Here is a 72,089-nt window from a genome sequence, read left to right as displayed (position 1 = left end):
TGAATAGCTGTAGACAGAAGGCTGAGAAGGTGCGGGATTTTCTGACCTTTGCTTTCTCTATTTTATGGCCATCTGAGGTTTTCACCTCTGGTTGAACGTTCTGATGCTCTTCCAAACTGCCAGCCTTCGGGGGTCATCAGCAACTGTCTCTGCTGAGTCAATGTTCACCAATTCTATATCTGACTGCATTTGACTTTGTCATTGGAGATGTAGGTATCTAGCAGGTCATGACCCAGTTCATCAATGAAAGACACACAAATGATACTGGAGTAAAGGACTACAGAATCCAGCTTAGGGAGGTGAGCTTAGAGATTGATCATGAGGAAAATTCACTTGCTTTTCCACAAATAGTGCCTTCACAGAAACAAGATGGAACTTGAGCTTAGCCCTTTGTTAAAAGAGACAACACAGTGCAGGAACAAAATAAAAGCAAAATATTGTGGATGCTTATAAATAAATATAAAAATAAAAGTAAAGAGCACTGGAGAAACTCTACAGGTGTGGAGTATTGGGTCTGATATGAGTCATACAGCATGGAAACAGGCCCTTCGGCCCAACTCATTCAGGCTGGTCAGGTTTCCGAAACTGAATTAGTCCCATTTGTCTGCGCTTGGCCCATGTTCCTTGTAAACCTTTCCTATCTGTTTACCTGTCCAAATATCTTTTAAATTTAGTAATTGTACCCACCTCTACCAATTCCCCTGGCAGCTAGTTCCATACATAGATCACTGACTGTGTGAAAAAAAAATGCCCCACAGGTCCCTTTCAAACATTGCCCTCTCACCTGAAACCTATGTTCTCTAGTTTCGGATGCCCCTACCCTAGGGAAAAGACCATTGCTATTCAGAACTATCAATGGAACCTGCAGGATCACATATAGGCTGTAGCAGAAAAAGGTCAATGGGTTTCCCAAAGGTTATCAGTGAAAGGATTGGATTTTTGCCATAATCCAATAGCTTTGTGGCCTCTTTTGCTGATACCAGCCTTTTGTTTAAATGGAGAAGATTTGTAGACTTTGCTAAAGTTTAAGAGGTATACTTGAATGTTGCTATTGCTGGATGGTTATTCAAATTTCTTATTCTCATGCAAAAAAAAAGCAGAGACAGACCTGATTTAAAAAGTTCCTAACATGTACTATTTGGTGTTTATTTTGGGTGGCATGTGCTAGGATCCCTTTTGCATTGTAAAACTATTTGGTTCAGTTGTGTGGTATTGTAGGCATTTTGACGGGGGCTGACTTTTGACTGGCGATGAGGATCAGTATCATTAAAGCATGCCATTAACCTCTTTCCGTTCATGTAAGCCCTGAACACATATAATTGTGTATTTATATGGGGCATTTGGAGTCGGTCTGTCTGACTGTTATCCAAATATATCTCAGTAAACATTGATTGTTTTTTCATAAATCCTCCACTTATAATAAATTCCGTTGGTAGAAAGTAGTTACACGTTCCGCTTTGTCAAATTACATGTGGAAGTCAGCCAAGCTGACATTAAACTGGATTTATTGCCGCCTTTAGTAGCTGAATTAACCAGTAATGAACTGGAATGAAAGCAATAGCTGATAAATGTGTACCAGATGCTCTCTATGCAATAAGATCTTAATCATTTTTGCTTTTGGAGTCATAAGGGGCTAAAATGGATAAGCCCTGAAAGCAGGTGTGGGAATTGTTGTGCGCAAGTAACTTGCATCCATTAAAGTGGAGATAGGCAGTAGACCAACCTTGCATGATTGTGGGTTGTAATCCAGCACTGACTATGATATTAAGTGGCTACAAGCCTCAGCAGAACAGATATCTCTGTGACAGGGCAGAACTGGTTAAACGAACCCTCATGGTTCTAATTATTTCCCTGCCACTTGCCCCAGGATTGGCATTATGTCTTCAACCTACCAGATTCCTCTCTTTAAAAATCCTTCCACATGATCCCCACCACTTCTGTCTCCTCCTTAAAACTCATTCCTTGGACAAGTCTTTGGCCATCCTTCACAATAATGTATTTCCTCTGCTTCTTTTTTTTTTATCTCTGCCTCTACAAAGCAGTTGGCACATACACATATAGGCTGTTCTTGCTATTAATGTTCAAATTTATATTTCTCAAAAACACTCTCACTAAGCTTCGTCAAATGACTTTAGAACTCAATTATATTATCCTCCAGTAAACTTTCCTCGATGTGAATTCACTAACTTCTCCACTCTGCTTTTGCTGTTAGGGTTATTGGCTTAACCTCCTATAGCATTGGAAGATTGACTGAAGCAGTATCTCTGTATTGAAATAAAAATCCACTTAACTTCCATCCTTACTCCCAATTGCCAACCCTTCATTGGCTCAGGTTTTCTGATGACGAGGCAGACATTATCCCAGATTGTGAAAGTGAACCTGTGGAATCCTCTTTGTGTCAGATCCCATAAAACTGTAAGATTTAGGAGCAGAATTAGGCCATTCAGCCCATTGAGTGTGCTCTGCCATTAGATCATGGCTAATATGTTTCTCAAGATAACAAAGTGTGAAGCTGGATGAACACAGCAGGCCAAGCAGCACCTCAGGAGCACAAAAGCTGACGTTTCGCGTCTAGACCCTTCATCAGAGAATGAAGGGTCTAGGCCTGAAACGTCAGCTTTTGTGCTCCTGAGATGCTGCTTGGCCTGTTGTGTTCATCCAGCTTCACACTTTGTTATCTTGGGTTCTCCAGCATCTGCAGTTCCCATTATCTCTAATATGTTTCTCAACCCCATTCTCCTGCCCTCCCCCTGTAACCCTTGATCTTTTTACCAATCAAGAACCTATCCATCTCTGTCTTAAATACACTCAATGACTTGGCCTCCACAGCCCTCTGTGGCAATGAGTTTCACAGATTCATTGCCCTCTGGCTGAAGAAATTCTTCCTCAACTCAGTTCTAAAGGGTCATCCCTTCATTCTTGGGTCCTAGTCTCTTCTACTAGTGGAAACATCTTCCCCAGATCCGCTGTATCCAGACCTTTCAGTATTCTGTAAGTTTCAATGAGATACCTCCCTCGTCTTTCTAAAATCCATTGAGTCCTCAACTACTCCTCATTTGACAAGCCCATCATCCCCACGATAGGCCTGGTAAACTTCCTCCAGAAACCCTCCAAAACCAGGACATTCTTCCTTTAATACAGGGCCCAAAACTCGTTCCAATATTTCAAATAGGGTCTGATAAGAACCTTATTCAGCCTCAGCAGTACATCTCTGTTCTTGTACCCTAGTCCTTTTGAAATGAATGCAAATATTACATTTGCCTTCCTAACTGCCAAATGAGCTTGAACTGATTCTGAAGGAACAGGCTCAGGAAATTGAAGCTTGTAACCCCTCAAAAATCTTTAGTTAGATTGGAAACTTTGGATGGTTCCAATGAAATTAAGTAAAATAATTGCTCAGAGAATGTTTGACTATTAAATACATAGTTTAATTCCTGATTAATTAATCAACTGACCCCCAAACATGTCTCACTCTACCTGCAAATACACAGAACCATTACACACCACAGACCACATTCCTATACCCATTCCAGGCACAAACAATCACCCGACCATCCTCACTCTCCACCTCTGTCAAACAGAACTGGATCTTTTGCCTACTTCCCTGACCCTTACACCAAATCAACTCCATATGACCACAGCCTCCTCCCCCAGTATTACTGGACCCTGACGTAGGAACACCTTGGGACCCCACAATAGCTGTTAAAGTATATATCCAACATCCACTCTTACATCATCTCCTAAGTTTTAAATATGTCAAGGTATCAGGAAGAAGCCATCAGCCTCTTCTCCCTATAAACTTCACTCCAATGCCTCATTGATTCCATACTCCTCCGACATCAGTGGCTCAAGCTGAACCTGACTACTTATAATGACAGCATCCAATGCAATTCCAAGCTGAGTATCCATTCTCCAATATATTTTTCACGATCAAGAATGCTCTTTCATAAGTAGCAAGGCATGCCTTGAACTCAATCTTCTTCAAATGGCAAAAAAGTTAAACTATATAAAATTAAGGAACAGCTAGCTGAGGATAGAGATGTCAAGAATGGATGTTTTTTAGGATGGAGGTGATTTTGCAAAGGTGGTAGGAGGAAGTGGGGGGCAGCATTCACAGTGCCAGCTGGTTTGGGTGCCAAGAAGTATAATTGGATTGTCAACAGTTTAGTGGGGTGAAGAGGTCAGGAATCAGGATGAATTTTGGGAAGTCACAAAGAGAATGAGAAAAAACCCAGAGATATTGGTTTAGGTAGGTAGAGTCTGAGAAGATGTTTAGCTTGGTGGGTTAAAAAATGTAATAGATGTCGCTAAATAAATAGAGACAGAGATAATGGGAACTGCAGATACTGGAGAATTCCAAGATAATAAAATGTGAGGCTGGATGAACACAGCAGGCCAAGCAGCATTGTGCTCCTGAGATGCTGCTTGGCCTGCTGTGTTCATCCAGCCTCACATTTTATTATCGCTAAATAAATAGTTTCTGTTCAGTTGACAAATTGATGAGCTCCTTACACAAGATAGAGAAGAATCTTAATGGAGTTTTTAAGAAACTTGTTTATTCAGGCAAGAAACAGCTAGAATTATCTTTGATCCAGTGGTAATTCTATAATAGTGCACAGTTTTGGCAGAAGGTTTGAAACCTAGTTGGGTTTGATGATGTCTCACCATTACTGATGTTGGGGAGCTTTGTATAGCAAGAACAGTAGCTTCAACAGGAAGAGACAAAATTAAAAGACAAAGGATGCAGAGAGAGTGATTACATTGGCAGAGGAGGTGTGGTTGGTTTGTGCATTGAGGAAGGGAGGGTAATTTAGGAGAAAGTGATACTCGGCTGAGGGTGGACAAAGATTTTAAAGGACTTAATTGATCAAATAAAGGGGACATGCTCCTTGGATATATTGCCAGAATATACGGACATTGTAGGATGTTGGTTAAAATCTAAAATCTACCTTATTTTGAATTTTACAGTCAGAGAGTTTTCCATGTAGCAGATGGGACTAAACATGACTGAAAGTGAACTGATGCTGACTCAGGCAGCAACGTTGCCTGTTGACATTTATTGCTGACCCATAGCAATACTTAACATCAACTCATTGATCCCCTGATGACAAAACATTTGAGTGATTATTTGCAATTAGAAAAGCAATTAAAAATATTGCACAACAAAATCTTGCTGCAATTAGAAAGAAAAAAAAACTTTTTCCTCCCAACCCTAACCCTACCCTGCCCCCTTTAAAAATCAGTGACTCGAACATCTATGTGTGTTTGCCTGCCACATAATGAATGGAGATTTGACCATGAAGATGTCACAACTCAGTCCATCTCCTTCTTACTTCATGACAGTTCTCTGTCATTGGAAAGTGATCAGCTGTGGGTTTGGATGTGGGGAAAGATGGTGAGCAGATATTGAGTGCTTCGGTCATGCTTTAAGCCCTGGGAGGCTGAGGTTCTGACATGTACTTTTGAGAGCTCGGATTAGTCTAGTCACGTAAAATTCCTATGCGTCCTAATTTAATGGTCTAGGTAAGCAGCTTATAATTAAAGAGGCTGTCGAACTTGTTAAAATCGCATGCATGGAAATGTTACAGAGTTTTAAAACTGATGCCTGGATGATGTTGAGTACTAAGTAAAGAAAGAAGGAAGTTGAAGAGCCACATCAATTTTCCTTTTCTGTTCCTGCATCATCCGTGGAGAAAGGACATATCCACAATTCTTTACAGCGATACCCCTTGAGGTTTGAAATATCTCCAGTCAGTGGCAGATATTATGGGTGAAAAACTTGCTGTTGTAATTAGGAAAATGCAGGGACCTCACCAATTGTCAGCAACTTATTTAACCACAAAATGGACCATAGCTGAGCCTGATTATGTCCTCATCAGTATTCATGCAATTGCTCTGTGGTTTAGTGGCAGTGTCCCTACCTCTGAGCTCAGAGACCTGGGTTCACAACCTGCTCCAAAGGTGTATCATAACATCTCTGAACGGATTGATAAGAAATGTCAACTTGCACTGTGTTATCAAGAGTGGAAGCTCTTAGCAATCTTTTGTCTCCCTGCGCTGTGGGGAGGGTTTGATGCTAAAGACAGCTACTGGCTTAACCAAAATCAGCAAACACAGCATAATTCGGAGATCAAGCCAAGTAGCAGTTGGCCTTTATGGCTCAGTTCACCTGCAACAATCTGTGTAATGTGCCTTTCACAGGAAGAATTGGATGGAAAGGAACTTTTTTGCTACATTTTAATGTTTGTCTTTTGATCCAATTTTTGATCGTTTGCTCCACTTTGGCTAAGGTAATTACTGTTTAAAAAATGCCATTGTTAATAAGAAGCTTGGAGAAAATAATATCAAATTACTTTAGGTTGGGCCATCAACTGACAATTGACTAAAATATTTTCAAGTATGACTTTCTATTCTGTATTTTTCTACATGGTCCAGACAATGTAGAACTGAAAAACACTCTTCTCACAAACCCCTACTTGAATGGTTGTGATTGGATGTAGATTTTAAGTGGTTTCAAGAACTGCGCGATGTTTCTCATCTGTGGAGAGATGGATTTATTGCACTTAATCCTTTGGTTCTTTGACAATGAGCAATGAAAGCTTGCAAAATACTTCTTTTTTAAGCTTAGTTTGTACAGGCCTTGTTTCAAACCCACAAAACCGGATAGCCAAATACACCACTTTGGTACCTTGAAACTTTATCTATTCTTTATGAAATATTTTTCTTGGAATTTAACTTCAAAAATGTGCTTTATTTTGGTGCCCCATACATCAAGCTGCTGTCGACAGACAGAAATGATATAGAGGCATTCACGTTAAGACTGGCCACGATGACTTTTATTTGTGGATTTACCTTTCTGTTTTTTAGGCTTGAACATCCAGGCACAGGGAGGTGTGAAGTGTTGGTGAGAGGTTGTGGTTTTATCTCTGTCTTAAATGGGGACACCTTGTATTTAAACTGTGTTCCCTAGTTCTAGTTTCTTCCACATAGTTGAACATCCTTTCAACATACACCCTATCAAGTTATCTCGGGATTATGTATGCTTCAATAATATCACCTCTCATTTATCTAAACTCTAATTAATATAATCACAACTGTCCCACAATAACTTCTCATTGTAGGAATCAGACAGCTAACCTTTCTCTGAACTACTTCTACTGCAATTATATATTTTCTTAAATAGGAAGACCAATACTCCTCACAGTACTTCAGATGTGGTGTTGCCAATGTTATGTACAACTATGGCAAATATCTGAAATTGAGAATCTATTTGTGACTATGAAACCAAGGTTGATCATCAGAAAAACCCCTCTGGTTCCCCAACGTCCTTCAGGGAAGGAAATCTGCCACCTTCTCCTGATCTGGCCTACATCTGACTCCAGAACCACAGCAAAGTAGTTGACTCTTAATTTCCCTCTGAATGGCCTAGAAGGCCAGTTATATCAACCATTACAAAGTCTCAACAAAGAAATGTAACCGGACAGACCATCTGACATCGATTAGGCACTGGAAAAAACAATATCAGAAACAGCCCTGTTGACCCTGCAAAATTCTCCTGACCAATATCTTAAGGATCGTGCCAAAATTGGGAGATCTGTCTCACAGACTAATCAAGCAACAGCCTACATTGTCATACTCAGAATCCTACCTTACAGACAATGCCCCAGACATCACCATCACCATCTCTGGATATGTCCTGTCGCACCAGTAGATCCAGTAGAAGTGCAGGACAATGGTATACAGTCGAGACGGAGTTGTCTTGGGAGAACTCCACATTGACTCTGAATCCTCTATACACCTATACACTATTCACCTAGTCCCTATACACCCTATATTCCTCATGCAGACGGCCGCAAGGCCCTCCGCTTCTTCCTGTCCCGCAGGCTCGACCAGTACCCCTCCACCGACACCCTCATCCGCCTAGCCGAACTCGTCCTCACTCTCAACAACTTCTCTTTCGATTCCTCCCACTTCCTACAGACTAAGGGGGTGGCCGTGGGCACCCGCATGGGCCCCAGCTATGCCTGCCTCTTTGTAGGTTACGTGGAACAGTCCCTCTTCCGCACCTACACAGGCCCCAAACCCCACCTCTTCCTCCGCTACATTGATGACTGTATCGGCGCCGCCTCTTGCTCCACAGGGGACCTTGAACAGTTCATCCACTTCACCAACACCTTCCACCCCAACCTCAAGTTCACCCGGGCCATCTCCAACACATCCCTCACCTTCCTGGACCTCTAAGTCCCCATCTCAGGTAACCAGCTAGAAACTGATGTCCATTTCAAGCCCACCGACTCCCACAGCTACCTAGAATACACCTCCTCCCACCCACCCTCCTGCAAAAAATCCATACCCTATTCCCAATTCCTCCGCCTCTGCTGCATCTGCTCCCAGGATGAGGCATTCCACTCCCACACATCCCAGATGTCCCAGTTCTTCAAGGACCGCAACTTTCCCCCCGCAGTGTTCGAGAACGCCCTTGACTCATCTCCCGCATTTCCCACAACACATCCCTCACACCCTGCCCCCGCCACAACCGCCCCAAGAGGATCCCCCTCATTCTCACACACCACCCCACCAACCTCCGGATACAACGCATCATCCTCCAACACTTCCGCCATCTACAATCTGACCCCACCACCCAAGACATTTTTCCATCCCCACCCTTGTCTGCCTTCTGGAGAGACCACTCTCTCTGTGACTCCCTCGTTTGCTCCACACTCCCCTCCAACTCCATCACACCCGGCACCTTCCCCTGCAACCGCAGGAAGAGCTATACTTGCCCCCACACCTCCTCCCTCAACCCCCATCCCAGGCCCCAAGATGACTTTCCATGTTTAGCAGATGTTCACCTGCACACCTGCCAATGTGGTATAATGTATCCATTGCACTCGGTGTGGCTTCCTCTACCTTGGGGAAACCAAGCGGAGGCTTGGGGACCGCTTTGCAGAACACCTCCGCTCGGTTCGCAATAAACAACTGCACCTCCCAGTCGTGAACCATTTTAACTCCCCCTCCCATTCCTCAGATGACATGTCCATTATAGGCCTCCTGCAGTGCCACAATGATGCCACCCGAAGGTTGCAAGAACAGCAACTCATATTCCGCATTGTAAACCCTGCAGCCCAATGGTATCAATGTGGACTTCACATGCTTCATATTCTCCCCTTCTCCCACTGCGTCCCAAAACCAGTCCAGTTCGTCCCATCCCCCCACTGCATCACACAACCAGCCCAGCCTGTCTCTGCCTCCCTAACCTGTTCTTCCTCTCACCCATCCCTTCCTCCCACCTCAAGCCACACCTCCATTTCCTACCTACTAACCTCATCCCACCTCCTTGACCTGTCCGTCTTCCCTGGACTGACCTATCCCCTCCCTACCTCCCCACCTATACTCTCCTCTCCACCTATCTTCTTTTCTCTCCATCTTTGGTCCACCTCCCCCTTTTTCCCTATTTATTCCAGAACCCTCTCCCCAGCCCCCTCTCTGATGAAGGGTCTAGGCCCGAAACGTCAGCTTTTGTGCTCCTGAGATGCTGCTTGGCCTGCTGTGTTCATCCAGCTTCACACTTTGTTATCATTGACTCTGAATCCTATGGCTTCAGGTTGAACATGGGCAGGAATCCTCATGTTGATTACCGTATACTGTCATTGTTGATGAATCGGTACTGAGAGTGTCAAGGCTGAAAAATATACTCTCGCTGGGGGATTTCAATATCTACTGATCGAGCTGGTCCTACATTGCTGATAGACTGGGTCTGCGGCAATTGGTGAGGGAACCAACAAGAGAGAAAAACTTAGATGACCTCATCCTTAATAATCTGTCAATTGCAGATGCATCTGACCATGGCAGTATCGATAAGAGTGACCACTGCACAGTCTTTGTGGAGGTGAAGCAGCAGAATTGTACTCCAGCACAATCTGCAGCTCATGGCCAGGCACATACCTCAAAAAACCATTACCATCATGCCAGTGGAGAGTGCAGCAGGACATGCCAGAAGCAGGACCAGGCATACCTAAAAATGATGTTTCAATCTACTGAAACTACCAAACAGGACTGCATCAGCAGCAAGTGATAGACAGGACCAAGTACTCCCACAGCCAAAGGATCAGATCTAAGTTCCGCAGTCCTGCCACATCCAGTGATGAATGGTGGTGGACAATTAGACAACTCACTAGAGAAGGAGGCTCCACAAATATCCCCATCCTCAATGATGGAAGAGCCCAGCACATCAGTGCAAAAGACAAGGCTGAAGTGTTCACTGCGATCACAGCCAGAAGCACCGAGTGGATGATCCATCTCGGCCTCCTCCAGTGGTCCCCAGCATTACAGATATCAGTCTTCAGCTAATTCAATTCAGTTCATGTGATATCAAGAAACGTTTGGAGGGACTGGATACTGCAAAGGCTATGGGGGCCTGACAACATTCCGGCAATAATACTGATGACTTGTGATCCAGAACTTGCTGCTCCCCGGCCAAGCTATTCCAGTACAGTTACAACACTGGTATTTACCTGGAAATGTGGGAAATTGTCCAGGTTTGCCCTGTACACAAAAGTAGAACAAATCACAATGTGACCAAACACTGCCCCATCAGTCTACCTTGATCATCAGTAAAGTGATGGAAGGTATCATGAACTGTGCTATCAAGCAGCACCTGCTCAGCAGTAACCTGCTCAGTGCCCAGTCTTATCTGCTGATGAAATGTTAAGTGGTGAAATGGTCTGCCCCTCTTGTTGTTACCTGATAATCAACTCCTTTATTGCTGCCTTTCTCATTTGCCTTATCCAGTCTCATCAATTTATCACACATTCTATCACTAGATCACTTGGTCGCCCCCGCTATTTGTTTTAACGCCATCATGCCTGCCTTTTTATATTATTCATCAGAACACTGGTTCCTGCATGGTTCAGATGAAGACTGCCTATAAGATCACAAGACCATATGAAATAGGAACAGGAGGAGGCTGTTTGGCTCCTTGACCCTGTTCCACCATTCAAAGGGATCACACATTCGACATTTCACACATCCACCTTGCTGCCTTTTTCCCATAATGATACAGCCCCCAATTTCCTCTACAAAGGTGCCAGTGCTCTAGGAATCAAAACCTGTTTCTCTCCCACCAAACCTTAAGCAATGTATTACCAAGGTAACAAGCAAGTTAAACAAAAGAGAGCCAGTGGACATGATCTACTTGGATCTCCAGGAGGTCTTTGATAAGGTGTCACACCGGAGGCTGTTAAATAAGGTAAGAGCCCATGGTGTCGGGGGCAAGGAACCGGCATGGATGGAGGATTGGCTGACCGGCAGAAGGCAGAGAGTGAGAATAAAGACTCCTTTGCAGGATGGCAGCTTGTGACTAGTGGAGGTGTGCAGGGCTCGGTGTTGGGACTACAGCTATTCATGCTATACATAAACAATCAGCACAAAGGAACTGAGGGCATTGGTGCTTAGTTTTCAGATGACACAAAGATAGGCGGAGAAACAGGCCATGCTGAGGAAGTGGCGGATCTGCAGAAGGACTTGGATTTGCTAGGAAAGAGGGCACGGAAACTGCAGATAGAACACATGGTGTGAAAGTGTGAGGTTATGCACTCTGACAGGAAGAAGAGAGGCTAATATTCTTGAGTAGATTTGTAGCCTGAATTGTGGATGCTGTGGCTTTTTTGACCAAATTACACACAAAAGCCACACACACGGATCAAAATTAAATTTCAACAGTAACCACCACAACACCACAAATAGAATTACATGAAAACACTATTCAAATGAGCCACAACATTCTGCAGCAACCCAGATCTACACCAAAATGAAAAAGAATACCTGCACCAAGCATTTAGAGACAACGGGTACCCAAACAGCTGGGTCTGACGATGACTCTCACATTAGCAACAACAAGAAGGCGCAGTACGCCTCGTCACACTTGCCACATTACTGCACATACATCAAAAACATACCTATACTGACCACAAGACTCCTACGGCCACTGGGCACCAGAGTTGCACATAAACCTACATCAACTCTACACCAAATGCTAACTTGAACTAAAGATCCCTTACCCACTATGGACAGAGCCAACACCATATACAAGATCCCATGCAAGCACTGCGACAAACATTACATTGGATAGACAGGAAGGAAACTGGCCACAAGAATACATGAACACCAACTAGCAACAAAAAGACACAACCAATACTCACTGATCTCCATTCACAAGGATAAGGAGACCCAAAACTTTGATTGGAGCAATGTCAGGATCCTAGGACAGACCAAACAGAGACAAGCACGGGAATTTCTGCAGTCCTGGTTTTCTACCAAGAAGGCAATCAATACACATAAAACTAGACCCTACATACACACCACTGCAAAGGAAAACCGGTAATGAGGTAATCAACTCCAATGGACACCAGAGTTTAAGTACCAGGTAGGAAAACAACAGTGCTTTATCGGAGGCTGCACTGATGATGTGACCCAGCAGGGTAATGAAACGACCACGAACTAACGCACCAGCTCAGCAAACCAACCAACCACAGAAGAAGAGAGGTGTGGACTATTTCTTAAATGGGGAAAGGCTTTGGAAATCTGAAGGACATAGGTGCTTGGGAGTCCTAGTTTAGCATTCTCTTAAGGTTAACATGTTGCTTTAGTTGGCAGTTAGGAATGTATTAACATTCATTTCAAGCGGTCTAAAGTACAGGAGCAGAGATGTACTGCTGAGACTGTACAAGGTTCGATTCAGACTGAATTTTGAACATTGTGAGCAGTTTTTGGCTCTGTATCCAAGGAAGAACGTGCTACCATTGGAGGTAGATCCAGGGAAAGTTTGCAGGAATCATCGCGGAAATGAAAGCCCTGTCATATAAAGAACAACTGAAGATTGTTTGTCTGTACTTGATGGAGTTTAGAAGGATGAGGGAACATCTCATCGAAACTTACAGAATACTGAGAGGCCTGAATAGAGAGGATATGGAGAAGCTGTTTCTACTAGTAGGAGAGATTAGGCCCTGAGCGTATGGCCTCAGAGTGAAGGGACAACACTTTAGAACGGAGGCGAGGAGGAATTTCTTCAGCCAGAGGTTGGTTAATGTGTCAAGCTCATTGTCACAGAGGCCTGTGGAGGCCGAGTCATTGAGTGTACTTAAGTCAGAGATAGATAGGTTCTTGATTAATAAAGGGATCAAGGGTTACAGAAAGAAGGCAGGAAAATGGGGTTGAGAAATTGATCAGCTGTGATTGAATGGCAGAGTAGGCTTAATGGGCTGAATGGCCAAATTCTACTCCTCTATCCATGGTCTTACAGTTTTGGTATTAAACACTCAAATCTAATTTACCATAGGCAAATTTGCACATGGCTCAGGCACACTTGATACAGTCTCACGATGGTTATAGTTGGCTGATGTGTGACTTCTACACCTTTGCATTTTACTGTTCTTGTTAGAAAGTCTGGCATTCTGTTAGCTTTTTATGATTGTTGTTGGTACTTTTTGATGGCATTTTTATGACTTGTATACCTGAGCCTGTAAATCTGTTTGGCCTATCTCTGTTTCTACTCTTCATTATTTATGAGGGATGTTATTCTAGTTTTTAGAATCCAAAATGGATGACTTCATATTTGTCCACATTGAAATCCACTTGTCACAGTTTTATTCATTCATTTTATGTCAATACCTTTGTCTGAAGTTGAACTTTCAAGTACTGTGTTTATAACTTCTCTGATCTTTGTGTTATCTACAAGTTGGTAATGTGATTTTCTGCCTCATCATCTCGGTTGACAACAAATGTAGTGAATTTGAGGCTGAGACACTGATCCTTGTGGGCCTTCACTAGACACTCTACTCTTCAAGGTGCCTGCATACTTTCTGTCGCCTGCCATTCAGCCAATCTCCAAATCAGTTTCCAAGTAAAATTCCAATTTTAGTTAACCAGTCTCCGATGAGAGACTTTATTAAATGCCTTCTAGAAGCCAATGTAAATAACATCTGCAGACTTTTCACTACTTTACTCATTATTTCAAAAAAAATTCAAACTGATCTGACCGACATGTTGTACTCTTTACAAATCCAAGCTGATTTTCTCTGATCAACTCAAACATTTTAATGCGTTCAGTCACCCCGTGCTTAATTACAGATCCTAGTAATTACCCGACAAGAGATTTTATACTTATTGTTAGACAGAACTTGTTTCTCTCAGTCATTTTTCTTAAATAGCAAAATGACCTGCACAATTGGAAGCAGTTTCCAAATCATGAGAAGTTTGGAGATTTACAATCTGGACATTGGCAATATTCTCACATACTTCTACTATAGTCCTGGGATGGGAGTGATGTGGTCATGGGATTCGTTTTTTTTCATTGTTGTTACTTTGTTTATGTTAATTTTGGTGAGCCCTTGCCCCTGATTGCAGATTATTTTCCTTGGAATTTCTGGCTCGTGGAATATAATGATGTAAACTCCCTTCCTAGCTGCACTGAGGGTGTTCTGCCTGCTCTGGACAGCAGCATTTCAAGAAGGCGGTCCACCTCCTTCTCAAGGGCAACTAGGGATGGGCAATAAATGCTGCCCCAGTCAGCGACACTCACATCCTGTGAATTAAAACAAAAGTAATCATTCAGCATGTCCACTACTACTTTACTCAGCGGTATCACTACAATCAGGTTTCAAGGAGCACAGAATGTCCCTACCCTTCCAGTTTGTCATGGGATTACACATCTACTGTGTTCATTTGATTTCCTCCAAAAGCTTCTGATTAGTTCTATCTGTTTTATCACGCTTTGTATCTTTCCCATTCACCAGGGCATGTGCTTCCTTTATTCATATTTTTCCAAAGCTTTTTCCTTTAGTTTTATACTATCTCATCTGTTTAGTTGTCCATGATTATCTCTTTTGGTAATTAGAGCCCTTAGCCTTTAGGGTCATGATTAGACACTGCATTACATATTATTTCATGTATATCTTCAATTTATCCGCTGTCATTCCCCCATTAATAGATTTTCTAAGTTTACCATCAGTAGTCTCTGTCACTGAAATGAACCTTCCCTAAATCTAACTAGTTGTTTTTCTTGTATGCATTCTATGATGATCCTATAATTTTAACAGGTATATTTTATCCTGTTTTATTTTTATCAAGAGAGGTTGAGGCAGTGGAGTTGAGAAGTCTGCCTCAAAGCCATTAAAGTAAACGGCTTGTGAGGCCTTGGGGTTTTCGTTTTAAAAGTTGGAACAATAGAAGCAGTCTGAATGGTTGGATCAAGTTCCCACAGAACCAGGATTTTCTTTTAGCTTCCAGTAGCTGTTGGGGTTTGTGAAAGCTGCTATCTGTCTCTCTCTTCGCTATAGCTAGAAGCCTGAGTTCTCCTCCTGCTGGTAGAATTGGATGTGACTCAATCTATTTTACTGACTTTATTTTTTTTCAAGGTTGTGCTTATGGGATTTTACTGTATTGGAACAGTTAATGAGTAGTATATTATTTTGCTTAAGCATTTCGACAGAGTTATGGTTAAGCCAATTCTTTTATTTTTATTTTGTCTGTATTTTAACTGCAGAGTATGAACGAAGTGTATTTTGCTTCAGGCCTGATAGTTTGACCAATCGAACCGCATTTGGTCCATAAAATTTTCAAACTCCACATACTGCTGAACATTGCTAAAGAATTCATATCTTTTTGACATGTACTAGTTAGCATGTGTGAATCTACATGAATATTAAAATTCTTCACTAAAATCACTTTGTCTCTCTATAATTACCACCATTAGATGTATATCAAAATGTCACAACTGTTCTTTCCATTATGTATTAAGATCTGAAAATAAATTTTTGATCTCATTTCTTCAATAATACACTAAAGCACTTCATTTGTAAAATGAGATATAATGATAAATCAACTATGAATACTCCTGATTTCTGATAATCTTTTTCTATTAAATGGTTAACTCATTTTCTTCTTCATACTTTAAAAGCAGTCAAATTAAATAGTTTGCTTGAGTTAAAGCAAGAGAGAGTTTATCAGTTACTGACAAAAAGATAATAAGACATGGCATACATATATATAGAGTGGAAACGTGAATAGAGAAAAATGACAACAGTTAAAGATATACATAAATCAGTATCTCGGTTACTTGAGGTGTAGACAGTGAAATGTTGCAGTCCATTAATTTGAATGATACCAGTGATACTGTTGTTGGTTTCATGATCATTGCTCTTTAAATTACATGACAATCTTTTATCTTCTTTCCTTTTCATCAGAGATTTCACTGGTTTTCCTGGCTTCCAGCTCTCAAGCAAAAAGAAATTTTCTTTACCTGCAGTGCAGGGGTGTCTAGTGACTCCTCCATTTGCAGGGCTTCAAAGCAGACTAGTTCACACAAGCATATCTGGTCAATAACAGGCATTGTCCAGAGGATTCTATTGGTTTGTAATCTTTTTTTATTTGTTAGCCTAGAAAGATAAAAAACACATATGCCTGCAGCTTGGGACATAATCAACAGGAGACAGATTTCTGCTGAGAGAGGTAGTGAGGCCCGCTGAGAGAGAGGTAGTGAGGCCCGCTGAGAGTGGTAGTGAGGCCCACTGAGAGAGGTAGTGATGCCCACTGAGAGAGGTAGTTTCCACAGTATTGTTCATTTCAAATTTCATCTTTGCCTTTGAGGGTTTATTGTTTGAGTTTTCCTGGGCACATTTCCCTAACGTTCCTTGGCTCCTCTCAAGCTTTATCAGACAGTCACTGAATTTTAATTTACAGCCATCTTTTGGTAGCATGTCCTTTTGTTTAAGACAAAAGTGTTGTAATTAAAGTTCAATGTGCCTGTAAGTAATCCTGGGTTAGGATCCATTGTCATGGACTGTACAATTATCTTTTACTTCGAAATTTGCTCTGCAGACATACTCCATGATGTGAAAACCAAAAGAACAGCAGATGCTGTAAATAAAACAAAACAGAAACAGAAATTGCTAGAAAAGCTTGGCAGATCTGGCAGCATCTGTGGAGAGAAATCAAAATTTAAGTTTCAGGTTGAGGGCCCCTTCCTCAGATTGTACTGTCAGGAAGTGCTTAGGAAGTTATACAGCCAGGTATTGTTCACTATCTTGTTGCCTCCCAGTCATCATGTATACCATGAAAACATCCATCCCATGTAATGTGAAGGCACAGTACCTTACAACCAAGTTTTCAAGTATATGGAGGCAGTGGTGAACTTACAGCATTTCATTGGTCATCCCCACTCACATTAGTCCACATCCTTTACAGAGGTAGCACTAACCATTCTAATCTTGCCCTGGCTTGATAGAGCTGCCAGCAACATCTCCCCACCACCCACCCAGTGCGTTCGAAGTGATCTTCCCCAAACCCACCTCCTCGTGTGTCAGGAGCTTGTAATCTTTGTGACGGTTGGCTTGTGCTGACAGGGCACCTTATGATGAAACATACCTCCCTTCCTCCATGGCTTTTATGCATGAGAGAGCAATCAGCCCAAAATTTATTTTGACTCCAAGATTTCATGGGATCTCGGTGATCTCGTGTGTTTTGGTCATATGTGGAGTATCTGGGAATAGAGCCCAGCTTCTCATAATTCTGCACCAACATGAGTCATGATTAATGGAATTCTCCTTCACTTGGCCAGAACATTAAAGCTTTAACTCTACCTACCCAAAAAGATACTCCTCCCACTTTGCATGTAGCTGTTTTGAAATTGAAAGAGTATTGTGAACTTGTACAACAGGATGATATTCACTCTTTGCCTCCAAAAAAGTGTATTTGACTCTCCCCCATTGCCCACGACATACCTATCACTCCTGGCCTTCGTCACTGCGTTCCTATCCCTACTGCGTCCATGACCCTGTATCCCTTCCCTCATTTGCTAATTCCTTCTATGTGATGATTAATGCCCCAGTGTGCCCTCAGAGTCTGTCAAAGTCCATGTCCCAATGCCCCTCCTGAGCCTCCAATCTCCAATGATACAGGCAATGATCGCTATAACTGCCCCTGAACCCCTGTCTACTCCAATAATATCTTTATCAGATCATGCTCTCTCAGCCTAAACAACTAAATATCACCTTTACATCTCATCTCTGTCTTACAATTGGACCATACCCTGCACCACCCAATAGCACCAGACTCATCCCCAGTCATGTGTTTCTGCAGTAGGGAACACACCTTGGACAGACCATGCCCCACTCTCCAACAAAACATGTCTTGCTCCAGGAGCCCTTCCTCTTTTATTCCATTTGCCCTTAGACATAACATTCAGGCTGTGTTCTATTGGCTACTTGAGCTGTACCATATCCCAACACAGCCTGTTTGCTCCCTTATTTTGATACTTTGACTGTACTTGTAGAGTTTAAGTTTCGAATGAAATGCTGATATATAACCTGCCTGATATTTTTTGAGGTTGGGCGACTTATTTACTAATCTTCAACTCGACAATGATTTTTTTCACTCTCACCTGGGCAGGTGATGACCCAAAAGTTTGGTCATCCACCAATCTTCTAACCTCCCCTGGGAGTGGAAAATCTTAGTGTTTAAATCCTCCTCCTCCTCAGTAATTGCTTTCCTGTCACCAATAAATACAGCTGTGAATACAATATTAGATTGTGACCTTTTCCCTCCATTTTGATTACATCTTACCCTACCCACCCCAGCCATGTCTTGTTGACTTTCCACACAGTAGGCACTTTTTTGTTTCCTTTTCAAACCTGTCATCTGCACATATTTCACATCTCTATTATTCCTTTACAACCATTGATACTCCCGAGATAGTAGGAACTGCCAATGCTGGAGAATCTGAGATAACATGGTGTAGAGCTGGATCAACGCAGCAGCCCAAGGAGCATCAGAGGAGCAGGAAGGCTGACATTTTGGGTCTGGAACCGTCTTTTCTGAAGAAGGGTCTAGACCCAAAACGCCAGCTTTCCTGCTCCTCTGATGCTGCTTGGCCTGCTGTGTTCATCCAGCTTTACTCCTTATCATTGATACTCCTTTTGCTTTTGCTCCCATTCCACTCATTCTTCCTTCCTCTCTGTCAAAAACATATAAAGAAAATTATTTCCTAGACCCTTTTAATTCTGAAGCAGAGTCACTTTGGAAATGTCAATTCTGTTTTACTTTTCGCAGATGTTGCTGGACTTGCAGAGTTTCTCCAGCATTCTTTATTTTTATATCAGTTTCATCAACCATGCCATTTTGCTTTCAATATAAGTCTCATCCTTGGATCTAATACTACCCTTACCATTCTTGTTAGCCATGGCTCACTTTCATTTCCTGGTGGGCCATAGAGGAAGGTATGTTTTTAAAACATTACATTTTTAATTATTACCCATTGCCTACCCACTGTCAAACTTTTCATATATTTTTCCATTCCACCACAGCCAACTTATTCTCATATGTTCACAATCACCCTTGTTTCAATTTAAGGCTCTAGTTTCAGATTGAACTACAGTTTCGTTAAATTTAATTGACAATTCTAGTGCACATTAGTGACTTTCCCACAAAGTCTCTTTTACAACAACAATATTCAATTGCTGTTTCTCGTTGAATAATTCTAGAGTTAAATTGATCTGTGGTTAATTAAATCTAATTGATTTCTCAACATTATTGCTCCTGAAAATTGTCACACATTCTAGGAATTCCTGCTCTACTGCATTGGTGTACATTAGATTTAATTACCAGTTTCCTGTCTTGTAGTGATCTACATTGCTGCCACTGTTTTGAGGCTTGCAAACCATTCCTACCTTGAATTGTTTTACCGAGAAACAAAACATGCAATGATCTCCGTGATTCTATTTTATGTATTTTAATGGTTTAGATCAAATTATTCTGTACTGTCTGTTTCTTAGGTCCACCAAAATGGATTCTATATTCCGTTCTTCTGTTTGGAGATTCTTTGTCACTAATACCTGATCTCTTGCCTTATTACCAGAACTACCCAGCTTCCCTTTCCTTTTTGTAACATTTAGTTTTTTAACTTCCAGACTTGGAGAATTTTGTTAGAGGCCTACAGATTATTAAAAGCTGAGAAAGTCTTATCTCTCCGTTTTGAGAGAAACTGTAAGAAAACACATGTAAGAAGCCTCAACAGTTCACAGCAGAGAAGATGGGGAAAATTTGTCAAATAAGTCAAACTTGGACATATAGAGGTAGAAGTTCCATCACACAAATACCTAATGCCTAGTAGATGCCTGGCAAGGTTTATGCAGTTAGGAGGTGGGTTACTCACCACAAATATCCTAACCCTGTTCTTGTACCCATTCTCTAGTTCAGTTTTTAAGTTATGGTAAAGCCATTGAGTATGAAATAATGCTGTTTGGATTTTGTCTTGTTGGAGATAGTCATTGCCCGGCACTTGTGTTACACATACATTATTTGACACTGGTTAGTCCTCGCCTAAGTGTTGTCTGATTATTCCTACATGTCAATACTGACTGCTTCATTATCTGAGGAATTAAGAATGATACTAAATGCTGTCTATTCACCATTAAGCAACTCCACTCACCATTATAATTGAAGGAAGGTCATTGATGAAGCAGCTGAAAATGGTATTACTTTAGATACTATCCTGAGGAACTTCTGCAATTTTGGGCTGGGAATCGGGACTGAGATGATTGGCGAACAACAATTGTAGATATCATTATTTATACTAGGTGTGACTCTTAAGCAGCAAAGAGATTTCCCTGGTTCCCATTGATGTTAACTTTGCACGGGCTCCTTCATGGCATACTTGATTAAACGATGCCTTTGGTGTCAATGGCACTCATTCTCACCAACCCTTTTGCATTCAGCTCTTACATTTATGTTTCACCTGATTGCTGATTAGGTGCTGCTTGATAGCACTCTTGACAACACCTTCCAACAATTTGTTTCTGATTGGGAATGATGAGGCAGTGAATGGCAGGAATTAGACTTGTCGTTTTTTTCAGGACGAGACACACCTCAGCAATTTTCCACTGATAGATGCCAGTGTTGTAGCTGTAGTGGAACAGCCGGACTATAATACACCATCTGAATCTTTGGGGTTGGCTTGTAGCCTTCTAAAACTCCTTTTACTCAGCCTCTCAATGATTCCTTTATCTCTTTTTGCAGAACTTTGGCCCATAGCAGTAAACTATTGAGCCATTCGGATATATTTTTAACATGTGAATATTTATATAAACTATATGGCCTTTCCCTTAACTGCTTCGGTTCTACTAATTACTTGTTGAGTCTTTTTCATGCCTAATATTCAGCAAATTGCTGTGCAAAGCATTCCAGGCTCTTTTTTTTCTCCCTCTGGAAATTAAGCACTCACTTTGAGAGAACAACATTTTGAAAGGAAAAACTTTGCAAATATTTCAAGAGAAATTGTAATGGCTACTTATAAAGGTATTAACCATGGTTGTCATAAGTTATCAACATTATTTGGAGTCTGAAGGTGTTGCAATGTTCAATCAGCAGGCTTGGGGTATGTGTTTCATTTTGCCACACCTTGTGTGTTGTTTGCTGCTGTCAGTGCTTTATGGTTCAATTGGGAAGAAACAAATTGTAATAAATCAAGGGATATACATAGCTTCAAATCCTTTTGTTTGGCAATGGAAAAATAACATCATTACTACAGCAGCCAAGTAGATAAAATTAGTGAACAAACAAGCATTCCTTCACAATGCTGCATTAACTTTCATGCCTATGAGTGAAAGAGTCTAAAGTATATTTACCCCAGGGCTCTACCACTATGACTTGGAAGTACTGATGGCTTGGAAATTATACAGCATAATTGTGATATTATTCTGTTTACTATTATACCAGAGGCATTATTCAGGTTAAAAATAAATGAGTTAAAAATTCCAGATGGAAGAATTTGATTTAAACTGTTAAAGACATAAAATCGTGGAGAATAATTGCATGTTTTGTTTCTTAGTAGAACCAATGCTTTTTGCCACAACTATTCCATCAGTGTACTTCTCTCATATTTATGAGCTCCGTGTTCACTTTCACTGTAAAATCACATTTGGTTTTAATTACTTCTGGCTAATACTGAATTGCTAAGGATAATATTGTACCCACCAGAGATAATTTTTGTGTGATAGTGTATCAGCAGCCTGTATTACTTCCCTCCTGGTGATTTTTTTTATATGGCATTGCACAAGATGAAAATTACCCTCACTACTTAACTTATTTCAGTTGTTAATTTTAGCTATTAACAGATTAATGACATTACATGACACCCTAGTTTTGATTCTTTATCAGAATTATTTAGACTTACTGTCCTGGTTTCCCATTTGGTCTGATTTGCTGATGTAGGATCATAGCACTGTTAGATTTTTGTTGGAATTATAGAATATTTTCAGTATGGAACGAGGCTATTCAGCGCACTGAGTCTACGTTGGCCCTCTGTGGCAGCAACTCACTGTGTAAGTCCCACTCTTGTATTCTTTCCATCTCACCCTGATAATTATTTGCTTTTCCAGTGTTCATCCAATTGTCTTTTGTAAGCCACATTTGAATCTGTAACCACACTGTCAGGCAGTATGTTCCAGGTTGGAATCAGTCACATGAAGAAGTTACTTCTTCTGTCACCTTTCTACCAATGCAACTTCTCTGTTGTCTATTTGATCAACAGTCTCTAGACCTGTTGTGATTTTCAACACTTCTATCAATTTCTTGTCAACTTTCCTTTCTCTGAGAAGAGCAGCCCCAACTTCTCCAAGCTATCTACATAATTGAAGTCTGTCCCCACTTCAGTGGTTCTTGTGACTATTTCTTGACTCTCTTCAAACCTTCTCATTGTTCTTGACCTGCAGTGCATAGAAGTGCACACAATACTCAAGTTAATGCTAAATTTGTGTTTTATAAAGGTTCACAGTAACCTCTGTGCTTTTGTACTCTATGCATCTCCCTATAGTGACCAGGGGCCTGTATGCTTAATATAACTGCTTTCTCAAACTCTCCTGGCATCTTTAATGATTTGTGCACATCAACCCCTAAATCTGCCTGTCCCTGCACCTCTTTCAAAGCCTTACCCTCCATTTTATACAGCCTCTTCTTCACCACTCTATCAAAGTAAATCACATCACATTTCCCTGCAATAAATTCCTGCTGCCACTTGTCTGCCCATTCCACCAGCCTGTCTCTGCCCTTGAAGTCTATCAGTCTCTTTCTTCTTCGGGGTCACAATGCTCCAAAGTATTGCATTATTTGCAAATTTTTGCAATTGTGCTTGGACACACAAGAGTACACCTGAGGCAATAAATTATATTAAGTAAAGTATGGATAACTATGAAGAAAAGCATCAGTCCTAACACCAACCCTGAGGAACCCCATTACATACTTTCCTGCAGGCTGAAAAAAAATCATTTACCATTAAGCTGTTGGCTGTGACTCAGCCTACTCCATATCAATTCTGCACTTTCCCATTCATTCCTTGGGCCTCAACTTGGCTGGCTAGAGTATTATGTGGCACCGTGTCAAACACCTTTTAGAAGTTCGTATAAACAGTACATAGTGGAAGTGGATAATTATCTGATGAGAAGAAATTTGCAGGGCACAGGGAAAAGGTTGGGTAGTGCGGTTGACTGAGGTGTCGATACACTGCCACAATGGACCACACAGTCTCCTTTTGTGCTGGAATCATTCTATCCTTCCATGACATCTACCACATTACCCTGAGCAATCTCTGTATCATATCAAAAAACTCATTAAATTGGTTAAACATGATTTGGTTTTATCAAATCAATATTGACCTTCCCTCGTTAATTCCCATTCACCCAAGTAACTATTAATTTGTCCTGAATTTTCATCTCCAACAGCAAGTCTACCACTAATACTACACCAACTAACCTATAATTGCTTCAGTACTTTTCTTTCATTCTTTCTAGATGTGCTTCTCTCCCTGCCTCCTGTCTCCTGTGTGACTCCAGGTCTCTTTGAATGAAATGTCATTGGAAGGAATCAGGCTCTGGGTGCAAATGGGATATTCAGTGAGATGTTGAGTGTTCAGTGTCTGATTTAAGGCAATTCAGAGTGGCCAAGGAGTTTGGATCCAAAGCAAAACATTGTGGACACCAGAAATCTAAAATAATAACAGAAAATACTGGAAAGACAGACCAGATCCAGAGACAGCTGTGGAGATGGAAACAGAACAATTGGATCTATTAACCTACTCTCCACCATCAGCAAACATTGGAATGGGTATTTGACAGTGTTGTCAAGCAGCATTTGCAAAGAAATAACCTGCTCACTCACGTTGGGTTTGGATTCTGACCTCCCCACCCCATCCCTTAAACCCTTTAGCCTAAAGAGGCATATGTACCTCCTTCTTGAAAACACATAATATTTTGGTCCAACCGCTTTCTGTGATAGTGAATTCCACAGGCTCACCACTCTCTGAGTGAAGAGAGTTCTTTTGATCTCTGTCCTAAAAAGGTTTACTCCTAATCCTTAAAGTGTGACCCCCGGTCTGGACTCCCCACACCTTCAGAAACAACGATAAGACAGAATACAGGAAAAAGATAGAGTGCTTGGTGGCATGGTGTAAAGATAACAATCTCTCCCTCAACATCAGTGAAATGAAAGAGCTGGTCATTGACTTCAGGAAACAATGAGGAGGGCACACCCCTGTCTACATCAGTGGGGTTAAGGTGGAGATGGTTAAGAATGTCAAGTCCCTAGGAGTGATGATCACTGTCAATGTGTCCTGTTCCACCTAGTTTGATGTTACAATCAAGTAAGAGCTACAATGCCTCTACTTCCTCAGGAGGCTAAGGAAAGACTCATACCATTTTTTATAGGTGCACCATAAAAAGCATTTTATCTGGATGCATCACAGCTTGGTATGGCAACTTGTCTGCCCAGGACTGTGAGAAACTACAGAGAGTTGTGAATGCACCCAGTCCATCACGGAAGCCAACCTTCCAACCATTGGCTCCATGTATATTTCTTGCTGCCTCGGGCAGGCAGCCAAAATAATCAAAGACCCCTCTTACCCCATTATAATCTCTTCCAATATCTTCTGTCGGGCAGAAGATACAAAAGCGTAAACACATGTACCAACAGATTCAAGAAGAATTGTTATTAGACTACTGAATGAACCTCTCAAGTTTTAAATTTAATGTTGTTCTTGCTCTTTATGCACCTTCTCTGCAACTGTAACATTGTGTTCTTTACTCTGTTCTATTACCCTAATGCACTTTGTATGGTATAATCTGCCTGTACTGTACTCAAAACAAAAATTTTCACCATGCCTAATTATATGTGACAGTAATAAACCAAATCAAATCAAATTTTCTTCCGGCATCTAACCTGTCTAATCTTGTTAGGATGCCATAGGATTCTATGAGATGCTCCCTCATTCTTCTAAACTCCAGCGAATACAATTCTAACTGACTCAATCACATCTCATACATTAGTCCGCCATCCCAGGAATCAATTTCTTACCCTAGCTGCACTACCTTTATAGCAATAACATCCTTCATCAGTTAAGGAGGCACTGCTCTCTTACATTCAGTGACTGGTGCCGGAGGACAACCAGGTCTCATTGAACATCCCCACCTCTCATGTTTTGTTACATTGATGGGATGACAGTGTCATTAGCTAGACAGCATTTATTGTCCATCCCTATTTGCCCAAAGGGCAGTTAAGAGTCAACCAAATTGCTGTGGGCCTGGCCAGGCATGGTAAGCATGGCAGTTTCCTTCCACAAAGGGTTTTAGTCAACCAGCTGGGTTTTTCCGACAATTGACAATGGATTCATGGTCATAATTAGATCCTTAATTCCAGATATTTATTGAGTTCAAATTCCACTATCAGCCTTGGCAGGATGTGAACTAGGGTCCCCAGAACATTATCTGTGTCTCTTTATTGACAGTACAGCAATAATACCACTAGGCCATCATACCACCAACATCCACCAGCACACCCATCCCACCCCTCTAAATTTACAGCCATTCAAATAATAACCTACCTTCCTATTTTTGTTGCAAGAGTAGGGCTTTTGTCATTAAATCTAAGTTGCTTCGAGTTTTTTGGATAGTTTTCTTCATGAGGTCTCTCAAATTATTTTGCTAGTCTTTTATTTTTACCAAACTTGCCATGTTAACTATTTACTCACTGTTCTGGTATCCACTGCATTTGGGGTAGCAAATTCCATGATTCATAACCCTTTGGAAAAAGCAGTTTCTCCTCAACTCGTTTTTAAAATATTCTATCCCTTATCCTAACACAATAACCTCTCATCCTAGGATGCCCCACAAGAGGAAGCATCTGCCCCACGTCTATTTCATCTATACCCTTTATCGCCTTGAATACCTCAATTTGAAGTCCACTCGTTCTTCTAATTTCCAGAGAGTACAAGCCTAAACTATTCAATCTCTGTTCATATGACAAACACCTCATCTCTGGGATCAATCTAGTGGACCTCCTCTGAACTGCCTCCAATGCCACTACATCTTTCATCAAATAAGGGGATGAAAACTGTGACCAATATTTCAAGTGCAGTCTCACCAATGCCTTGTACAGTTGCAACAACACTTCCTTATCTTTATCCTGTATTCCTTTAGCTTTAAAAGCCAACATCCCCTTCACTTTCTTAATTATCTGCTGTACATGCATGCTAATTTTCTGTGATTGCCTTCCCATTTTTCCAACCAAAATGCATGACCTCGCACTTATCCACATTAAACCCCATGTGCCATTTTTTGACCTACTCTCCTAACTTAACGATATCCATTTGTAAAGTTCCTATTTCCTCATTACAGATTACTGTCCCACTTATTTTTGAGTCATCTGCAAATTTGGCTACAGGGCCTTCTATCCCTTTATCGAAGTTATTAACGTAGATTGTAAATAGCCAGGCTCCAAGGAATGAACACTGTTTCACCCCATCAGTTACTTCTTGCATGCAGAAAAAAATCCCATATATCCTGACTCTCTGTCTTCTATCCATCAGCCCGTCACCTATCTGACCTAAAAAATGACCTCTAATCCCATATGATCCAACCTGTGAATTAATTTATTGTGTGGCACATTATCAAATGACTTCCAGAAGTCCAGATATATTACATCTACAGGATCCCCTTTGTCCACTTTCCTTGTTACATCTTTGAAGAACTCCAGCAAATCAGTCAAACATAAAGTTTCCCTTAGAAAACCATGCTGACTCTGATGGCTAGCAGAAGTCTGGGATTGTTTGCTGTACCTAGGTCTCTGTTATTAGAACTGGGTGTCACTGAGGTTTCAAGATAATAAAATGTGAAGCTGGATGAACACAGCAGGCCAAGCAGCATCTCAGGAGCACAAAAGCTGACGTTTCGGGCCTAGACCCTTCATCAGAGAGGGGGATGGGGGGAGGGAACTGGAATAAATAGGGAGAGAGGGGGAGGCGGACCGAAGATGGAGAGTAAAGAAGATAGGTGGAGAAGGTGTGGGTGGGGAGGTAGGGAGGGGATAGGTCAGTCCAGGGAAGACGGACAGGTCAAGGAGGTGGGATGAGGTTAGTAGGTAGCTGGGGGTGCGGCTTGGGGTGGGAGGAAGGGATGGCTGAGAGGAAGAACCGGTTAGGTTCCCTAACCGGTTCTTCCTCTCACCCATCCCTTCCTCCCACCCCAAGCCGCACCCCCAGCTACCTACTAACCTCATCCCACCTCCTTGACCTGTCCGTCTTCCCTGGACTGACCTATCCCCTCCCTACCTCCCCACCCACACCTTCTCCACCTATCTTCTTTACTCTCCATCTTCGGTCCGCCTCCCCCTCTCTCCCTATTTATTCCAGTTCCCTCCCCCCATCCCCCTCTCTGATGAAGGGTCTAGGCCCGAAACGTCAGCTTTTGTGCTCCTGAGATGCTGCTTGGCCTGCTGTGTTCATCCAGCTTCACATTTTATTATCTTGGAATCTCCAGCATCTGCAGTTCCCATTATCTCTGTCACTGAGGTTTGTCTGCTTTGTAGTACTCGTTGCAGCTAAACTCTGTCAGCCTCCTCCTCCCTAAAATCCTCATCCTTTTCCGCATGCTCTCATTCCTCCTGTTCTTTAACATCCATCACACCACTTCATTGCCTGCCCTGATTGTGTAGAGCTCAGAATACCAGAGTGATGCAACGTGCTCTCTCTAGTCTACAGTATCCCATCCATATTTCTTCAAGTAGCAGAATCACATCTTCAATGGTCTCATTAGCTGCTCCATCACTGTCTGGGTCAAGGCCTGGGCAACATTGTATCTGTTCTCTGCAGGGTGTTGTGTAATGGTGCCATCAACTATGTTCTTACCTTGTCTCCAGTCTGAACCCTCACATGCATTAGGTACACGACAATGCTGCAGGATGGAGGAGTCCGGCAGGGTCTGGTAGTGAGCACACACCTCCAGGAAGTGGTGCCAGTGAACATATATCACCTGAACTTTAATAGGAGGAGCCTCTTGGTGTTGATGAATTCTGCGGTATTGAATTACAGCATTCTCAGTGCCACTTGTGAGCAGTCAATGGCACTCTGTACCTGAAGGAATCCAGCTAGGTTCCTGAATCTCACTGCCTGGGCTGCAGCACTGACTTTGTCATGGGGGGGGCGGGGGAACGCCGTCAAAATGCATTGATGCGACTTTTGTCAGATGGCCCAGTCAATGTCCTGGTGTATTTGTGAGGGTGTAACTGAGAAATCCTACATAAATCACCTGTTCCTCCTTGGAATGAGCCAGCAGCATAAAGTTTGACAGCAATAATCCTTATGATGGTTTCAACCAGTCTTTCTAATCTTGTACAAAATTGTCTTTGATGTTGTAAAGCATTGTGCACTTCACCATACTCTCCAAATGGCATTCTCAAACTCTGTCCCTGATCTTCCTTTCTCACCCCATCCCTAGAGGGTAATGTTTGCATTTTTTGAGCACAATTGATTTCTTACTGTTTTCTTGGTGATTGTTTCATTTGGCGTAAATGACAAATTTGCATCACCGTCATTAACTTTCTTCCTTGTTGACAATTTTCTTGCTGAACGTATTTTGCTGACTTCCTTAATTTGTTGGAGTAAATATCCATTCTTGTTTGGTATGGCAGTAATCATTGTTGTTGGAAGCTAGAAACACCATACCTTTTCCTTGATCCTTCCCCTCCTAATCATCATAGGGCTGGATGTTGAATTTGAGTTTATCGTAGATGATTTGACAAATTGGATCATTTTACTTGCAGATGCTTTGATTGGCTGGCCGTCATAACACATCTCAAGTGGTGTAGATAGCGTATTTGTTGTCTATTTGTTGGCAATTTTTTCTGTACTTAGTTGCACTTTGGAATCTGAACTTTCTTCAGTGTTAAGACTACAGAGGAGCAAAGGACCCAGCAGCAGGAGTGGGCCATTTGGCCCTTCAAAGTTACTGCATCAATCAATAAAATCATGATTGATCTGGTTTTGGTCTCAGCTCCACTTTCCTGTCTCGTACTCAAAACTCTCGGGGCTAAATTTGCTGAAACCACACCGTCACAAGTTCCATTCCTTTTATTGTATGAAACAAGTATTTTTCATTCCACTGTAGATAATCTTAGGAGATTCTACTTGTTGTTTAGATTTTGTCACAAGCTTATGGAGCCCAGCAAAAGTTTAGAATGAGAATGCCTATAGTGTGGAAGCAGGCTATTTGGCCCATTGAATGCACACTGATCATCCAAAGAGCTTCACATCTGGACCCAAACCCCTACTCTATCCCTGAAACCCTGCATATTCCATGGCTAATCCACCTGGCCTGCACATCTTCGGACTGTGGGAAGAAACAGGAGCACCTGGCAGAAACCCACGTAGACATGTGGAGAATGTACAAACTCCACACAGACAGTCGCCCGAGGGTGGAATCAAACCTGGCTTCCGGGCATTGTGAGGCAGCAGTACTAACCACTGAGCCACCATGTCGCCCTCAATTTTCTGCTGGATTGTCCTTTACTCTTAGAGTCCTCAGCTTTTTTCAGTCTCTTAATGATGTTGGAATTTAATTTTGAAACCTTTGCTTTGTTCCTTAATTACCACTTGTTGGGAAAGGGAGCGAATGCCCAAGATTATGGATGTGGTGCCAAACAAGTGGGATCCTTTGGCCCTTGATGATATCAAGCTTTTTGTGTGTTACTGGAGCTGGACCCATCCTAGACACTGACCTGCTCCTCTAGCCCCGTGTACTCTGCCTTTTCTCAGTTCTTTGCCTATTTTGCCTCTTCCAGACATGATGCTTCTTCACTCAGATTGCTAGTAGTCAGTGATAACCCCCAGGGTGTTAATTGTGGAAGATCCAGTGATGGTAACCCCATTGAATGTCAAAGGACAGTGGTCAGATTGTCTCTTATTGAAGATGGCCTTTGCCAAATATGATACAAATGTACTTGTCACTTGTCAGCCCAAGCCTAGATATTGTCCAGGTCTTGCTGTACTCTGACAGTGTCATTGGACTCTAAACTGAAACCTCTCGCGTCTACCCGACAATGTGTAAAATTACAAAAGCAAAAAATGCTAGACAAACTCAGCGGCCCTGTCAGCATCTGTAAAGAGATAAAGAGAGCTGTTGTTTCAAGGTTGTTAGACTCAGGACAGATTGCTTTAGGGGGAGGCGATAGCCTAGTGGTATTATCGCTAGACTGTTAATCCAGAGGCCCAGAGAATGTTCTGGGGACCCAGATTCAAATCTCGCCACGGCAGATGGTGGACCATGAACCCATTGTCGATTGTTAGTAAAACCCATCTGGTTCACTAATGTCCTTTAGGGAAGGAAACTGCCATCCTTACCTGGTCTGGCCTACATGTGATTCCAGACTCTCAGCAATGTGGTTGACTCTAAACTGCCCTCTGGGCAATTAGGGATGGGCAATAAATGCTGCCTGGTCCGCTATGCCCTCATCTCATAAATGAATTAAAAAAGAAAAAATGAATAAAAATATGAAGTCGAAAATACATAAAGCACCTTTTATGACCTGGAGACATTCTTGTTTTGAAGCACTTTGAGGCAGCCATTTGGAGTGCAGCAAGGTGCTACAAACAACAGTGATTTATTTATTTTAATATCATTCTTTGCAGGATAAGTATTGGTTAGCACACTAAAGACCCAGCAAAACTTGCAGTGATGGGATATTATTAACAAACTGTAAAAAAGCTTGCACTTTTGTAGAATGGAAGAAGTGTTGGATACCAAAATTCATAATTCTATTGCAATGGGAATGGCCACCACAGAGTCACTGCACAGCACTGCCCATTGCATTCATTTTTATTCTGGCCAATAGTATAAAGATGTGGCATGACTCAATGAACCAATCAACACTCATTTCCACAACTGGAACAAAAATCAGGGAAGCAGCTTCCTGGATAGCCAAATTAACATTGCCTGTTTCATACTATCAAAATCCGAATTATCCCAATTGTGGTTCAATTTTTGTAAAATTTGTTTTTTCTTGTAACTGGGGAGGCAATGTTTTAGTGGTATTGTCGTTGGACTGTTAATCCAGAGACTCAAGTAATGTTCTGTGGTCCCGGGTTCGAATCCTACCACCACAGATGGTGCAATGTGAATTTGATAAATAACTTGAATTCAGAGTCTAATGATGATCGTGAATCTATTGCAGATTCTTGTAGGAAAAAACCCATTGCTCTTTAGGGAAAGAAACTGCCATCCAAACCTGGTTTGGCCTACCTGTGACTTCAGACCCACTGTCACCCAAAGTGATTGACTCATAACTGCCCTCTGGGCAATTACGGTGGGCAATAAAGGTACACAAGTGGCCAAGGTGATTAAGATCACATATGGCATGCTTGCCTTCATTGCCCAGGGTGTGGAGTACAAGAGTTGACAAAACACGTTGCAGCTATAAAAAACCCTTGTTAGGCTGCATTTGAAGTATTGTGTGCAGTTTTGTTCACTACCAGGAGGATGAGGAAGCTTTGGGGAGAGTGCAGAGAAGGTTCACCAGGATGTTGCCTGGTCTCCAGGGCATTGGCTATGAGGAAAGGTTAAAAAGACTTGGATTGTTTTCACTGGAAAGACAGCGGCTGAGAGGACACCTGATAGAGGTCTACAAAATTATGAGAGGCATCGATAGGGTGGATAGTCAAAGGCTTTTATCCAGGGTTGAAGTTTCAATTACAAGGGGACACAGGTTCAAGGTCAGAGGGGGAAAGCTTTTCACGCAGAGAGTGGCAGTGGTCTGGAATAAACTACAGAAGAGTTGGTGGAAGCAGGTACATTGAAGACACTTAAGAGGCTCCTGGATGGGTACATGAATGGGGATGGAGTAGAAGGATATGGAATCAAAAATGGCAGTTTGTTTTCAGATTAATTTGGGCATGATGGTCAGCACAGGCTTGGAGGGTCAAAGGGCCTGTTCCTGTGCTGTACTTTGCCACTTGTTCATTTGTTTGTCCAATACTGGCCTAGCCAGCAATGCCCTCATCCCATTAATGAATTTTTAAAAATTAGGGAAGTTGTCTTTGCCATCCAGTTCAGGTGGTAGTCTGTACCCAAAAATAATTGGCTGCCTTATATCATAGTCACTGCACCAACAGGCTTCAAAGAGACAAGGCTTCATGGTATGGATAGGAGAAATAATAAATTAAATCTGAAAGAACTGCAGATGCTGTAAATCAAGAACAAAAACAGAAGTAGCTGGAAATGCTCAGAGCTCTGGTAGCATTCTGTGAAGAAAAAAAATCAGAGTTAACGTTTCAGGTCTGGTGACCCTTAATAATAGTGTTATTGAATAGGTGTGATTCACAAGAAAGAAATGGCCTAGTAGTGAGTGAAAATGAAAATGAGTCACAAGGCAATGTCAGACAACATCCTGTTCTGAAGAAGGGTCATTGGATCTGAAATATTAACTCTGCTTTTTCTCCACAGATGCTGCCAGACCTGCTGAGTTTTCCCAACAATTCCTGATTTTCCTTCTAGCATCTGCAGTTATTTGGTTGAATGTAAGGCAATAAGTTTGGCTCACTAATGGAAGAGTAAAGGTGAGAAGTGGATTCCGCCCTGCTGCTTCCAGATATGTTTGGACACGTGCAGGGGCTACAATAGGCAGAAAATTGGCAAGCATAGCAAAAACAATTAACTCCCGAGAAAAGAAAACATCAGTTTATTCAATGAGTCATACTTAACAGAAAGAAAGATAGTTGTGGTTGTTGGAGGTCAACCAACCCAGTCCCAAGCCATCTCTTTCAAGGTAGTGACCGAGATCCAAACATCTTTAGCTGCTTCTTCAATGACCTTCCTTCCATCACTAGGTCAGAAGTGGCGATGTTTGCTGATGATTACAGATCCTCAGGTAGAGAAGCAGAGCATGTACACATAGAGGAACATTTGATTAATATCCAGGCTTGAACTGATCAGTAGCACTCACCATCAGTAGCACTCACTGATCAAGCCACTCACCATCCTGACTTGGAAATATGTTGCCATTCCTTCACTGCCGCTGGATCAAAACCCTGGAATTCCTACCTAAGGGTACTGTTTGTTAACTTACAGCACACGGATGCAACAGCTCAAGAATGTAACTCACCACCGCCTTGTTAAAGTCACCTAGGGATGGGCAGTAAATGCTGCCCAGTCATGAGTGAATAAAAATAGTTATTGATATTCCTGCTATAAAACCTGTAAGATTTGATGGTTTAACATTCCTATAAATTCTTTGGAAACCAATTGAATATAACGGAAATGCCTCGCCCTCGTATTAAAAAATATTGAATTACAGTTAGTTGGGCTGACAGACACAGTACTTGCCGGGACAGGAACAAATCATCACCACAGACTCTGAAACAAGATGTCCCTAAAGCCTGGTGAGATGTGATCTCATGGCCCATATATTAACCAACTGTAAAAGCCAAACAGGCACCTGGTAAGCCACATGATGCCTTCTTGGGGTTTGAAGAGAACTAGGAGGAATACCTTGAATATTTGACCCTTGCTAATGGACAATTGAATTAATGACCGATAAAATCTGGTGGCTCAGTGGTTAGCATGGCTGTCTCATAGCCCCAGGGACCTGGATTTGATTCCTAGGGAAAAGTCCTAGGGAAAATTGATGAACAGAGAGATCTGGATGTTCAGGTCCATTGTTCCCTGAAGTGACAATGCAGGTCAAGAGGGTGGCCAAGAAGGCATACGGCATGCTTTCTTTCATTGGGCAGGATATTGAGTGCAAGAGTTGGCAGGTCATGTTACAGTTGTATAAGACTTTAGTTCGGTCACATTTGGAGTACTGTGTACAGTTCTGGTCGCCACATTACCAAAAGGATGTGGATGCTTTGGAGAGGGTGCAGAGGATGTTCACCAGGATGTTGCCTGGTGTGGAGGGTGCTAGCTATGAAGAGAGGTTGAATAGATTAATATTATTTTCATTAGAAAGACGGAGATTGAGGGGGGACCTGATTGAGGTCTACAAAATCATGAGGGGTCTCAACAGGGTGGATAGCAAAAAGCTTTTTCCCAGAGTGGGGGACTCAATTACGAGGGGTCATGAGTTCAAAGTGAGAGGAGGAAAGTTTAAGGGAGATATGTGTGGAAAGTTCTTTACATAGAGGGTGGTGGGTGCCTGGAACACGTAGCCAGCGGAGGTGGTAGACGCAGACACGTTAGCATCTTTTAAGATACATTTGGACAGGTACATGGATGGGCAGGGAGCAAATGGACACAGACGCTTAGAAAATAGATGACAGGTTAGACAGAGGATCTTGATTGGCGCAGGCTTGGAGGGCCGAAGGGCCTGTTCCTGTGCTGTAGGTTTCTTTGTTCTTTGTTTGTTTTCCACCCTTGGGTGACTGTCTGTGTGGAGTTTGCACATTCTCCCCGTGTCTTCGTGGGTTTCCTCTGGGTGCTCTGGTTTCCTCCCACAGTCCAAAGATACGCAGGCTAGGGGGATTGGCCATGCTAAATTGCCCATAGTGTTCAGGGGTGTGTAGATTAGCGGGGTTGTAGGGGGATGGGTTTGAGTGGGATGCTCTGAGGTTCGGTGTGGACTTGTTGGGCCAAAGGGCCTGTTTCCACACCACAGGGATTCTATGTTGAAAAGACCCCAGGAATAACATGGCAGAAAAGAGCCTCTTGGGGTGGACCAGTGCTGGCTCCAGCATATATTCTCGGTTAGCACGAGAAAACTGGATAAAGAAGTTCTTTCTGAAGTGTCCCATGTTAGCTTTGGCTGAACATTTTCACCAGCATTAGAAGACCGAAAGGAAGAGAGGCTGCCACCTCCAATTACAGAGCTAAACATAACCCGCTTACTTGTCCGACTAGTGCCAGTGAGCTGTTTATTGCGGATTATGGGTCATAAGTTTTGACTGCTTGTTTAGCTTATGCAAAATAAATAAACTGTTGATTCTTAATAAACTGCTATAAAATTACCTATAACCTCAACCCTCATTTTGGGTAACCTGTGACTCACAGAGACAACGTTCCAAGCTTTACTGCAAATCACAAACATTCTCAAGTTCAAATCAAATAGTCAACAGTTATTGCTGAAATCTGCCTCCCATCACATTACTGGTCTGAAGGTAAGGTTTGAACCAGGAGGGGTGAAGGAAAGATTAGTATAACCTAAAAGATTGTCACCCTAATTTATCATTTTGCAAATTCCCTTCACTTTCCCTTCTCTAAATTGTTGCCTATTCCTTTAGAAAACAAGTGTGAAGAGTGAAGGATTCTCATGTACCTGCTCCATCATGCTTTTGTTGCATATACCATGTCACATTTTGCCTGGAAAGCATGAAAATGAGGTTCACTATGTTACTAAAGCTTGCATTCAATTAATATTATCATCCTGAGGGTTACACTGATTTACAGTCCTGTTTGCATGCTTGTAGCAACTTGCAAAAAGTACAGACTATACAAACCATGGATTTAACTTGTTATTCACATCGGCACTTCAAAAGTAACTGGTGCTGAAGAGGGAAAGAAACAGCTTCTGATGAAGGGTCTAGGCCCGAAACGTCAGCTTTTGTGCTCCTGAGATGCTGCTTGGCCTGCTGTGTTCATCCAGCCTCACATTTTATCAGCTTGGTTTCATGATTTGTTTTTCACAACGGTCCCCCTGGCCTTGAGTGGTAAATAGTTTTGAGTCTTCCTGGGCTATGAAATAACAAATACCTGTCAGTATTCCTGATATAGATCAATGGTAATTTGCATTTAAATTGTAGATTTATTGCAGTGAATAAAGGGCGTCGCAGAGGAACTGAGTCATTTTGGGAAGTTTAGGAGAGGTGACAGAAGACTTGGTCAAAGATATGACTTGGACGAGGGAATTGAAGGATGGGTCAGCAAGTTTGCAGACGACACAAAGGTCGGAGGTGTCGTTGACAGTGTAGAGGGCTGTTGTAGGCTGCAGCGGGACATTGACAGGATGCAGAGATGGGCTGAGAGGTGGCAGATGGAGTTCAACCTGGATAAATGCGAGGTGATGCATTTTGGAAGGTCGAATTTGAAAGCTGAGTACAGGATTAAGGATAGGATTCTTGGCAGCGTGGAGGAACAGAGGGATCTTGGTGTGCAGATACATAGATCCCTTAAAATGGCCACCCAAGTGGACAGGGTTGTTAAGAAAGCATATGGTGTTTTGGCTTTCATTAACAGGGGGATTGAGTTTAAGAGTCGTGAGATCTTGTTGCAGCTCTATAAAACTTTGGTTAGACCGCACTTGGAATACTGCGTCCAGTTCTGGGCGCCCTATTATAGGAAAGATGTGGATGCTTTGGAGAGGGTTCAGAGGAGGTTTACCAGGATGCTGCCTGGACTGGAGGGCTTATCTTATGAAGAGAGGTTGACTGAGCTCGGTCTCTTTTCATTGGAGAAAAGGAGGAGGAGAGGGGACCTAATTGAGGTATACAAGATAATGAGAGGCATAGATAGAGTCGATAGCCAGAGACTATTTCCCAGGGCAGAAATGGCTAGCACGAGGGGTCATAGTTTTAAGCTGGTTGGTGGAAAGTATAGAGGGGATGTCAGAGGCAGGTTCTTTACGCAGAGAGTTGTGAGAGCATGGAATGCGTTGCCAGCAGCAGTTGTGGAAGCAAGGTCATTGGGGTCATTTAAGAGACTGCTGGACATGCATATGGTCACAGAAATTTGAGGGTGCATCCATGAGGATCAATGGTCGGCACAACATTGTGGGCTGAAGGGCCTGTTCTGTGCTGTACTGTTCTATGTTCTATGTTCTATGTTCTATGTATCTTCAGCGGACATTGGGGATTCAATGATAAAGTTCCAAGAAGCAGGATTAAGTGTTTAAATGCTGTGCTTTAGATTTGAATGTTGATCTTGCTCTCTGTCCACCTCCTCTGCAGCCTTTACATTGTATTCTTCATCTTGTTCTATTAACCTAACATACTTTGTATGGTATGATCTGCCCTTATTGCACACAAAACAACGCTTTTCACTGTACCTAGGTACATGTGACCATAATAAATCAAATCAAATCAAATGATGCACATGAGGAAGGGGGGTGCTGCTCTGCAGATCACACTCAGGTGGGTCATAAGAAATGGGACATAATGGCAGAAGACATTACAGAAATTGTATAGTGTGGAACAATGAAGACATCTATTCCTGATGATAAAGATTTTCAATCTGTTGTATTAGTAGATTGACTTGGCAAGGCAAATGCAATAATGAGGTATGAACAAGCTGGATAGTACAGTATAGAGAACAGATTGTAGAGTTTTAAATAATTTAAAAGGTAGTGGTGAACAGAAGGGTGGGGAGAGAATGGGAAACACTTCAATAGAGTTATAGAGTCATACAGCACGGAAACAGATTCTTTGGTCCAACTTGTCCGTGCTGACCAGGTATCCTAAACAGAACTAGACCCAGTAAAGGCATACATTTTTACAAGCTCAAGTGTAGTGCTGAGCTTTTCTAACATTAGAAAAGCAGAAGCAAGTGGTCTGATTGCTGTACAGTGAATTCTGCTAGAAGCATGTCCATGTAAGAACATTATGTAGAAAAAGAATTAGATTCAGCTCATATGTTCCTCTTGGTTGCATAGCATTTTGACATTTAGCCTTTGGACTAAGGATGTACCTGATGGAATTACACTAAAGTTTAGAAAAGGACATATGGGTAAGTATGCTGGAAGGGTAGGGTGCAAGGTAAGTATGGTGCCAGGTGGGACAGGGAGCAGAGTGGATAAGATACAGTGCCAGGTGGGTAGGGTGCTAGGTGGATAGGATATCAAGTTGGTAGGAAGTAGGGTGAAGTGTGGCTAAGGTGTGAGGTAAATGATGCAATGTTTAATGTAGGTTGGAATGGGTGGGAGATCGTGGGTCAGGCAGGGAGCAAGGTAGGATGGGTATTAGATCCCAGGGTCGTGTGGTTGAGTTTCAGAATAGGCAGGGTCTGGTGGTCAGGAACGGTGGGCTGAGCCATGAGGGTTGGGTTGGAAGGCAGGTCAAATCTAGACGGGGTGGTCATGTCCCGAGGAGTGTAAAGGCAACAGGGGAAGGTGGCAATGGTCCAGATGCTAATAAAGGGGAAAATCTGTTTCCATAGCTACAAGAGATCCTTTTAGGTAGATCAGGAATTGCTTTTCCCCTAACACTCGAGACCAAACAGGTTCATAGTTTCCAGTACTTTTTTGAGGAGATGATAGCATCAGCCCTCAGCATGGGGTATACAACAATGGGTTCCCACTGGCCTGGATCGCAGAACTCAAAGCACTTTCAAGCTTTTTTCCTTTGTTAGAGGCAGAGCCACTTTCTAATTGATCAGGATAGTTCTAACAAGCGCAATAACCTAGCAAAGATAATAAAATGTGAGGCTGGATGAACACAGCAGGCCAAGCAGCATCTCAGGAGCACAAAAGCTGACGTTTCGGGCCTAGACTCTTCATCAGAGAGGGGGATGGGGAGAGGGAACTGGAATAAATAGGGAGAGAGGGGGAGGCGGACCGAAGATGGAGAGTAAAGAAGATAGGTGGAGAGAGTATAGGTGGGGAGGTAGGCAGGGGATACGTCAGTCCAGGGAAGATGGACAGGTCAAGGAGGTGGGATGAGGTTAGTAGGTGGATGGGGGTGCGGCTTGGGGTGGGAGGAAGGGATGGGTGAGAGGAAGAACCGGTTAGGGAGGCAGAGACAGGTTGGACTGGTTTTGGGATGCAGTGGGTGGGGGGGAAGAGCTGGGCTGGTTGTGTGGTGCAGTGGGGGGAGGGGATGAACTGGGCTGGTTTAGGGATGCAGTAGGGGAAGGGGAGATTTTGAAACTGGTGAAGTCCACATTGATACCATATGGCTGCAGGGTTCCCAGGCGGAATATGAGTTGCTGTTCCTGCAACCTTCGGGTGGCATCATTGTGGCACTGCAGGAGGCCCATGATGGACATGTCATCTAAAGAATGGGAGGGGGAGTGGAAATGGTTTGCGACTGGGAGGTGCAGTTGTTTGTTGCGAACTGAGCGGAGGTGTTCTGCAAAGCGGTCCCCAAGCCTCCGCTAGGTTTCCCCAATGTAGAGGAAGCCGCACCGGGTACAGTGGATGCAGTATACCACATTGGCAGATGTGCAGGTGAACCTCTGCTTAATGTGGAATGTCATCTTGGGGCCTGGGATAGGGGTGAGGGAGGAGGTGTGGGGACAAGTGTAGCATTTCCTGCGGTTGCAGGGGAAGGTGCCGGGTGTGGTGGGGTTGGAGGGCAGTGTGGAGTGAACAAGGGAGTCACGGAGAGAGTGGTCTCTCCGGAAAACAGACAGGGGTGGGGATGGAAAAATGTCTTGGGTGGTGGGGTCAGATTGTAAATGGCGGAAGTGTCGGAGGATGATGCGTTGTATCCGGAGGATGGTAGGGTGGTGTGTGAGAACGAGGGGGATCCTCTTAGGGCGGTTGTGGCGGGGGCAGGGTGTGAGGGATGTGTTGCGGGAAATACGGGAGACGCGGTCAAGGGCGTTCTCGATCACTGTAGGGGGAAAGTTGCGGTCCTTAAAGAACTTCCGGCAATTATAGACCGGTAAGTCTCACGTCTGTCGTCTGCAAGGTGTTAGAAAGGATTCTGAGGGATAAGATTTATGACCATCTGGAAGAGCATGGCTTGATCAAATACAGTCAACACGGCTTTGTGAGGGGTAGGTCATGCCTTACAAACCTTATCGAGTTTTTTGAGGATGTGACTAGAAAAGTTGATGAGGGTCGAGCTGTGGATGTGGTGTATATGGACTTCAGTAAGGCATTTGATAAGGTTCCCCATGGTAGGCTCATTCAGAAGGTCAGGAGGAATGGGATACAGGGGAACTTAGCTGCTTGGATACAGAATTGGCTGGCCAACAGAAGACAGCGAGTGGTAGTAGAAGGAAAATATTCTGCCTGGAAGTCAGTGGTGAGTGGGGTTCCACAGGGCTCTGTCCTTGGGCCTCTACTGTTTGTAATTTTTATTAATGACTTGGACGAGGGAATTGAAGGATGGGTCAGCAAGTTTGCAGACGACACAAAGGTCGGAGGTGTCGTTGACAGTGTAGAGGGCTGTTGTAGGCTGCAGCGGGACATTGACAGGATGCAGAGATGGGCTGAGAGGTGGCAGATGGAGTTCAACCTGGATAAATGCGAGGTGATGCATTTTGGAAGGTCAAATTTGAAAGCTGAGTACAGGATTAAGGATAGGATTCTTGGCAGCGTGGAGGAACAGAGGGATCTTGGTGTGCAGATACATAGATCCCTTAAAATGGCCACCCAAGTGGACAGGGTTGTTAAGAAAGCATATGGTGTTTTGGCTTTCATTAACAGGGGGATTGAGTTTAAGAGTCGTGAGATCTTGTTGCAGCTCTATAAAACTTTGGTTAGACCGCACTTGGAATACTGCGTCCAGTTCTGGGCGCCCTATTATAGGAAAGATGTGGATGCTTTGGAGAGGGTTCAGAGGAGGTTTACCAGGATGCTGCCTGGACTGGAGGGCTTATCTTATGAAGAGAGGTTGACTGAGCTCGGTCTCTTTTCATTGGAGAAAAGGAGGAGGAGAGGGGACCTAATTGAGGTATACAAGATAATGAGAGGCATAGATAGAGTTGATAGCCAGAGACTATTTCCCAGGGCAGAAATGGCTAGCACGAGGGGTCATAGTTTTAAGCTGGTTGGTGGAAAGTATAGAGGGGATGTCAGAGGCAGGTTCTTTACGCAGAGAGTTGTGAGAGCATGGAATGCGTTGCCAGCAGCAGTTGTGGAAGCAAGGTCATTGGGGTCATTTAAGAGACTGCTGGACATGTATATGGTCACAGAAATTTGAGGGTGCATACATGAGGATCAATGGTCGGCACAACATTGCGGGCTGAAGGGCCTGTTCTGTGCTGTACTGTTCTATGTTCTATGTTCTATGTTCTAACTTGGACATCTGGGATGTGCGGGAGTGGAATGTCTTATCGTGGGTGCAGATGCGGCGGAGGCGGAGGAATTGGGAATAGGGGATGGAATTTTTGCAGGAGGGTGGGTGGGAGGAGGTGTATTCTAGGTAGCTGTGGGAGTCGGTGGGCTTGAAATGGACATCAGTTACAAGATGGTTGCCTGAGATGGAGACTGAGAGGTCCAGGAAGGTGAGGGATGTGCTGGAGATGGCCCAGGTGAACTGAAGGTTGGGACCTCCACCCCAACCTTCAGTTCACCTGGGCCATCTCCAGCACATCCCTCACCTTCCTAGACCTCTCAGTCTCCATCTCAGGCAACCAGCTTGTAACTGATGTCCATTTCAAGCCCACCGACTCCCACAGCTACCTAGAATACACCTCCTCCCACCCACCCTCCTGCAAAAATTCCATCCCCTATTCCCAATTCCTCCGCCTCCGCCGCATCTGCTCCCCAGATAAGACATTCCACTCCCGCACATCCCAGATGTCCACGTTCTTTAAGGACCGCAACTTTCCCCCTACAGTGATCGAGAACGCCCTTGACCGCGTCTCCCGTATTTCCCGCAACACATCCCTCACACCCCGCCCCCGCCACAACCGCCCTAAGAGGATCCCCCTCGTTCTCACACACCACCCTACCAACCTCCGGATACAACGCATCATCCTCCGACACTTCCGCCATTTACAATCTGACCCCACCACCCAAGACATTTTTCCATCCCCACCCCTGTCTGCTTTCCGGAGAGACCACTCTCTCCATGACTCCCTTGTTCGCTCCACACTGCCCTCCAACCCCACCACACCCGGCACCTTCCCCTGCAACCGCAGGAAATGCTACACTTGTCCCCACACCTCCTCCCTCACCCCTATCCCAGGCCCCAAGATGACATTCCACATTAAGCAGAGATTCACCTGCACATCTGCCAATGTGGTATACTGCATCCACTGTACCCGGTGCGGCTTCCTCTACATTGGGGAAACCAAGCGGAGGCTTGGGGACCGCTTTGCAGAACACCTCCGCTCAGTTCGCAACAAACAACTGCACCTCCCAGTCGCAAACCATTTCCACTCCCCCTCCCATTCTCTAGATGACATGTCCATCATGGGCCTCCTGCACTGCCACAATGATGCCAACCTATTCATGTAACCATCCAGATGCCTCTTAAATGTCACCAATGTGCCTGCTTCCATCACCTCCTCTGACAGTGTGTTTCAGGCTCCTACCATTCTCTGCGTGAAACACTTTCCTTGTACATCTCCCTTAAACTTTTGCCTTCTCATTTTATACCTGTGCCTCCTTGTAATTGGAACTTCAGCCCTGGGAAAAAGCCTCTGAATATCTACCCTATCTATGCCTGTCATAATTTTGTAGACCTCTGTCAGTTCTCCTCTCAGCTGCCGTATTTCCAGTGAAAATAACCTTAGTCTTTTTAACCTTTCCTCATAACCTTGAGACTGAGCAACATCCTGGTGAACCTTTTCTGCACTCTCTCCAAAGCTTCCACAACCTGTGGGTAGTGTGGCGACCAAAACTGCACACAATACTCCAAATGCGGCATAACAAAGGTTTTATACAGCTGCAACGTGGTTTACCAACTCTTGTGCACCATGCCCCGACCAACGAAGGCAAGCATGCCAGTTGCCTTTTTAATCACTCTGGCCAGCTGCATTGTTTAAAAGGGACCTGAGGGGTCACATTTTCATGCAGAGGGTGGTGTGTATATGGAATGCACTGCTAGAGGAAGTGGTGGAGGCTGATACAATTACAACATTTAAAAGGCAAATGAATCGGTATATGAATAGGAAGGGTTTGGAGGGATATGGGCAAATTTGTTAAAAAATGGGACTAGATAAATTTAGGATATATGGTCATCATGGACAAGTTGAACAAGTTGATCTGTTTCCATGCTGTATATCCCTATGACTCCATGACTCTATAACTGCTGTTTTGATGTGATTTATAATTGTCACATGTACCTAGGTACAGTAAAAAGTTTTGTTTTTCGTACAGTACAGGCAGATCATACCACAGAAAGTGCATTAGGGTAATAGAGTAAGGAATGCAATGTTACAGCTGTAGACAAGGTGAACAAAGAGCAAGGCCAACTTTAAATGTAAAATTTTGGAAGTTCGTTCAGAAGTCTAATAACTGTGGGAGGAAGCTGCCCTTGAATCCATTCATATGCATGTACAAGCATGTATACGAGCATTTCTGTAAATCTGTCAAGATTTCAGACCCAGACAACAAAGTGTGGAGCTGGATGAACACAGCAGGCCAAGCAGCATCTTAGGAGAACAAAAGCTGACTTTTCGGGCCTAGACCCTCTCTGATGAAGGGTCTTGGTCCGAAACATCAGCTTTTGTGCTCCTGAGATGCTGCTTGGCCTGCTGTGTTCATCCAGCTCTACACTTTGTTATCTCGGATTCTCCAGCATCTGCAGTTCCCACTATCTCTGATAAGATTTAAGACCTAAGCCTGTGTTCTATGCCCCTTTTCTAGACTTACTGTTTGTAGTGATCATGGCTGGTGTTTACTGTGGGTTATGTCAAGATACCTGAAATGCAACACTTATCTAACTGAATTTTCAGCGTCTGTTCTGTGTATTTGAGTTTTATTTTACCGACTCAACACGGCAAGTACATCAAACCTTTCCCTCTAAAATTTATCCTCATACTTTAGCTGCAATAATACTTAGAGAATAAAAGGCTATGTTGCATAATTGGGAAGGATGTATTTGCCCTTTGATCAAATGATTAGCACTAATTGAATGTCAGTATCTAAGACTCTTGTTTGTAGTGAGATGTTCTTTGTGTTTTTATTTAAGTTACATAGTTATCGCAAAGTACATACTGCTTTGAACCTTGGTTTTCACCTCAAGGGCCTGGGCAAGAACTCAGCTCAGATTTATAAAAAAAAACAGATTTGTAAATGGATTGAGTTTGATTTATCACAGCCCAGGTCCCAGCGGGTATGAATCGTAGCCATAAAAACACCCAGTAAACTTCAGTAATTGACAGTAAATTGGCAGTCTTCCTTGTGACAGGGTTTATAGATGGCTGATGTGAGAAACAGATATGTTCTATAGACTTGGGGTGGCATGGTTGATCAGTGGTTAGCACTGCTGCCTCACAACACCAGTGATCTGGGTTCGATTCAACCCTAAGGTGACTGTTTGTGTGGAGTTTGCACCTTCTCCCCGTGTCTCTGTGGGTTTCTTCAAGGTGCTCTGGTTTCCTCCCACAGTCCAAAGATGTGCAGGTTAGTTGGATTGGCCATGCTAAATTTCCCATAGTGTTCAGGGGTGTGTGGATTAGGTGGGTTATAGGGACATGGGTCTGGATTGGATGCTCTGAGGATTGGTTATGAACTTGTTGGGCCAGATGGCCTGTTTCTACATTGTAGGGATTCTGTGAACTATACATAGAACATAGAACAGGCCCTCGATGCTGCGCCGACCTGTGAACTAATCTACGCCCCTCCCCCTACACTAAACCATCATTATCCATATGCTTATCCAAGGACTGTTTAAATGCCCCTAATGTGGCTGAGTTAACTACATTGGCAGGCAGGGTGTTCCAAGCCCTTACCACTCTCTGAGTAAAGAACCTGCCTCTGACATCTGTCTTAAATCTATCATCCCTCAATTTGTAGCTATGCCCCCTCATACAAGCTGACATCATCATCCTCGGAAAAACACTCACTGTCCGTCCTATCTAATCCTCTGATCATCTTGTATGTCTTTATTAAATCCCCTCTTAGCCTCCTTCTCTCCAATGAGAACAGACCCAAGTCCCTCAGCCTTTCTTCATAGGCCCTCCGCTCCAGACCAGGCAACATCCTGGTAAATCTCCTGTGCACCTTTTCCAATGCTTGCACATCCTTCCTGTAATGGGGCGACCAGAACTGCACGCAATATTCCAAATGAGGCCGCACTAGCGTTTTGCACAGTTGCAGCATGACATCACAGCTCCGGAACTCAATCCCTCTACCAATAAAACCTAACACACCGTAAGCCTTCTTAACAGCACTATCAACCTGGGTGGCAACTTTCAGGGATCTATGTACATGGACACCAAGATCCCTCTGCGCATCCACACTACCAAGAATCTTTCCACAGTGGCTGCTTCTCTGAAGTTGGGATGTGGGGATTGCAATGTTGTGTCTTTATTCGCTGTAGAAAGAAGTATCAGGGATGAAGTGAAATGGACTACTGACGGGCGCCTTTTTCACACAGCGGGTGGTTTGTATGTGGAATGAACTGCCAGAGGAAGTGGTAGATGCAGATATAGTTATAATGTTTAAAAAACATATGGACAGGTACATGGATGGGAAAGGTTTACAGGGCCAAATGCAGACAAATGGGTAGATATGGCCTAAAGGACAGTTCTTTGCAGCTTGATTCCTGCTGCAAAAAAAAATTGTTCCCTGCCAAAGTCTTCATAACCTCCAAATTTTCACTCTGGGATCACACACGAAGTCTGGAGCAATAAAAGAGGCCGCGCTGAGAAAATATTTAGGCAGAACACACATCAACTTTTATTTGAAATGACAAAGTGTAGAGATGGATGAACAGAGCAGGCCAAGCAGCATCAGAGGAGCAGGAAAGCTGACATTTCAGGTCTGGACCCTTCTTTAGAAGTGAGAGAGGGGAAGGGAATTCTGAAATAAATAGGGAGACGGCGGGGGGAGGCAGATGGAAGAAGGATAAAGGAGCAGATAGATGGAGAGGAGACAGACAGGTCAAGGAGGCAGGGCTGGAGCCAGTAAAGGTGAGTGTAGGTGGGGAGTTAGGGAGGAGATAGATCAGCCCAGGGAGGATGGACAGGTTAAGGAGGTGGGGATGAGGCAAGTAGGTAGGAGGTGGGAGTACAGGTTGAGGCGGGAGGAGTGGATAGGTGGGAGGAAGGACGGATAGGTCAAGGCGGCGGGGACGAGCTGGGCTGGTTTTGGGATGCAGTGGGGGAAGGGGAGATTTTGAAGCGTGTGAAGTCCACATTGATACCATTGGGCTGCAGGGTTCCCAAGAAGAATATGAGTTGCTGTTCCTGCAATCATCGGGTGGCATCATTGTTGGCACTGCAGGAGGCCCAGGATGGACACTGGCCCTATCCCCCAACTCTTCCTCCGTTTTATCGATGATTGTATCGGCGGCGCCTCATGCTCCCCCAAGGATCTTGAACAGTTCATCCACTTTAGTAGCCTTAAGTTTACATGGGCCATCTCTGATAACTGTCTCTACTTCCTGGACCTCTCTGTTTCCATCTCTGGCAACCACCTGGAAACCAATATCCATTTCAAGCCCACCGCATCCCGCTGCTGCTGAGAATACACTTCCTTTCATCTGACTTCCTGCAAAAGTGCCATCCCCTATTCACAATTCCTTCACTTCTACCGCATCCGCTCCCAAGATGAGGCATTCTACTCCCAGACATCCCAAATGTCCTCATTTTTCATTGACCGCTACTTCCTCTCCACAGTGGTCAAAAACTCCCTCAACCACATTGCTCGCGTTTCCCACAACTCATCCCTCACACACCGTCTCCGCAATAACAACAAAGACAGAATCCCCCTTGTCCTCATGTACCACCCCACCAACCTCTGGATCTAGAGCATCATTCCCCGACACTTCCGCCATCTGCAATCCGACCCCACCACCAAAGACACTTTTTCCCTCCTCACCCTTACCTGCTTTCTGGAAGGATCATGGTTTCCGTGACTCGTTTGTCCGCTCCACACTCCCCATCAGCCTTACCACCCCTGGCACTTTTCCCTGCAACCGCAGGAAGTTCTACACCTGCCCCTACTCCTACCCCCTCACCCCCATCCCAGGCCCCAAGAAGACATTTCACATCAAGTAGATGTTCACCTGCACATCTGCCAATGTGGTATACTGCATCCGCTGTACCCGTTATGGCCTCCTCTACATCATGGAAACCAAGCGGAGGCTTGAAGACTGTTTTGTGGAACACCTATACTTGGTTCGCGACAGACAACTGAACCTTGCAGTCACGAACCACTTCAACTCCCCCTACCACTCCTTGGATGACATGGGCCTCCTGCAGTGCCACAACGATGCCATCTGAAGGTTGCAGGAGCAGCACCTCATATTCTGCTTGGGAACCCTGCAGCACAGAGGTATGAATGTAGACTTCACCAGCTTCAAAACCTCCCTGCCGCTGTCCGCATCCCAAAACAGTCCAGCTCGTCCCTACCTTCCTAACCTGTCTGTCCTTTCTCCCACATATCCCCTCCTCCCATCTCAACCCCCACCTCCACCTCCCACCTACCAGCCTCGTTCCCGCCTCCTTGACCTGTCAGTCTTCCCATGACTCACCAACCCCCATCCTAACTCCCCATCTACACTCACCTTTACTGGCTCCATCCCTGCTTCCTTGACCTGTCCATCTCCTCTCCACCTATCTGCTCCTTTATCCATCTTCCATTCACCGCCCCCTCTCTCTATTTATTTCAGAATCCCCTTCCCCTCCCTCATTTCTGAAGAAGGGTCCAGACCCAAAATGTCAAGCTTTCCTGCTCCTCTGATGCTGCTTGGCCTGCTGTGTTCATCCAGCTCTACACCTTGTAATCTCAGATTCTCCAGCATTGGCAGTTCCTACTGTCTCTGAATCAGCTTTTATCTGAAGGTCGGTTCATGTGCTATTTCTGAAACAGGCACCAATGAAATAATATGGTACACTGTAATTGCAACGGGTGGCACACAGATATCAACATTCAGGTCTACAATAGAATCAATAAAATAAACATTCAACATATTCGGAAAAAGGGTGATAGAGAGAAAACAAGGAATTATAGATGAGTGGGCCTTACATTGGTAGTGGGGACTATTCTCAAATCCATTATCAATGACTTTATATGGAGCATTTAGAAAGTAGTGGCAGGATCAGACAGAGTCAGCATGGATTTATAAAGGGGAAATTATGCTTGACAAATGTATGAAGATAAAACTGGTAGAGTTGACAAGGGGGAGCCAGTCAATGTGATATATTTGGACTTTCAGAAAGCATTTGACAAGGTCCTACATAAGAGATTAATGCGCAAGGGTAAAGCACTTGGCATTGGGGGAAGTGTACAGGGATGTTAGAAAATTGGTTGGCAGAGAGGAAACAAAGAGGAGGAATTAATGGGTCCTTTTCAAATTAGCAGGCAGTAACTAATGGGTGCCATAGCAATTGGTGCTGGGACTTCAGCTATCAACAATATTTATTGATGATTTGGATGAGGGAACAAAATGTAACATCTCCAAGTTTGCAGATGATACCAAGTTGGGTGTGAGGGTGAACAATGATGAGGATGCAGAGATTCTTCAGTATGATTTGGATAGGTTGCGTGAGTGGACAAATCAATGGCAGATGCAATATAATTTGGATAAATGTGAGGTTATTCACTTTGGATAGAAAAACAAGAAGGCAGATTACTACCTGAATGGCTGTAAATTGGGAGAGGGGAGTGTGCAGCGGGAACTGGGTGTCCTTTTGCACCAGTTGCTGAAGGTAAGCATGCAGGTGCAGCAGGCGGTAAAGAAGGCAAATGGTATGTTGGCCTTCATTCACGTACAGGAGCAGGAATGTGTTGTTGCAGTTATACAGAGCCTTGGTGAGGCTACACCTAGAATATTGTGTGCAATTTTCATCTCCTTTTCTGAGGAAGGATACTCTTGCTCTCAAGGGAGTGCTGTGAAGGTTTACCAGGCTGATTCCAGGGATAGCAGGACTGGCGTATGAGGAGAGATTGACTAAATTAGGATTACTTTCGCTGGAGTTCAGACCAATAGCGGGTGATCTAACAGAGACATAAAATTCTAACAGGACTGGGCGGGGTAGATGCAGGGAGGATGTTCCCAGTGATGGGTTTGTCCAGAACCAGGGGTCACATTATGAGGATTTGGGCTAGATGATTTAGGATGAAGATGAGGAGAGATTTCCTCACCCAAAAAGTAGTGAGCCTGTGGAATTCATTACCACAGGAAGTAGTTCATGCCAAAACATTGAATGTATTCAAGAGGCAACTAGATATAGCACTTGGGGTGCAAGGTTGTGGGTAGAAAGCAGGATCAAGCTAATGAGTTGGATGATCAGCCATGATGGTGAAAAATGGCAGAGCAGGTTTGAAGGGCTGAATGGCCTCCTCCTGTCTTCTATGTTTCTATGTTAGGGGGTACTTTAGGATGTGCTCGTATTGTGAAGGAACTAAATAAACGTGAGACATTCTTTCCAAAGAAGAAAACACCTCATCAATGGCTTTAAAAGGTAAAGTTAAACTTGGTTCCATCCTCGTGAGCTAACGGCTACAATGGTCACCCTCTCAAAAAAGATTTGAGGCTGATATTATAATAACAAGGAGTAGAGCTGGATGAACACAGCAGGCCAAGCAGCATCAGAGGAACAGGAAATAGCAGGAGCAGGACGTTTTGGGCCTCGACCCTTCTTCAGAAAGATTTTTCAGTGTTCGTCCAGCTCTCCACCTTGTTATCTCAGATTCTCCAGCATCTGCAGTTCCTACTATCTCTGGGGCCGATACTCTCACAGGTTGTGCATGTCACTTTACTACTCATCCTGAATTCCCTTGATAAGGTGGTGATGACGGGGAGTTCCAGAATTTATATTTCAAAGATGTTGTTTCTTTGATGAAATATTAGTCGCTGGTCCTATCTGCCTGTCTGGCCATAAAAAGATCCCTCTCAGTGAACAGCAGGAATGTGCTTTCCCAGTGCCCCAGATCCCACCTGCTATGGTAGTGTGATATAACATGTCTGAGCAGGTTGGTTAAAATATTTTCTTTTTCTTTTCTGATGAAGGGTCTAGGCCCGAAACATCAGCTTTTGTGCTCCTAAGATGCTGCTTGGCCTGCTGTGTTCATCCAGGTCTACACTTTGTTGTCTCGGATTCTCCAGCATCTGCAGTTCCCATTATCTCTGGTTAAAATGTTTATTTGTTTCCCAAACAATATCTAAAGACAATTACTTGACCATTATCATGTTACTGTTTGAGGAAACTTCCTTGGCTTAAATTAGATCTTACGCATCATGTGTTATAACAATGGGTACACTTCAATAGTACTTTATTCTCAGTAAATCACTTTGCCATTTCCTGAAGTGGTGAACGGCGCTACAGAAATTCAAGACTGCCTTCCTTTATAAGTATCATAAATGTCTTCCAGGTCCTGAAATAACCATGAGATCATGGGAGATAGCAAGAGATGAAAGCTCGAGGATTATAGAGTTTGCTAGATGACAGACACGGATTTTATGAACAAATGACATGATGAGATAAGTGAGCCTGAGGGGAATCAGCCTGCATTCTCCTGTTGACAGAATGACATCTTACTACTGTACTGTCTGACACCAGTGGCTTCACCAGAAAATAATTATGCAAAAAGAGCAGCTGCTTGCCTAAAGCCCAGTTATACAGAAATCACCTGCACTTTGCAAGTCAGAACAGGAGCACAAATACTTCCAACTTGTGGTCACCTCAAAGAAGCACTGCTGTTTCTTCCCCGATGATCACTGCTGGTACTTTGGGGTATTTGCCAACTCTGCCAGTTTGTGATATTGAGTAAGGGCTGTTTGAATTAGAATTCTGTTACAAATCCTCTTTTGTTGTTAACTTGTGTTGGGGATAGCTGGTGATTAGTGGTGGAGGATACATGACTGTCGAGCATTTATGGAAAAGGCACCATTCTTAGTGTTGGAATTGGGGCTGGGCTGGGCACGCATACAAAATTGCCCTCATCAACCACGACCACACTGCCGTTGGGCACAGAGATCTCATCCAGTACAATGGCCTCTCTTTCTCACCAAGAGTTAAACTGGTTGGGTGTCTCACTAAGAGCCAGTTGAGAAGACAAGACTGTGAGATTCCTTCAGGATGAGTTCATTCTAAGATAGAGAAATAAGGTATTGCCCTATAATGAGCTTGAAATGTGAAAACATAGAAATGTTGTCTCCAATTGACATAGTAGTAGAGGCACCAACCATTTACACAGCAGTTTTTTTTCAGTGAGCAACTGGCTGAGGATTGTGAGCTGATTGCTGTTTCCCTCTTCGTCTGTGACATCCCCTGTCATTGCAGCATCCAGCTCTCTCTATCTGTCCTCAATCACAATTTCATAACCTGGTGTTACTGCTAGTTCATGACCCAATTGGTACTCCAGTGGAGGAAAGGAAGTTGAGGATGCCCATGATATTAGGGTTAAGCATCTTGGAGAGATATCTGGGCGTGCTTAGAAAACACGTCCGGTGCCTACTGTGAACAGGATATAGTGAAATCAATGGATGTATCACGGAAGTCTTTGTCCTTGCTGTGCATACTTAAGGTGTATCAACTTGTACAGGATACAGAGCTGCCTGAATAGTAGGAAATCAGACTGGCCTTTTACCTTCCTGCACCATCACTGCTCTTGCAGGCTTATCTCAGCTGTCACCGACTGGGTAACACTACACTTAGCTAGAACATCACATATCTCACGTGGCAGGGCTCCTACTTTGTGTAATTCTGGGAGGTACCCTTGTGACTACGCGAAAAAATGGTAAGATACCCATGCAAATAGAACATAAAACATTACAGCACAGTACAGGCCCTTCGGCCCTCGATGTTGTCATACCGATCTCAAGCCCATCTAACCTACACTATTCCATGTACGTCCATATGCTTGTCCAGTGACGACTTAAATGTACCTAAAGTTGGCGAATCTACTACCATTGCAGGCAAAGCGTTCCATTCCCTTACTACTCTCTGAGTAAAGAAACTACCTCTAACATCTGTCTTATATCTTTCACCCCTCAATTTAAAGCTATGCCCCCTTGTGCTCGCCGCCACCATCCTAGTAAAAAGGCACTCCCTATCTACCCTATCTAACCCTCTGATTATTTTATATGTTTCAATCTAGCCCTCTGATTATTTTATCTGCCAATTTCAGTGGCAAAGTTGCTGAGCTAACCAACAACACGTTTAGGCTCCCTTAAACCCTCGCAGAAAAGACCAGTTAATGGGCTCTGCAAAGCAACTTCTTCCACCTATTCTGTTTTACTTATGGTGCATTTTAGGGTGGCACGGTGGCTCAGTGGTTAGCACTGGACACTCACAGCGCCAGGGACCCCTGTTCGATTCCAGCTGTGGGCAACTGGCTGTGTGGAGTTTGCACATTCTCCCCGTGTCTGCGTGGGTTTCCTCCCGCAGTCAAGATGGATCGGCCATGCTAAATTGCCCATAGTGTTCAGGGTGCGTGAGTTATAGGGGAATAGGTCTGGGTAGGATGTTTCAAGGAGCTGTGTGGACTTGTTGGGCCAAAGGGCCTGTTTCCACACTGTAGGGAATCTAATCTTAAACTTACCACTGTCGTGGACAGCAGGCTGACTGGAGGAGATATTGATAACCTCATATCCAAGATGGGCATTGGCAGTTTGAAGGAGACCCAATGGAAAGGCAATTTTATTTTTGTGTTCACCAGTGGAATGTGGGCGTCGCTGCTTTGCCAACATTCATTGCCCGTCCCTGGTTGCCTTAAGAAGGTGGTGGTGAGCTGCCTTCTTGAGCTGCTGTAGTCTGCTTGCTGGGGGTTGACCCACAATGCCCTTAGGGAGGGAATTCCAGGATTCTTACTGGAAAACAATAAAGGAATGGTGATGTTGGTGGGTGGCGTGTGGTTGGTGGTGTTCCCATATATCTGCTGCCCATGTCCTTTGAGATGGAAGTGTTCGTAGGTTTAGAAGCTGCTGTCTGAGGATCTTTGGTGAATTTCTGCAGTGCTTCTTGCAGATGGTGCACACTGCTGCTACTGAGCGTCAGTGGTGGAGGGAGTGGATGCTTGTGGATATGGTGCCAGTGAAGTGGGCTGCTTTGTAATGGATGGTGTCAAGCTTCTTGAGTGTTGTTGGGGCTGCACCCATCTGGGCTAGTGGGAAGTATTCAATCTTGCTTCTGACCCTTGCATTGTAGATGGTGGAGAGGCATTGGAGACTGAGAGGCATGTTTCTATTCTCAAACAGTTCAGGATGACTCTCAGGAATAGTGATGACGACATTGAGTACAGTGACATTGAAAATTGGTATTCCAAACAGGCACCAGGAGACTTAGAAATATTTTCATCTGCCCAATCTATAATGTCCCAAATCTAGTTACATCCAATTAAGTACTTACTGAAATGTATGACATTTACACATGAATCTGCAACGATTCAGTGTTTTGAACCTACTCCACCATGTATAAGATCATAACTGATCTAATTGTGGCCACAATCTACTCTTCTGCCTAACCCGATATCTTTCATTCCCTCATTATTCGTGAATCTTTATAAACCTGCCATAAAAGACATTCAATGACCCTGTCTCCTTAGCTCTTTGGAGAAGAGATTTCTACAAATCCAAGACCTTCTGAGAGAAGAAATATTATCATCTCCATTTCAAAGAGGAGACCCCTGAGATATGGGTTAATGATTCCAAAAGAATCAATATATATGTTGCCTTAAGCTCTATCTAATCTGACGATCTTACATAGCACCTGTTGGAGAATTAATTGGTTGACTCTGACATGATCTCCTATTGGAGACATATATCTACTCCATCACTTGTTATTACGAGTTGACTTGCCGGAGAGTTAATAGAAATTGGGTATAGTTGCAGAGATGCAATGATCCACATCTTGTCACTTAAGTTAACATCCTGGTAGATGTATTTTTAGTTAATTCTCCACTGCAGACTACTGAACAGTCCCTTAAACCATTATAGGAAGTAAGATAGGTGACAACACTCTACCCCTACCACTAGCTTCTAATGATTGACACTAAGCTCACACCATGATACAACATAATGACAACAGTGGATTTCTGGCCATTATTATAACATGGTGGCAGGGATGGGATCTGACCCCAACCATAAGGAGAAGGCACCGAAAGAACCTGAAGGACTTTTTGTGCAAGGAAATGAATTGTCTATTTAAAAGCAATTCTATTTTAAGAAAAGCTCAGCTAGCTGGCCAGCTGCTGAATATATTTAAATAGATGTCAGTCAGCATGAGTTCATGGGAGTTGGAACAACCAGCAGTTGCAGCCTGAGGTAAAAGGTAGCCAAACCTGGAGAAAAAATGTGCAGAAAATGTTAGTATGGACTATAGATTGTCAAACTTGAGCAGTAAAAGGGAGCTGATCAAAGACAGGTGTTAACGTGGATGCAAGGAATGTCTGAACTCCAGCAGTAAGGGAAAAGGGTGCAAGATGTACCTGAATGGTGCAAAATCCTGTCCAGGAGGCTGGATCAAATAAAACAGGAGCAACTACTGGTAAAACGAGTATTGGTGCAGCCATGAAATGGTGACATAAGATACAGCTACAAAACTTAACATGGACCCATAAATTCATGTTGAAGTCAGAAATATTGGGAATGAAATTAAATACCTGAAGCCCACTGCAGAAGAACATTAACACTAGTAAAGCACTTCAAAGGCAAGAGAGATTTAATTTAAAAATCAAACCATGCTTAATTGAGAAAAGAGCACGAATATTCTATTTTATCAGGAAAAAAAGCAATGAATCATCTCGACATGAAGGGGAAAGAGTACAAATCCTTTATTTGGTCAAAAAGGCCGAAACCTTCCCCGAAAGAGACAAAGAAAGTGTGAATTCTTCATTTTGATTCCTAAAACCACCAGGATCATATTAATACTTCAGAAACAAAGAAAGTAATGAAGAGAAATTACAACTTCTGAAAATGTTTAAAAGAATGCTGAAAGATTTATTGAATTATATTGTAGTTGTTATGTCTACACTATGCCACATCACATTACAGAGTTTTAAAACCGAAAATAATTTTAAAAATAGAAATTGTTTACAAGAAAAGTTATTTACGAGCTGGTAACAGTGCATCACTACACAGTAAGGAGTAAAGACAAATTAAAGCTTTACTGTAACAATGTGATGCAGATTAACACTAATACAGAATTAACAAAACCAAGAAACGAGAAATACAGAAAAAGGTTGCAACTACATTAGTAAGATGCACAGTAATCTAAAATTAAACTGTATTCCTGAAAACAATTCCTAAAGTTCAGAATTATTCTCAAGTTAAACACCAAGTCAGAAGCAGAACATATTAATAAAAAGTGCTGTATTCACTTATGATGAAGTTATGAAATCTTGCAACAATTAACTTCAGAGCAAATAAAACTCTTGAATGGGCAATACCTAGCAGGTAAAAGAACTACAGAAAATAGGAACAGGAGTAGGCCATTCAGCCCTTTGGGCCTGCTCCATATTCAATTAGATATTGATGAATATCTAATTCAGTTCCTTGTTCCCACTGTCTTCCCATGGTATTTGATCCCCTTAGCCTTAAGAACTATATCTAAGCCCTTCTTGATAACCAACAATGTTTTGGCCTCAATTGGTTTCTGTGTCAGAGAATTCCACAGGCTCACCACTCACCGGCTGAAGAGATTTCTCTTTAACTCAGTCCTAAATGTCCGATACTGTATCCTTAGACTGTTTGCCCATTTCACCGGACAATTTAATATTTTCTATTCAAAGAACAAAGAACAAAGAAAATTACAGCACAGGAACAGGACCTTGGGCCTTCCAAGCCTGCACTGATCTAGATCCTCTATCTAAACCTGTCACCTAATTTCCAAGGATCTGTATCCCTCTGCTCCCTGCCTGTTCATGTATCTGTCCAGATACATCTTAAGTGCTGCTATCGTGCCCGCCTCTACCACCTCCGCTGGCAATGTGTTCCAGGCACCCGCCACCCTCATTTTGGTTTTGCTCCCTGACCAGAGAATTGTTCAGTTTAGTTGTAAATTCTCCTGACTTCTGGCCTACTGTTTAGATTATGCAGTTCAATTCAGATTCTCTTGTTGAAAACTTTAGCTAACCGTATTGAGCACTGAATCTGCAATCACTCCCAAGCATCTATTAACTTCATCATCAGCTACATGCATTGAAACGTTGCTCATTTTTTCCTACTCAGGTACGACATGTTACACCTCTGTTAATTTTCCTCTTCAATTACTGAGATCAGTCACATATTTTGTTTCACTGGTTCTCTAGTTTCTGATCTTGAGTTCCCTCTTGTTTTGGCACCCTGCGCATTATTGATGAATTTGCGTTGGTTTTTAAGAACCTAATTCCCTGTTTTAAATAAGAAATAATCGCTACCCCAAAGTATCAGCACTCTACTCAGTTCATTTCTTCAACTTGCCTCACCCTGAATTAGCCCTCAAAACCACTACTCACAGTTTACTACTCCTCAACCACCTCCTTTTCTTCTACCCATTTCGTCTTAATCATTTCATTGTAAACAATTATCCTTCATGGAATTTTATGAAATCGTGTTTTGGCATACAAATTCTCTTTCCTGATCTCTTAACAATCAAGGATAAACCTATGCGGTGAGTTATTTGGCATAGTCCTGTTTGTTTGTATTGTCTCTTTATATATGCAGGTTGTCAATGGTGTGTTTTAGTCTGGAGGGATCAGGCAAGGGTCATAAGGAATGATACGTTTCCACAGTGTGTTAATCGCAAAGGCACTGTCATGTTGTTCAAAGTTCATGTGGAGAGTAGGAACTTCAGTGAGTAGCATTATTGCTGCAGGCAAAATCCAATTTTAACAAAATATTTACTTAAATAAAGAAGCAGGAGTCTGCTTGGATTAATGGGAATGTTTAGTTTATTGAATGTTTTGACGCATCATATTACTCCTTTGAAAGCACAGGATTGCCATCGTTAGTGCCAGCACACCGGATCTTGGAACTTACAAGTCTGAATTTGCAAATTCTGTTGATTTTGCCTAATGTTTGATTTATGGAAGCTCAAAATGCTGAGAGAATAACATAGTGGGGGCGATTTCAACAGTGAGCAGGTGGACTGGCCCATCCCCTTGGTGAGAAGCCCATTTTCATAGCTGTATCTAATCAGCATCAGATTCAGAGTGTGCTGAATTACTGTTTACGGTTTTGCAGACTCAGCGGTAGGTGAAATGGTGAGGGGGAGAAGACAGCGATAGATATTCAATGGTTCTTGCAAAGGAACTTGGTGGAAGTTCAGTGCTAAACAGAAGAGGCAATCACACAGGAGAGGGAAAGACTGTGAAGAATTGTAGGGTCAGGATCAAGTTCTGGTGCCAGGAAGAATTAAAAAAAAATTTGCTGGCATTGGGCCGCCTAAATTAATCTCTATAGGCATATATTACCACAGAATGTGTGTCACTCAGTTTCCAGTGAAGGTACAATTGAGATTGACTGAAGAACTGAATTTTTAAATTAAATTCACATGATGAGGGCATCACTGCATAGCTATTTATTTCCCATCCCTAATTCACCCAGAGGGCAGTTAACAATCACATGTAGGCCAAATTAGGAACGTTTCCTTCCTATTTTAAAGAAAATAGAGTCATTCAGACCAGAAACAGATCCTTCAGCCAAACTTAGATAACAATGTGTGGAGCTGGATGAACACAGCAAGCCCCTCTTCAGAAAATGAAGTAGGGTCTAGGCCTGAAACGTCAGCTGGCCTGCTGTGTTCATCCAGCTCCACACCTTGTTATCTCAGATTCTCCAGCATCTGCAGTTCCTGCTATCTCTTCAGTCAAACTTGTCTGTTCTGACCAGACATCCCAGTCTGATCTAGTCCCATTTGCCAGCAATTGGCCCATATCCCTCCAAACCCTTCCTATTCATACACCCATTTAAATGCTGTAATTGTACCAGTCGCTACCATTTCCTCTGGCAGCTTGTTCCATGAATGCACCACCCTCTGCATGAAAAAGTTATCCCTCAGGTCTGTTTTAAGTCTTTCCCCTCTTACCTTAAACCTATGCCCTCTAGTTTTGGACTTAACCGCTCGAGGAAAAAGACCTTTGCTATTCATTCTAATCATGCCCCTCTTGATTTTACAAATCTCTGTAAGGTCATCTCTCAGCCTCCAATGCTCCAGGGAAAATGCCCCAGCCTATTCAGCAACTCCCTTTAACTCAAACCCTCCAGTCCTGGCAACATTCTTGTAAGTCATTTCTACACCCTCTCATATTTAACAGCATCCTTCCTATAGAAGGGCAAACTGAATTGTACGTAATGTTCCAAAAGTGGCCTCAACAATGTCCTGTACAGCTGCAACATGATGTCCCAACTGGTGTGCTCAATGCACTAACGAACGAAGGCAAGTGTGCCAAATGCCTTCTTCACCACCCTACCTGCGTGCGACTCCACTTATGAAGGAATTTTGAATCTGCACCTCTAGATCTCTTTGTTTGGTAACACTCCCCTGGGCCGTAGCATTTACTGTATAAGTCCTGCCCTGGTTTGCCTTACTGAAGTACAACACTTCTCGTTTATCTAAATTAAACTCCATTGGCCACTCCATGGTCCAATGGCCTGTCTGATCAAGATTCCGTTGTACTCGGAGGTGATCTCCTTCACTGTCAACCACACCACTTATTTTGGTGTCATCTGCAAACTTACTAACCATACCTCCTATATTCACATCTAAATTATTTATATAGATGATGAAAAACATTGGACCCAGCACAGATCCTTGTGTCACATCACTAGCCACAGGCTTCCAGTCTGAAAAGCAACCCTCTACCACCACCCTCTGCCTCCTATCTTCAAGTCAATATCCCTGTGTTCTATGTCATCTAGCCTTGCTAACCACTCAACCATGCAGAATCTTGTCGAATATCATGCTGAAGTTCAGATAGACAACATCTACTGCTCTGCTTTTCTCAAGGGATAGCAAGAGCTGCAGGTGCTAGAGTCAGAAATTATGCAGTGTGGAGCTGGAGGAACACAGCAGGCCAGGCAGCATCAAAGGAGCAGAAAAGGTGACATTTTGGGTCGGGACCCTTCTTTAGCAATGGGGGAGGGGGAAGGGAATTGGGAAATAGATAGAGAGAGGAGGCATGGGACTGGGGAAGGTAGGTGGGATGGTGATAGGTGAGTGCAGGGAGGGAGTGGTGGGGATTGGTCATTGAGGTGAGAGGGGATGATATATGTGAGAGTACATGGTCTATAATCCCCTGGCTTTTCCTTACAGCCTTTCTTAAATAAAGGCTCCACATTAGCAAACCTCTAGTCTCCCAGCACCTCATTGCATGCATGTAACAAGTTGACATTCAGTGCAGTTAAGTGAAGGTAGTTTGATAAATTCCAATTTGAAAATAGTGATCATCTGCTTTGTTACTTTACACATGATCTTTCAGTTTGTAGCTGTGATAGAACAGTTGGTACCCATACTGTGCACAGCACTGGGGAAGACTGATGATCAGCGTAGGGTGGATCAATTTGTACTTGTGCCAGCATATACCTCTCAGGTAATACTGAATATTGTCTTCACATCTGCTCAATACAGATTGTTGCTCAGCTCTGTTTTCTCCCCTGTTTGAATCACTTTACATTTGTGGTGATCTTAACTGCATGTTACATTAGCAGCTGCACGTCTGAATATGAAACTCATGCTGTGGCAGAAATTTGACTCAAGGGGTTTTAACTCCATTCATTCATTTAAATCCCACCTTACTATAGAAGTTATCATGACTGGAGGCAGCTTGCTCACAGAAAGACGTGGTATGTAGAGGCATCTTGTATTCAGAACATATCAGGGCGTGAACAGGGTGACCTAAGCTTTCCCTGCATACTTAGATGGTCAGTCCTGCTCCTTCTGGCCCCACAACATCAACAGAAAAAAAATCTTTTTCTCCCCAAATTCAGGGTCATTCAAGTCAGTTAGGATCCACAGCAAGCGAGCATTTGAACTCAGTGCTTATCAGTGCTGCCCCTCAACCCCCTCAATAACACTCCAGTGTCAGACTAAGGTGTGCTCCAGTCCAAGAGGTGCCACTTGTATCCACTCGTTCGCAGGTTTACATTGTGATTTGTTTGAACTCACTGCACCCAAATTGGTCGCCACAGCTGAAGCATTAGAACTGCAACTACTCTTCAGAAAAAAGTAGCTGTGAAAGGCACTATACAAATGCAGGTGTTTCTTTCCTTCCATCTTCACAGGTTTGCCCATGGCCAATTTTCCAGCTGAGGCCGCATAAACTGGAGGTTAGATCTCGACAACACAATCAGGATCTGCGGGTTGTCTGTGAAGAAGGACATAGCTGGTTCAGGAAGGGTATGTGCCCTTGCTTGAGAGAAATCAGGTTAAAATCTCAAAATGACGGTCAGCAGGCGAGGGTACTCAGTGAGGAGGATTCAAAACTCCCCTGTTGTGTTGCTTGCCTCTGATTTCATGTTTTAGCCTCCAGAAAGAGGCCTGGAGCTCGTACCCTGCTGTCACAGAGATAAGGAAGATCATTTCTAACACCTGATCTGCAGAAACAGCAGGGGTCCAACTTCTTTCCGCAAGTCCATCCCTTCCCATGTTCTTGGTGAAGTAGAAATACTTTCTTGTCAGGTAGCCAGACATTTTTTGCAGTGAAATGGGAAGAAATGTTACATTATCATTAAGGTAAGCTGCGAACTGACAGCACAGTGCAATCAATGCCTGAACTGGAAATAGCTTCAGGCTGTTCAGATCAAACTCCTGATACAAAGACAGTGTGAAATACTTGCATTCAGGGCTTTAGAATCAAAGTTGGCTGGCGTTCACAGGGAAGCTTTGGCTCACAACAGCACAGTAACAGAATACCAATACTGCAGTACTCACAGCTTAGTTTACGTGTATTTGTTAATGCTTTATTTTAAAAATGATTACATTCAATCTCACACAAGCTTTGCCTCATTCACAGAGCTATTATTGATCGGATAATCTTTCTTTTAAAAATTATACAGTTGTCTACAAGTTAATAATCTCCTGAAAACTCATGGATTATGCATTTTTTGTCCCGTTGCAGAAGGCTTTTAGATCAGTTTTACATAGCTTAGTTCAGGTAGCGACCGTGAAAGAGAGACAAAGAGAGAGAGAGGGCAAAACATCCAGAGTTTTTGCTGTGTACCTGTGGATATCAAGTAGAGACAGTGTAGTGATTCTTCCATGTTCTAATAGCCTGCCAGCACTCATCCTGGATACAAAGGCGAATGTGATTTAGGCTGAGGAGTAATCCAGACAGATTCAAAAAGTGTTACATAGTTTTTCAGCCCATTGGTGTCCACACTGGCTCTGCAAATGGGTACTTTGATATAGTGCCATTCTCTTGCCTGTGTCCTCCAAATTGTTCCTGTTCAAATAATCACTTAATGCCCTTTTGAATATCTCAGTTGAACTTGCCTCTACCGCACAGAAGCAGTGCGCTCCAGACCTCATGTATGTTACTGTATCATATTTGCTACTTTTGCAAATTGCTTCATCTAGGCTAGTGCTCAGGGGACGCAGAGTAAAATCCCACCTCGGCAGCTGGTGAAATTTGATGTTCAATTAATTTAGAATGTTCATTAAATAAATGATAGGCAGCAATGTAGTGGTATTGTCAGGGAATAATCCAGAGACTTAGGTTTGAATGTCACCCTGGCAGATGGTGAAAGTAAAATTCAATTCATAAATCTGGAATTAAAAGCTAGTGCATTGGTGATCACGAAACCATTTGCAATTGTTGTAAAAAACTACTGGAGGGTAAAGCTTCACAGATATCTCTGACTTCAATGATGGACGAGCCCAGTGCACAAGAATAACATAGAACATAGAACATAAAACAGAGAAAAGTACAGCACAGTACAGGCCCTTCGGCCCACAATGTTGTGCCATGGAATATTCCTAATCCAAAAATAAAATAACCTACATTCCCCTCAATTCACTGCTGTCCATGTGCATGTCCAGCAGTCGCTTAAATGTCACTAATGACTCTGCTTCCATGACTACCACTGGCAAACTATTCCATGCGCTCACAACTCTCTGGGTGAAGAACCTCCCTCTGACGTCTCCTCTGTACCTTCCTCCTAACACCTTAAAACTATGACCCTTCGTGGCAGTCAATCCTGCCCTGGGGAAAAGTCTGAAAAGCTGAAGCATTTGCATCTTCATCCAGAAGTGCTGATTGGATGATGCATCTCACCCTCCTTTCAGTATACACTGAGGTGTATAATTTCACATCTATCTGTGTTGTGCATTAACTGCCATGTGTTTGCCCACACGCTCAACTTGTCTAAATCACCTAAGTCTAAGTCTCTTTGCATCCTCCTCGCATAGTACGATCCTATCAAGTTTTGTGTTGTTGATAAGCTTACTGTCAAAATGAAATTGTGTTTGGTTCCTTCATCTGCATCAGCCTTCATTCAAACATGGACAAAAGTGCTGAATTCCAGAGGTTAGGTGAGAGTGACAGCCCTTGACATCAAGGTTGTATTCAGCAGAGTGTGGCATCAAGGAGCAACGCTGGAATCAATGGGTGTCAGGGGCAAACTGTCCACTGGTTGGAGCCTTACCTGGCATATAGGGAGATGGTTGTGCTTGTTGGAGATCAGTGATCCCAGCTCCAAGACATCTCTTCAGGAGTTCCTCAGGCTACTGTCATAGGCCTAACCATCCCCAGCTGCTTCATCAATAACATTTTCTCCATCACAGGAACAGATGTGGAATGTTTCCTGGGAAGGTTGAACAATGAGGATTTTTTGTTAATTGCTTTCAAAGAAGAAACACAGACTTGTATTTCTAAGCCACCTTTCACAACCCCCAGGAATTCCAAAGCACTTCACAGCCGACCAAGTACTTCTGAAGTCTATACAATCCCTGTTGTACTCGGCAACCAATTAGGTCACAGTGAATTTTCGCTTTAGTGTGGCACGGTGGCTCAGTGGTTAGCACTGCAGCCTCACAGCACCAGGGACACAGGTTCGATTCCAGCCTCAGGCGACTGTCTATGTGGAACTTGGCTCCCTGTGTCTGCGTGGGGTTCCTCTGGGTGCTTCGGTTTCCTCCCAGAGTGTGCAGGATAGGTGGATCGGCAATGCTAAATTGCCCGTGGTGTGTGGGTTGTAGGGGAATGTGTCTGGATGGGATGCTTCAAGGAGCAGTGTGGACTTGTTGGGCCAAAGGGCCTGCTTCCACACTATAGGGAATCTAATCTAGTTACCAGGTAAGAGATAATGGGAACTGCAGATGCTGGAGAATCCAAGATAACAAAGTGTGAAGCTGGATGAACACAGCAGGCCAAGCAGCATCTCAGGAGCACAAAATATGACGTTTCGGGCCTGGACCCTTCATCAGATGCTCTCTGATGAAGGGTCTAGGCCCGAAACGTCAGCTTTTGTGCTCCTGAGATGCTGTTTGGCCTGCTGTGTTCATCCAGCTTCACACTTTGTTATCTTAGTTACCAGATAATCTGTTTTAGTCATGTCAATTGAGGGCTAAATATTGTCGTCTTCCATCCATGTCAGTCATGGAAGCACACCGTACTTCCTCAGAAGACTAAGGAAATTTGGCATGTCTACAATGACTCTGACCAATTTCTATAGATATACCATCTTAACTGGAAGCATCACAGCTTGATACGGCAACTACTCTGCTCAAGACCGCAAGGAATTACAGAGTTGTGAATGCAACCCAGTCCAGCATAAAACCCAGCCTTCCTTCAACTCACTCCATCTACATTTCCTGCTGCCTCAGGAAAGCAGCTAATAAATCAAAGTCCCTCTTGCCCTGATTATACTCTTTTCCACCCTCTGCCATCAGGCAGAAGATACAAACCTTTGAAAATACGTACTAACAGATTCAAGAACAGCTTGTTGCAGCAGCAAGGGTGGTGAGACCGAGGACCTGGGGGCTGCCGTGAAGCTAAGTTTCCCATTTAAAAACTTACCTCATGGAATCAGCGGCCTCCATTTTGCAGCAGCCGCGGGAGTGGTGACAGCGAGGACCAGGAGCTGCCGGGACGGTAAGTTGTTCATTTCGGTAGCGGAGCTGAGTGGGAGTAGTCGAATTTCTCTCTTGGAAGGTGAGTGAACTGATATATTTGGGCAGTGGCTAAACCCGAGACACTACACATGTAGGGTCTCCTGACCGCCCTCGTCCTCTAACCGAAAGAAAAGACTCTGGTGTATTGATAAGGTAAGTGTTTTCCTTTTTCTTTCTTTAAATCGTGTGCTGATAAGTAGAGTGATTGGTAAAATATTTTTCATTTCGTTTATCTATTATTTGGTCTTATAATAGAACTAAGTCAAGCTTCAGATTAAAAATGGCAGGAGATCCCAGACCTGTGTTATGCTCCTCTTACTCAGCGTGGGAGCTCAAGGACACGGCTGATGTCCCTGACTCCTTCATGTACAGGAAGTGTGTCCAGCTGCAGCTCTTGTTAGACCGCATCACGGCTCTGGAGCTGCAGATGGACTCACTTTGGAGCAAACGCGATGCTGAGGGGGTCATGGATAGCACCTTTAGCAAGTTTGTCACACCGCAGATTAGGATTGCTGAGGGAGATAGCGAATGGGTGACCAAAAGGCAGAGGAAGAGCAGGAAGGCAGTGCAGGTGTCCCCTGCGGTCATCTCCCTCCAAAACAGGTATTCCGTTTTGGATACTGTTGGGGGAGATGGCTCACCCGGGGAAGGCAGCAGTAGCCAGGTTCATGGCACCATGGCTGGCTCTGCTGTACAGAAGGGCGGGAAAAAGTGTGGAAAGGGCTATAGTCACAGTGGATTCAATTGTAAGAGGAGTACATAGGTGGTTCTGTGATCGAAAATGAGACTCTCGAATGGTATGTTGCCTCCAGGTGCACGAGTTAGGGATGTCTCTGATCGGCTGCAGAACATTTTGAAGGGGGAGGGTGAACAGCCAGCTATCATTGTGCATATAGACACCAATGATATAGGAAGAAAACGGGATGAGATCCTACAAGCAGAATTTAGGAGCCAAGTTCAAAAGTAGGATTTCAGACGTAGTAATCTCAGGATTGCTACCAGTGCCATGTGCTAGTCACAGTAGAAATGAAAGAATGGGCAGGATAATTGAATGGCTTGAGAGATGGTGCTGGAGCGAGAAGTTCAGATTTTTGGGGCATTGGGACCGGGGAGGGGTTACCTAATGTGGCAGGGGGATGGGTACCAAATGAGGAGGTTGGTGGTCAGTAAGGAGGTAGTAACTAAAGCCTGTGATGAACTAGATAATGAAGTCAGTGTGACAAAGGAGAAGCGTAGGCAGAGAGCAGTTGATGAATACAGAGGGACAGGTGGTCTGAGGTGCATTTGTTTCAATGCCAGAAGTATAATAGGTAAGGCAGATGAACTTAGGGCTTGAAATAGTGCCTGGGAGTATGATGTTATTGCTATTACTGAGACTTGGTTGAGGGAAGGGCAAGACTGGCAGTAAAATATCCCAGGATATAGATTCTTCAGACGGGATAGAGAGGGAGGTAAAAGGGGTGGAGGAGTTGCAGTAATGGTCAAAGAGGATATCACAGCTATACTGAAGGAGGGCCCCATGGAGGACTCGAGCAGTGAGGCAATATGGGCAGAACTCAGAAATAGGAAGGGTGTAGTAACAAGGTTGGGGTTATACTACAGGCCTCCCATCAGTGAGTGTCAGATGGAGGGACAAATATGTAGACAGATTATGGAAAGGTGTAGGAGCAACAGGATGGTGGTGATGGGAGATTTTAATTTTCCCAACATTGCCTGGGATTCACTTACTGTTAGGGGTTAGATGGAGCAGAGTTTGTAATGAGCATCCAGGAGGGTTTTATGGAGTAGTATGTCAATAGTCCAACTCGGGAAGGGGCCATTCTGGACCTGGTGTTGGGGAATGAGCCTGGCCTGGTGGTTGAAGTTTTAGTAGGGGACTACTTTGGGAATAGTGATCACAATTCCACAAGTTTTAGAATACTGATGGACAAAGACAAGAGTAGTCCTAAAGGAAGAGTGCTGAACCGGGGGAAGGCCAGCTTTAGCAAAATTCAGCGGGAGCTGGGGAATGTTGAGCAGCTGTTTGATATATGGGAGGCTTTTAAAGAGAGGTTGATTGGATGCAGGACAGACATGTCCCTCTGAAAATGAGGGATAGAAAGGGCAAGATTAGGGAACCATGAATGATGGGTGAAATTGTGACAGTAGCAATGAAGAAAAAGGAAGCATACATAAGGTCTAGGTGACTGAAAACTGACAAAGCTTTGGAAGAATATCGGAAAAGTAGGATCAATCTGAAGTGAGGAATTAAGAGGGGTAAAAGGGGTCATGAAATATCAGAGTTAAGGAAAATCCCTAAGCCTTTTAATTGTACATAAGGAGCAAGAGGGAAACAAGAGAAAGGGTTTTCTGAAGAAGGGACTAGGCCCGAAACGTCAGCTTTCCTGCTCCTCTGATGCTGCTTGGCCTGCTGTGTTCATCCAGCTCTACACCTTGTTATCTTAGAGAAAGGGTTGGCCCACTCAAGGACAAAGGAGGGAAGTTATGTGAGGAATCAGAGAAAATGAGTAAGATTCTTGATGAGAACTTTGCGTCAGTATTCACCAAGGAGAGGGACATGATGGAAGTTGAGGTTAGGAATATATGTTTGATTACTCTAAGTCAAGTCGGCATAAGGAAGGGGGAAGTGTTGGGTATTCTAAAAGACATTAGGGTGGACAAGTCCCCGGGTCTGGTTCGGAACTATCCTAGGTTAGTGTGGGAAGCGAGAGAAGAAATAGCTGGGGCCTTAACAAATATCTTTGCAGCATCGTTGAACACGGGTGAGGTCCCGGAGAACTGGAGAATTGCTAATGTGGTCCCCTTATTTAAGAAGGGTAGCAAGGATAATCCAGGGAATTATAGACTTGTGAGCCTGCTGTCAGTGGTGGGGAAGATGCTGGAAAAGATACTAAGGGATAGGATCTATTTACATTTGGAAGAAAATGGACTTATTAGAGAGGCAGAATGGTTTTGTGCAGGGAAGGTCATGTCTTCCCGACTTGATAGAATTCTTTGAGGTTGTGACAAAGTTGATGGATGAGGGAAAGGCTGTAGATGTCTTATACATGGACTTCAGTAAGGCATTTGATAAGATTCCCCAAGGAAGGCTGATGGAGAAAATGAAGTCACATGGGGTCCTGTGTGTACTAGCCAGATGGATAGAGATGGCTGGGCAACAGGAGACAGAAAGTTGTAGAGGAAGGGAGTTTCTCAAAATGGAGACCTGTGACCAGTGGTGTTCCACAGCGACCAGTGTTGGGACCACTGTTGTTTGTGATGTACATCAATGATCTGGAGGAAGATATAAATGGCCTGATTAGCAAGCCTGTAGATGACACTAGATTGGTGCATTCGCAGATCATGAAGGGACTGTCGGAGAATGCAGCAGAATGTAGATAGATTGGAGAGTTGGGTGGAGAAATGGCCGATGGAGTTCATTCCAGGCAAATGCGATGTGATGCACTTTGGAAGATCCAATTCAAGAGCGAACTACACAGTAAATGGAAAGCTTATGGTGGAGCAGCTGAGAGCCGGAGCGGAGTGGGCTTGAGACATGGAATGGAGCAAGGATGATTGTTGGGCTGGGGACCAGCATGGGTGGTCAGTGGCTTATAAGGCCAGTCAGACCATGTGTGGAAGCTCCTGTGCTGACCTACTACAATATAATGTATCTGTGCGCAGTTTAGGGCCCCATACCTCAGGAAGGATATACTGGGCCTGGAGCAGGTTCAGAAAAGGTTCATGAGAATAGTCCCAGGAATGAAAAGCTTAACATATGAGGAACCTTTGAGGATTATAGAACTATACTCATTGGAATTTAGAAGGATGAGGGAGGATCTAATTGAAACTTACAGAATACTGAATGGCCTGGGCAGAGTGGATGTTGGGAAGATGCATCCATTGCTGGAGATACTAGGACCTGAGGGCACAGCCTTAGAGTAAAGTAAAGGGAAGACCTTTTAGAATGGAGATTAGGAGAAACTTCTTCAGCCAGGGAGTGGTGAATCTATGGAATTCACTGCCACAAATGGCTGTGGAGGCCAGCTCATTGAGAATATTTAAGACTGAGATAGATAGGCTCTTGATTATCAAGTGGATCAAGGGTTACAGGTAGAAAGCGGGAGAATGGGGTTGACGGACTTATCAGCCATGATTGAATGGTGGAGCAGACTCGATGGACCAAATGGCCTAATTCCTGCTCCTGTGTCTTATGGTCTTATCTATAATTTGTTTGTCTGACTGTAATGTTTATCCTTTTATCTATGTCTTATTTCAAACTTATGCTATGAATCACTGTCACATAATGCAACACTTTTTCTTCTTTATTCCTACTTTAGTATCTGAAGATTTGTAGCTCAACACTTTGTACCTAAGACGGCGCCATGAGAGGCGACATTGTGAACTTTTCACTGTTGTCCGGTAATCAGTACTTGAGAACAGGTGACAGTAATAATACTAATATTAATCCTAATTTTGAAGGAATTTCTTCTCCGAGTGAATGTCTGGGATTTCTGTCCCAAAGAGTTACGGATCACTGAGAGTATTTAAAGAGAAGCAAGATAGATTTTTGAAAATTCAGGAGTTGAGAGCTGTGGTAAACTGGCAAAAAAGAGGTATTGACACCTGTGAGAGTTAAGCCATGGTTTTGTTGAATGGCAGAACAGACTTGAGGCGCTGAATGGTTTACTCCCACTCGCATTTCTCATGTCCTTTTATTTTCACAGAGGGAATCATATGTTGGTAGTTTGAGAGACTGGCTCTCTCCATAATACACTAAAACATTTTGCTGACTGAAATATTTCTTCCCACATTTTCATGGGAGGTGGTTTTAAGTTACATCCTCTCAAATAATCCTCAAACAATTTAGAATTAATTGCAATGGGCAAAATCAATTCTTTCCCCACTCCTTTCGAAAAAATGCGTCAGTGACTTCTGGTTGAGTCCAAAACAAATTGCAATTCTTGATGATTTCATTTTTAAAATTAAAATGGAAACAGTTCCAACAATATTACACTTTCTGTACTTTTGATTTGGAGCTACCGCTGTATTTTCTACATTGCCTGGGGCCTCAATAATGACACACACAGCAGAATTTTGACAACTTTGGCGCCTTTGAATTAGCAATTTTTTTTTACAAGGCAGGATGTTGCCAAAGAAATACATTGTTCAAGCCAGTCTTTTTTTTCTCTATTGCAAACCTGAGTTTTTGGTTAAGGAAACTCTTCAAGCAAGCTGAATACCACATTTCGTTAAAATGGCCACTACATGATGGCTCCATTCTTAGAATGTGGGAATTGAGATCAGCTACTAACTTTAAGGAGACTTCAGTTAAAAATGCAAATTTGGTGAAGAGATGCCCCAGTGCCCCAGGATGGGAGATCCCTTGGGTCGGTGGGTGCGGGTGTGGCAGGGAACCATAAACCAAACTGGTGAAATGGGCAGATGATAGGAGATGAAATTTGAAGTGTGAAATGATTAATTTTGGTTCAGGAATGAGTGAAATCAAAGCAAAGTAGTGCGGATGCTTGCAATCTGAAATACAAACTGAAAGTGCTGCAGAACTGAAGATTTAGATTTAGATTTTGTTGTCACATGTTCTCAAGAATGGTGAAAAGTATGCAATGTTGCCACACATGATGCCATCTTAGATCCAATGTACCACAGACAAGATAGGGAAGAAGGCGTCTAGTGTACTTGCCTTTATTGGCCAGTGCATTGAGTACAGGAGGTAGGAGGTCATTATCCCATTGTTCAGAACATTGGTTAGGCCACTTTTGGAATACTGCATTTAGTTTTGGCCTCCCTGCTATAGGAAGGATGTTGTGAAACTTAAAAGGGTTCAGAAAATATTTACAAGGTTGTTGCCAGGGTTGGCGGGTTTGAGCTATAGAGAGAGGCTGAATAGGCTGGAGCTAATTTCCCTGGAGCATGAGAGTCTGAGGGGTGACCATTTGGAAGTTTATAAAATCATGAGGAGCATGAATAGGGTGAATAGGCAAGGTCTTTTCCCCAGGATTGAAGAGTCCAAAACTACAGGGCATAGGTTTAAGGTGATAGAGGGAAGATTTAAAAGGGACCCAAAGGACAACATTTTCACACAGAACATGGTGCGTGTATGGAATGAGCTATCAGAGGAAGTGGTGGAGGCTGGTAGAATTGCAACATTTAAAAGGCTTCTGGGTGGGTACATGAATAAGAAGGGTTTAGAGGGATATGGGGCAAATGCTGGCAAATGGGACTAGAATTAATTTAGGATATCTGGTCAGCATGGAGAATTTGGACTGAAGGGTCTATTTCCGTGCTGTACAGCTCCTAGGCTCTTTGGTCCCAGGCACAAAATCTTTGCTACGGAAATAGAGAAATAAAGAAATAAGTTAAAAACAATGCAGTACAGCCCTTCAGCCCTCGATGTTGCGCCGACCTGTGAAACCAATCTGAAGCCCATCTAACCTACACTATTCAATTATCATCCATATGTTTATCCAATGACCATTTAAGTGGCCTTAAAGTTGGCAAGTCTACTACTGTTGCAGGCAGGGCATTCCATGCCCTTGCTACTCTCTGAGTGAAGAAGTATAAAAAGTTTAACACTTCAGTCTTCTGAGCATAAAAATAGAAAAAATGAAGAAATAAGGTTAAAACGCCAAACATTATAGCCCTTTCTTGAGCCTTGGGCTTTCTCCAAAAGCGCCCACTCTCCTCTGAGCTGGGTTAAGATCTGCCTGGGCATGCCAGGCTTCGCTGCTGCTCGCAAGGTTTTGACCCTGACTACCGCTGCCACCATCTGGGCTCACCCTTGGCACCAGCTTCAGCCAATGTCTGTTGCCACCATTGCCTCCACAGCTCCAGTTTTATGAATGCTGGATGTCCATGCAGAGCTTACACTCCTCAGGGAAGGACTCACTTGAGATCATAAACTCGACTCGAAAGATAAGCTCAGTTTCTCCCTCCACAGGTGCTGGCAGACCTGCTGAGTTTCTCCAGCACTTTTTCTTTGTATTTATGAGCTAAATGTTGCAATTTTAAACAAGACCGAAGAGGAGAGAGACCTGTGGTTTTATTGGAGTGGGAATCACTTGTTTCTCCAATTTTTAGATCCCATTTTCTGTGGAGAAGAGAAGGGGAGGTGACAGCCTAGTGCTGTTATCACTGGACTGTTAATCCAAAGACCCAGGTAATTTTCTGAGGTCCTATGTTCGAATCCCACCAAGGCAAATGGTGAAATTTGAGTTCAATAAAATCTAGAATTAAGAGTCTAATGGTGACCTTGGATCCATTGCTGATTGTCAGGAAAACCCATCTGGTTTACTAATGGCATTTCAGGCCTAGACCCTTCAGCAGAGAGGGGGATGGGGAGAGGGAACTGGAATAAGTAGGGAGAGAGGGGGAGGCGGACCGAAGATGGAGAGAAAAGAAGACAGGTAGAGAGGAGAGTATAGGCGAGGAGGTAGGGAGGGGATAGGTCAGTCCAGGGAAGATGGACAGGTCAAGGAGACGGGATGAGGTAGTAGGTAGGAAATGGAAGTGCGGCTTGAGGTGGAAGGAAGGGATAGGTGAGAGGAAGATGAGGGTGTCGGTGGAGGGGAATTGGTCGGGCCTGCGGGACAGGAAGAAGTGGACGGCCTTGAGGCCATCTGCATGAGGAATACAGGTGTATAGGAACTGGACGTCCATGGTGAAAATGAGGTGTTGGGGGCCAGGGAATTGGAAGTTCTGGAGGAGGTGGAGGGCATGGGTGGTGTCATGGACGTAGATAGGGAGTTCCTGGACCAAAGGGGAGAAAATGGAGCCCAGATAGGTGGAGATGAGTTCGGTGGGGCAGGAACAGGCTGAAACAATGTGTCAACCAGGGCAGGCAGGTTTCTGGGTTTTGGAAAGGAGATAGAAACGGGCCATGCGGAGTTGGGGAACAATGAGGTTGGAGGCTGTGGGTGGGAGGTCCCCTGAGGTGATGAGGTCATGGATAGTGTTGGAGATGATGGTTTGGTGCTCGGG

This window comes from Stegostoma tigrinum, chromosome 1, assembly GCF_030684315.1.
Source record: "Stegostoma tigrinum isolate sSteTig4 chromosome 1, sSteTig4.hap1, whole genome shotgun sequence".
Taxonomy (NCBI): Eukaryota; Metazoa; Chordata; class Chondrichthyes; order Orectolobiformes; family Stegostomatidae; genus Stegostoma; species Stegostoma tigrinum.
The sequence above is the reverse complement of the archived record's forward strand: the minus strand, read 5'-3'. Positions refer to the sequence as shown.